Source organism: Apteryx mantelli, chromosome 29, assembly GCF_036417845.1.
Source record: "Apteryx mantelli isolate bAptMan1 chromosome 29, bAptMan1.hap1, whole genome shotgun sequence".
NCBI classification, from domain to species: Eukaryota; Metazoa; Chordata; class Aves; order Apterygiformes; family Apterygidae; genus Apteryx; species Apteryx mantelli.
In genome coordinates, this window is record NC_090006.1 from 4158108 (window position 1) to 4230196 (window position 72089).

Sequence of the window (72089 nt, forward strand, 5' to 3'; positions counted from 1 at the left end):
CAGTGACTGTACCAGTCCAGTGATAAGCAAGTGTGACCTGCTGCTCTGTCCACTTGGGTCTGCATTTTTAAATAAGACCTTTCATTAGGACTAGTTTCATAGAAAGCTTATTTAATAACTATCAGACAAGGGAGTCTAGGTAAATTACAATGCAAGCCTGTAATAGATGTATTTTAAAATCACTCAGATGTTGCAGTTAACAAAATCAGTTTATCCTGTAACTCCAAGGAGGAAGCATTGCTCACATCTGCACTGGATTTTCATGCTTTGTTTTTGGGGAACGCTTGCTGCAGTTGAGGCAAGCCTACAAAGCGTGCATGTGCAGAGTAGCTGAAGTGCTAAGAGAATCTGTAATGGAGTGGCACATCCACTCCAACCTGATTTTGCAAGATTTTGTATCCTCGCTTCCTATCGAGTTCTCTGGCTTATTCCAGGATAAGCGATGGGGAAGGCTGGCAGATGGTGCTCCTGACTGCAGCTAGCTTAGCTGTATGCACAAAGTGTCTGTTGCTACAAATTTTCAGTGCTTTCGCCCTCCCTAAACATCCAGCTCCTTAATTTGTCTGAATCAGCAAAGCTTTGCCACTTCAACAGAATTGTGCTAGGGGAGGAACTGATGCTGAAAAAAGCTCTTGACATGAACTGAGGACCCTAGTGACTTCAGATGAAAAAGTCAGACCTAAATGGTCATAGGCATTGTATAAACCCTATGCACAGGGAAGAATTTTCCCCTAAAGTCTTAGAAGATAAAAGGAGTGAGCACAGGGGAGATCTCCATTTAGTTTGGGGAGATATTATAAATGCTGTGCTATCTTATGATGCGCTCGGTGTAATTATTAATCGCGTGATTAAGTGTTTGATGTTCTTCATAGCCAAGTTATCAACATGTTCAACACTAATTTTGCTTGTTCTGCTTTATGCAACATTCATGCCCCATAAAATGCATATTAAGTACTAAGGTTGCTTAATAATGATGTTTCCACCAGGGCATGATTTGAAGACTCCCTTGGGCTAAAAGATGAAAAATAGCAATGATTAAACTTTCTTTGACAGTGTAGGTGGGGAAACTGAGCCAGTTGCTATTTAAGAAAGGATCTTGAAACAATAAAGGTAAATGGTAAAGGAGCTTTTATTTACTTTGACATGGATTTGAACCAGCATCTAAGTTGATGTAGTGATTGAGCTTCCTTTTATTTATATTAGGGAGTGAAGAGCTCTTATGTGCTGAATAATGAAAAATCTGATTCCACAGAACCATGTCTTTTTAATAGTCTCTTCTGTTGTGCCTTCTGTTGCTTTTGATAGCAGGAATGATTTCTCTGCTGGTCATTTTAGGATATACCTATTCATATATATACATGCCTAGCATTGGCAGCTGCTAAGCGGGTAACAAATGGGTACAGCTTCTATTTAAACTGCTCATTGACAAAATGAGGTGAAGAGGATTCTCTGCTTCAGAATAGCTGAGGAACATGTAAAAGCTTCAAGCAATGTTGTTTCAGATTATTACTGCAATTTTATGGGCCAGTGAAAAGCAAAATGTCTATTTCTCATACTCTGCTACTCAGTATAGTAAATCAATAAATAACTAATGGTGGTCTTTTTAAATCTGTCCCTAATGGATTGTTGTCCTATTATAAAATGTGTGCAAATTGAAAATCTAACAAGACTAAAGGGAAAAAAGATCTTATGTGTGTCAGTTACCTCAGAGCTACTAGAAAATACTAAATATAATTCAGGATTATTGTTTGATGTAAATATTTGTAATGAAATCCAAGCATCAGTAAGAAACTGAGTATTGGAAAGAAGAGTTTAAACTCAGTGCTTTATAATAGCAAAGAACAAATTAAAAGCTGGGAGCTGGTCTTTCTTGAAGTCATGGGAAGGGCTGCTGCTGGCACTGCTGCAAATGGGAAAGGCTTTTGGGGTGGCCAAGGAGATGCTGAAATAAAATGATTTGCAGTTTTGAATGCTGAAGTGCATTTATTCTGCAGTTTCAGCTAGAAATACAATTTGCCTTCATTTCCTACTGTAATGTGATTTTCAGCCTTGCCATTGAGCAACTTCTTTATTCCCACTCAGCCGTCTCTTTCAATGTTTGATAGAGTGATTTCCTTATGCTATATACTGTTTACTCTGTAAACTCAGTAAGTCTTTATTTGTAATGTGTTGTTTTATAAATATCCCTGGTGTGTTTACCATGTGTTAAAATTAGCTGCAGAAATAGAACATTAATCAGTTGATATCTATACCTCGTATTTGTTGCACCATCTCTCAAGGAAGCAGGGCTGTAGGATTACTTGGGTGTAAAAATTGCAAGCTGTACCCTTGAATTAAATCAATGTATTACCTGACCAACCTTCCGATTTAGATGACTTGAGTCACAGCGGAGAGAGAATAACTCTGTCATAATCCACTGAGTGTAAATGTTTTCCAAGGTATTGAATTTGTTCTCTCTTTTTCAAATTCTTTTGTAACTACAAATGCTATGAAAAGTTGCTTAAGTCATCCATATCTTCAAAATGTGATGTTCAGTTCTGCAGAGAAAGCCTGTCTTCATGTACTTCTATCCTTAAAAAAAAAAAAAGGAACCCCCCCCCCCCCACACACACACATAGCAGCAGAACTCACCACTGATGTTTGTGGGCTTGCTGCCATTCTCTTCAGCAGAGTTGCATCTATTTATCCCAACGGCTTCATTTGGCTTTGAGGTTCAGTCCTCATTTTCCTTTCTAGCAGTGATGACTGCTTTTCCCTGATTCCCTGCAGACAAAGGGGATATTGTCTACACAGCACAATATAGTGCCAAGCAGAGAGAGCTGAGCTAGCTTTGAAAAAGCTAACTTGATTTATGCCTATAGCTTCTCCCAAGTGCAATGTTTCTGATCCCCGTACAACTTGGTCAGAACTTGGTTGATTGTTTCTGCTTGGCGCTGAAGCAGAGACATGCTCAGAGCAGATACTAGCTGAACATCTGTCCTGCAGAGTGAAATATTCCTGCATTCACACGATAGGGACTTGCAGGTTGATGTTTAGTAGATAGGTTTAACTAAATCCATAGTAAAATCGGTGCGCAAGAGAATTAAATTGACAGTGGGGTGGTATACGTGATTTCACTGGTTGAACTTTTGCTAGCTCAGTTTTGCACAGTAGTTTTAACAAAGTGCCAGATTGCTTGCAAGTGAGAGAACTTCTACGGAATAATTTAATATATTTGACAACATTGCAATATGCAACTGTTTTGTTCCTGCAACTGAGACTTATCTTGCCACAGTGCCAATACTTATTATTCAGCTACTCTTGTACATAAGGCTGGACCTTCTGTCTAACACAGATCTCTTCAACCTTCAAGAGCTTGTCAAGAGTATCCAAAAGTAGGACAAAGCTGTGCTGTCCTACTAATGTGTTGCAGCATTTGGTTTCAGCTTCCTGCCAGTCTAAATTGTGGCTCAATTTATAAACATCTCTGTGCAGTCATAGTAGTAAAGTGTCACTGTCTACCTTCATGCAAACAGTGTGGGTAGTTACAAGAAGCTTTGGAGTAAAAGTCGTTGCTGGACTGTTTCTTCTATTACCTTGGTTTGGAGACTAGTGGCCCCTGTGTCAGAGAGAGAAAATAGCTGTCATTAGGGTTGCACGTGGCTTTGATCTTGCTGGCTTGTCATTTGTGAACTGAGATGTCTAATAACGTCAGGTAGTTTTAGCTCAACACATGAAATTTATTACTCTGGCTCCTATTGATTGGGAGATGCCTGTATTGGAAATTGCAAAGATTTTCCAACAGTTGCTTGGTGTGGCCCATATAGCAAATTTAATGCAGATGCCCTTCAGATGACATCCCCTTACCTTACAAATGTGCCTAATATAATAGGGACTTACAGCATTAAATTTATAGCTTAATATATTTAAGGCAGGTTAATACAATAAACAGAGAAGTAACTGCTATTTCACCAACTTCTATCGCCTGCATAATATAATCTAAAATCACCTGCTTTTTCTAAAGATCTCAGAGGAAATTTGAATGGTAAACCAAATAATCAGCAGAAATGCGATATTTGAATTCTGTCACTCAGTCCATTGACTTGAAAGGAAACTGGAGATCCACATAATCCCCCAGGCTGCAATCTAAAAGGCACCTACTGGTTTCCAGCCTGCTTTGCCTTTTAAAGCAGTGCTTCTGCAAGGTGCTTACCAGACCCCATCGTGAGGGTGTTCGGTGCTGGGCAGAGTAAGCACTAATCTGTCCAGCACTGTTTCGTGTTTACATGTAATTTAGGCGACTCTGTTTCACTGTAAATCAGTGACCCTTAAAGGATTTTGGTTAAATCGCTTCTTAACTAAGACTTGGAGCACAGGAGAGGAGCAGGTCATAATTAGATAAACTGAGATGTGTACTTGCCATGTGCTAGGACAGGTGAATACAAGGTGGATGGCCTTCAGTGAAGGAGCGGTGAAGAGCCTTGCTGTCTCCCCAGCGTAAGCTACTAGTAAGAGCTTCACAATAACTTGATGTGCGCGTGCATTTTCTGGACCTATGTCCTGCTCGCTGACAACGGAACACTTCTCACTGATTTTAATGGAGTCCATCTCATCTGTATCAATAATGCAAATTTAAGGACTGAAAATCTAGCTCTAAATTTGGTAAATTTGGTAGCTCAAGCCCATGCCTACCCTTGCTCAATGCCCTGGTCTTTTATTGTAGGCCTTTCTGCTAAAGATGACAACATCCATGACAGCCCATTTTGTCAGGTATCGAGAGGAAAATAATAAAAGCCACCCTGAGGATCAATGACGTGTTGATTTAACACTGAGCACTCTGCTGCTCCTGTGTATTCCACCCAGCTGATGGCAAGAGAGCTTGTAACCAGCTTGACAGGGAAGTCCAGTAGTGGTTTGACCCCACTCTAAAGCATTAGCTTGTCTGACAGTAAATGTAAGTTTAAAAAATAAGAAGTCAAAGGGCAGTTGCAAGCCCAGATGTCACAGCAGGAGAAAAACAATTAGGATCTTGGTACCTGAGTCTTTTCAGATGCCGATGCGTGTGCTGGCAGCCAAAGCAGATGTTTGCTGGTGAAGCAGGGGAGGAAGGGGACCTGTGAATTGCTCCTGTACCAAGATGAGTGTGTGCTGTCACATTGTCTTTGCGAGTCTGGGCATAGGCACTTACAAGCGGATTGATTTGTGATTGGCAGAATAGGTGTTGCTTTGTGCTAGCTGAAGTTCATCTGAGCGTTTTGCCCCTTGAGTGGGGGGAAGAAAGGTCAGTTCCCAGCTTGCTCATCTCTGTTTGCAACTTCTCTATGGCAATGATGGTCCTTTTTTGTGTATCTGTAGAGTCCTTTTATGCAGCAGTTCCTTACTGGGTCACCTCTAGGCATGATGCCAGTGTAAATGATGGAGAACAAGACGCTCTGTCTGAGCCAGAAGACAAAGAGGCTTTTGTCTGGTTTGCTTTACTCTGGTCGGAGAGACAGAAACTTGGCACCTGAAGGCTCTTGGCTCTGGATCTTGTGTGCGTGCAGGGAAGACATGAGTGTCCAGCGCTGATACTCCTTCCCATTTCCGCTTCTCATAGATTGGGAATTGGCTAGAGACACTGAATGAAGGACTAAACTTCTCTGGCTTTATGGTAGAAAGTTTGGAGTGTGTGTTAACAATGGAGAATAATGCTCTTTGAGGTATATTTAGTAACTAATGTTAGTTCTGCTCTGGTACTACGTGGGACAGAAACTGTTCATAGCCAGAGGTACAATGGAGTCGCTTACTTCAGCCTATAGATTAGCTTTGGTATTCACTTTCCTGGGAAAGTAGGTGGTGGTGGCATCTTTATAGCATTATATATATAAAGTGAAAGTATATTATATATTATTTTTACACACACACACATATATAATGAATGCTTTCACATTATATACTAATCTGAATTGAAAATGAAACCCAAAATCTGATTAAAAATAATTTTTTTTAACTTTTAAATCAGTATCGTTGTTTACATAAAGGAGTCCAAACCACTGTCATCATGAGACTTATACGTTCACATTTTCTCCCACCTATCTTTCCAGCTAACTTCATTGTCTTTCAGTGTCTTCAATATTGTGGGTCTTGATACATTCCTCATGGGCATTTGTTTTCAGTACAGTCACTAGTGATGTAAATCTGATGTGCCCGTGAAAGATGAAATAGGATTGAAGCTTGATTCTAAGAGAAAATATTACACTAGAACTGCAGTGTCTAAAGATTTAATGGACACGCTGACATTCATTTTGGAATCATGCCTTTTACAGCAAGTGAGATCAGACTCTACAAATGCTGTAGAGCACTTCTGTTTGGTAGGACTCCAGGCCCTGTACAGAGGGGGCAAATAGCATGATGTACGATTTGTAGGTAGAAAAGAGCTTTTAGAAGGTAAAATGTTGATTTTTGTCCTGTATACTTCACTGTCCTCAGGCTTTCTGGGGTATGTAGTATAGCTGGATTCATGAACTTTAAAATATTAATTCTGAAAAGCAGATAAAAATACTTTGCTCGTAATTAACCTTTGATTAAAATTAATTGTTTCTAAATCCCATTAAGAATACTCTTAATGAAATGAACAACCGGAGTGGGCTTTATGGAGCTGCAGGCAGCAGTGTAATGTGTTATTGCAAGGCTTCAACTGCAATGCAGAAGGAGAAAAAGAAAATTCAATGGAAAATCCATGATTTATATGTTATTCAGAATTAATTTGCATTGAACTGTGTTAATCTATATCTATAGAGCAGAGTTTTTTACAGTAATGCATGGTTTGGCATTAGTAGACTGCTTTCTCTTTTTTTTTTTTCCTCCTTCCGAGGGAGGGAAATGCAGTTCCATGTAGGTGAGTCATCTGCATTGTATAGTAAGTTGTTTAGGATGGTCAGCTATGAAAATGCAATGTCATTTGTCCTATCTATCAGTGTGAGAGACAAATGCCGACGGGCATTGCTGTATCTGCCTTGCTGAGATGGAGTGGAGAAATGCAATAAGATGAAGAGTATCTGAAGGTGGATGAGATAAGGTACTGGTTAATTAAAATTGAATCTGCTAAGATGCTACACTGGGGTTAGGTCAGTTTAGTTTCAAACAAAACTTCTGAACTTGTTTTCAAGGTTAGGACGTGGCTAGAAGGAGAAATACCAGCAAACCCAAGGAAAGGGTGTGTTCCTGAAAAATCAGCTAGGATTAAAAGAAAAGCATACTGTCAAGCAATTTCTGGTTGCAGGTTAAACAGGCATGGCGCAGTTGACACAACACCCCTGTACGCAGAAGGTTTTCAGGGAATTGGAACAATTTGCACAACCAGTGGTTACCATTTACAGTCCCTACAACTGAAGCCTTCTATCACCAATGTCAGAGAGATAGTGAAGGTAGGTGGTGTGTTCATCACTCCATAGGCGAGGAAAAGAGGATGCAATACAGATAAGCAACTTATTGCCACTCATGCTCTAAATCTGCTGTAGATTCATACAAGTTCCTGCATCTGGACTCCCTTTTTTTCATAGCCTTATGCTGCCGTGTTGAATAAAGGTATTCCCTGACAATCAGGCTGCGTTCCCCACTTGGAGCAGTGCTTCCGAGAGAGAGAGGTGCCTGTTTAGAGGTGCAAAAATCCCACTGTCTAATGAGAGGCCAGGATGCTGTTATGGGGTGGGGGGGGAAGGCAATTCCAGACAATTTGTGTACTGCAGGCTGCCTTTATGTTGTAAGCAAAGAAGCAAGTGGCTTTTTAATCTTGGCTGAGTTGAAAGAGGATCACAGTAAAATTGCTCCAATTCAGAGGGTCTTTTAATAGAACTATTAGGAAACATTTCCATTTGTCAGGTGGGTGTCTCCATGCTTTTGATTAATGCATAAAACAAAGCACATGCTCTGTAAAAATAAGCCTGCTGTGTTATCTATCTAATTTTTCATCTATCACTCTGCACTGTGAAATAAAGTACCATAAATTCTCTAAATGAAGTAATTGGAGTGCGGCTCCATTTAATCCATCCATTATTTTTAACCTTGACATGAAGTTTCTTGATGCTGTTGTTCTTCCCTCTTTCTGTTAGTATTTCTTAATTGTTTGTCTTGACAGCAGGACATTTTAGCTGTCCCAGTGTAATCTACAATTCCCTTTGGGAATGTTTCAACAAAGGTTTCTGCAGAGTCAGCCTTTCTGGAAATAACAAAGCAGATACTGAGGTTAACACAAAGAGGTGCATGCCTTGAGCTCAAATTGTATTTTTTTTTCTTTTTTCTTTTCTGCTTATAGGAAGGACAAGATTGCCTTGAAATCCTGTCTCTCCCTGGGTACCTTGATAAGAAAATTCTTAGTTGATGTTAAAGGGCTGCTTGGTTATTTGGAACCTACTCGCTGTTTCTTGGCTTATAATACTCACGTCATCTTGAAAACTAACCAAAGATTTTCATCCCAAGTCCTGTATTATATCACAGCAGGAAATGCTTCTGTCATTTCATCCTATTCTGTTCCAAATCATTTTTATTTCTCGTAAAAATCCTGCTTAAAAGGTGAAACAGTGCTTTTAAAAGGGAAAGGGTTGCAAACCACATAACCTTCGAGCAACACAAACATCTTCAGCTCTGACACATAACACGATAAATTTCAGAAAGATTAATTCTTTGAAATGCAGCAGCCTTCTGTTCTCAGTGCTTTCCGATACCTGCTGTGGAAGGACTCATCAATCATGCTATTTTGAGACATTAATAAAGGGGTATAAGGTAGGGGTTTAAGCAGGGGACACTTTCATCTCAGACCTGAAGCAGGCAGAGATATTTATACCTCTCATGCAGCAGGTGTTTCATTAAAGACAAACTTCTTATTAAGATTTATGGGGCATACACTCAGCCTATTTGTAACAGATGTACTTGTAAGATAATAGCAATTCTTCTATCTCCTCACTTCAATGAAGTATTGAGAATCAGCTCCAGTATATCTCCTCTTTAACTTCTCTGGCTTAGCCAAAGCTAAAGTTCTTGACGTGTAGGATTTGTTAGGCATCTGTGTTCCTTCTCTTTAGGTTTGCCATAAGACACTGTAGAAATCAAGAGCTGCTTATAGAGTGGATGCTTATTTTAGATAAAGAGAATACCTGGAATTAAAATAATATGAGGTTTTTAAGTTCGGAGTCTTGCCGGCATTGCAGACCTGCGTGCTTCAGCTGCAGAATGATCGGAAGTGGAAGAGCTTTTTCCCTGTCAGCCTGTTTTTCCATAGCTGCCTGCAGCGGAGCTCCTCACTTTTGAAGAAGCTGGGGGTGGCCATTGCAGAGGGTAACATCCCAGATAGATGATTTGATCAAGATAGCAGCTCCCGCCTTACTGATGCACCAACTGTGACCCTGTGTGTGTCACTCGGTGAGATGGTGGATGGAACTTCATATCAAACGAAGTGATATATTTTTAGATACTGTAAGGTGAACCTGTAGAATTCACTGCTGTGTTGCAGCTGTATTCCTTAGTGTGACTGATCGTGCTATGTTTGATGCTTCACGAACGTGTGCAATTACTATATTATAGGTGAAATGTTATTATAGTAAATATAAGTAAATATTATAAGTGAAATGATCCCTAAGTGACTGGGTTTCTTGTATCTTTTGAAGATCTGATCCTATAGTAGTTTTGGCTACAACCTCCTTTGAGGATCGAGACTCTGATCTACACTAACAAACTGTGTATTTCTGGACCACCTATTTGGAGTCCTTTCCTCCCTGCTGTGACTGAGGTGCTACTTTTACAGAAGTTGAAACATCTGTCAAATGAGAAGTGTAAGGCTGCCTGTGAAACCTCTGTTTCCAGGTGTCTTTGATCTAAGTGCTTTTTGCTGAAGCAACCAGGTTTGTTCAGCTACTAATCTTCCTCTTCTGATGATATAATCAGTGAAAAGGTGGAAGGAAGTTGCACCAAATCATGCATTAGTGTAATAAGGTTGTGCAAGCTGGAAAGTAGATCCTGTAGTCAAATGAGTCCTGTTACGCAAAATGAAGTTAGAATACTGTTATATGTGGTCTTAGATTTTAATAGCGCAGCAGGAGTTTCATTTTGTCAGAGGCATTAAGAAACGATGCTGGTTGCATCAATGTGATGACACTGGATTTGATGCTGGATCGTCTTTGAGAGGAACTGGTCCTGTGCAGTCAGCAAGCCTGTTCTTGGAGATGCTTGCCAGTGTGAGTAAAGGATGCAGTGAACGGGGAGCTGCAGAGAAACCTGGCTTCATGCTTGTGCTTCTCTCCATCCTCAGCAGAGCACTTGAGCACGTACTTAGCTTTGTGCGGACTAAGCCCATATTGAAGTGCTTTAATGGACAGAGGTCAGTGAGTGGGTGCCTCCGCGCTTCTCTGAAACATCCCAGGTTGATTCCCTGCAGTGCGACACACTTATCTTAGTTCTGGGTGCAGATAACGCCTCGGGGTTCGGCACAACAACGCAGTGAGTTTCTCCTAGTGAGCTACAGAGCGTTCTTCCCTTTTGTCCCTATGGTGATATTTATAGCTTGAGTTTTATCTAAATTTCCTCCTACTTACAAGGATGCCATTGAGACAGCACACTGCAGATCAAAAAGACAGCATCAAAAAGACAGTATTTTAATTGAGAAGTATAATTACTTTATCATATTTAACAATGCCTGGAATTAAGATAATTATTAATATCATATAAAATACAAAGTAATATCAATAATAGTTGCTCCCAAGGCTAACTGATTAGAAAACAGTACTTTTCCTATTGCTCAATTTCTTATCTGTCAGAGTCCAGTCAAAAATTCACTATAGTCAATGACAGTCTTTTCTACTGATTTAAATGAGGTTTAGATCAGTTCCACAGCGAGACAAATTATTTTTTTTCCAGACAAGAAAATGCCACTGGACTTCTTTGAAAACTGCTGTCACAGAAAATTACCGCTTTAATTGACAATATAGATGGTTTCGGTATTTTGCTGATGGCTTGGAAGGTCATGCCACTGCTGCTGTGCAATTCAGCATCTCTCCTACCAGCTGACCTTACTGAAAAGCACCCTCTTGCCCTGTGCTTAGAGGCAAATACAACACCAGGCAAATGCCCAACTTGGCATGTCCTTCTTGCAAAGCAAAGGTTTTCCTTGGAGGATAGTGTGGATAACTCTAAATCAAACTCAGAAAGCAAGCAAGCAATGGAAAATAGCATCATCAAAATAGCACCAAATAAGTAGCCTTGAAAATAGGGTGCCTTGCAAGCACAGGTTTAAGTGGGACTGAAATGGATTCTTCTTCCAGGTGCAGCCGCAGGTCACAGTTACATACACCTGGATTTCAACAGGCTCATATTTTGCCTTTGACAGCTGTTTCCCTTGTGAATTTGGAAAGACTGCATAAAGTTTCTGCCTCACTTTTCCCATCTGGAAGTCTGCAATGCTAAACTCTAATATGCTGACTGTGCAGGCCTATTTGGAGGATTCATATTTTCAAAGTACTTTATAAATCTCATTCACTAGTTGGGATAAAACAAAAGTGAGTAATAGTCTCTGATTTCTCCAGTATGCGCTACTCCAATATTGAGTAGTTCTGTAACATTTTTACGTCTGTCAGGACGCATAGTGGTTTGCACTTGTCCTCTCTCCACACGCACAGTTCCCGCTAACGTTCATAGGACATGAACAACAGAACAGGACTGAAAATCTGTGTTGGCACCTTCCTGTCGCTAAATATCGCTTGATTTTGTGATTTTTAGAGCCTGCAGTCTAGACTGGGTTCCAGCTTGTATGCCAGGAAGCCCATGTTGCTTCCATGTTTCCGTGTGATTGCGAAGGGCATATCTGGGATATTTTCTTTCTTTAAAAAGACTGGAGTAAGTTGGGGATCTGGTAGTTGTGCGTTAAAGTCCTCCTGATATTGTTTTAATTGAGTTTCTGAGGTGGGACTGAAGCAGAACATCCCACAGACAATAGCATCCTTGCTAGGAAGCTGGGCATGGCAGGCTGCGGGGATAATCCGTAAAGGGCGGCAGCCCTCCCTGGGCAGGGTCCAGCAAGGCTTCTACAGGCCATGGAAGCCCACCTGCATCTTGCAGCAGGAACTAAAAGCCCTTGTACGATGGCTGCTGCTGCATTAATAAGGGGTCCATAAAGAGAGCTGATTGACAAATTTCTGTAAGCACATTTCTGTTTCTTAAGCAGCAAATAATTATCAAGTAAATGGAACCTGGCACAGAAAATTATCCTTATTCACAAAACTGATTCTCAGAGATTAAAAAATGTGACATGAGTGTGAAGTGCTTTGGATTTTGAAGTGCTTTGGATTTTGGAGTTGCTGGGTTTAGATTTTTTTTTGGCAAAATGACAAGAAAACGTGTGGGGTTTTGGGGTGTTTTTTGCTTTTTGCAAAAGAAAATTACAATGTAGTTTTGTAGCAGAACCTGTTGTTTCTCTTTTTAGTACTAAACCTCTGAAAAATTACGAAGTAAAGCATCACTGTTTCACTGCATTTTTTCTGAATGGAAATAATTTCCTGAAGATCAGTCCATAACCATTCTGCCTGCCCCGGCACAGGAAAGCAGCATTCAGCTCATGCAGCAACTGCTGTGCTCTAGCATGCTGGGGTTTATAGACAGGTTAATTTTTGCGCGTCTCCAGATAAATGCAGGGTCTTTTGGTCAGGCGCCAGCTTGGCTAAATGCAGGCCAGCTCTGTTCTGGAAGTTGTATCTGTGAGTTAAAATGACAGAGAATGTATTCTGCTTCGTAGACTTGCATGGTATCAGCACAAGTATATAATTTCAGGGTTGAATGCAGACAGTGTGGAGCTCATGGCAGAGCAAGATCACATCTCACAGCCCTCATTGGAGCAGTCATCAGCTAGTGAATTTGAGACTGCTCCAAGTCAAGTGCTCAAAATCTGGAGTGTGGCATATCCAGCTTGACTGCAAGTCAGATGTGAGACCGTTTCGGTGACTTGCCGTGCTGAGCGCCGCCTCCCTCCTAGAGCCTTGGGGACGCTTTGCATAAGTAGTCCCTGCAGCATTGTATGTCTGGTCGCCCCAGCTTTGGAAATGATGTGCTCCCCTGATTCATGGTACTAGCATGACGGACTGAGGTCTTGCAAGCTTTACGTGTGAGGCAGCGCTGCCCACTGACAAGTGATGCCAGCAGCGCGAATGGGACATGACAAGCTGGCTTGTGCAGAAGAGAGCTGGCCTCCAAAGAGGTTGCAGCTCGTGGTGTTCTCCTACAGGCTGGGGTTAGACCAGGTGCTTGCACAGAGATATTACCTTACATGCACCCATGGTTGGTGCTTTTAAATTCAGCATAAAGGTATTGAGCTTAAAGCTGCAAGGGAAAAAAATAAATAAAGCATGGGAATAACATTTTACATGCAAGAGCCTGCCAGTGCCTATGGGAACTAAGAAATGGAAGGTCAGGTTGCTCCTGATCTCTCTCCTGTCTTTCTCTCTCCGTTTGCAGACGGGCCCTCAGTCATGCAGGCCTAGGCAGTAATTTGTAGCTGAAATAAGCCTGACTTGTGATTTCCCTTCCAAGCAGTGGGAGCAGCCAAGGCTGCAAACCTGGAGAGAGATTACAGCTTGCATGTCTATGCCTGCTGGAATAGAAGCATCTTTCAGCCCTTGCAAAGCTCTGCAGTGTCCCTTGCAGTGCCTGGCGGGTAAAAGCTCCTAGGTGGCAGGTGTTGTCATCTTTACTTAGCTTTTGGGAGCACAAAGACATGCAGAAAAACAAAGCTACATGATTTAGGAGGAGTCTTCTATTGCCTGAACACCCTGAAACAGAGCCAAGCATTTCAGATCAGTAGCTTCTCTGCAGCCTTGAGAATTGGACCCTTATATGTCCTTAAATTAAATCCTAAAACCACAAATATAATCTAAAGGGTTAAAAACAAACAACAACAAAACAAAAAACCCCCACCTTTCCCTTTTCTATATGCTCCAACCACGGTGCTAAAGCTAGGATGGCATGGTGGTGGTAAGTGGCTTTCGGCTAGGCCTCAGTGCGGCCGTCTGCTCCCCGCAACCCTGGCAGCGGTCCCTAGAAATCCTTGGGGCCTGGGTTGGGTGTCAGCCGCCTGATGTGTGTTAGCTTGCAGAGCTGGAAGCTCATTTTAACTTGTGTACCAAGGCCAGCTATTCAAAGATATCTAGATGCTTAACTTCCATGGTCATCTAAATACCTTTGATGGTTTGGATTTTATAAGACTTCTGTTTTATAGCAAAATTTTTTAAGCTAAAATGTGTTGTTTCTACTGTTTGCAAAATAATCCCCCTCACTTTGAATTAATTTCCCTCCAATTTGCATGTCCCTTACAGATCCCTTCTAAAGAGGGTCTTTGAATGTGTTTACTTCTTAAGTCTGTGTCCCCACCTGCTAATGTGTTTAACATAAATTTACTGTCTGTCCTTGCTGATTGCATTATGCAGTCTGGGGTGATGGACTCTTTAATAAAGTGAATATTAGAGATGGGATTGATAAAAGACATGCCACATCTAATCATGTTTAATGAAAATAAAAGCTTCTGGTTTTGGTGTCTTGCCCATTAACTTAAGTGTGATTATATTTATTGTCCATCAGGCGGCTCAGTGCAAGTTCAGTTAGAAAATGAAATTCTAGCGTTACAGTAAAAATAGAAAATAGGATGAATATTTTGATAGGGGAACAAATAGGGTTCATTAACATGGCATGATGATGGTCATGTTAAATGTATGAAAACATTGCTACTGACCTCAGCAGGTTGCAAATGCTGCCACGGCATATACAAGAAAAGCATTTCAAATACTTCTGATTATGGTTGAAGTTATATGTATGCAGATCCTTATATATTCTGTGATGTTATTTGCCTGTTTCTGGTGGCTCTTTCCGGAGATGTTGGAGTATCTGAACGTGGCATGTTCTGCTTCGCCGGTAGCTTTCCTGGCTGTGACGAGACCATGGGCTGGGCAGGGTGCGGTCACAGCCGAAGGTGCTGGGCAACATAGCACATAACCAAAAAATGTACGACAAGCAAAAGCAATGGTGCTGTGGACATTGAAAAGAGAATTTCTTGGAAATTTAAGTGCTTAAAAATAAGCATATGCTTAAGATTCAAGGGCTGAGGTTTAAAGGCGTTGGTTTCGCTGGAGCCCGCGTACCCGGGCACGGTGTTTTGCTGAGCTGGGGCCCTGCTCCCCGGTGCCGGCCGGGGCAGCCTGGCGGACACCGACCCTGAGCGCAGGCTTTGGCTGGTGCCTTGGTGGCTTCGTGACGGATCATCTTTCCTCCCTGACCTCTGCTTCCTCTTCCATGGTGTGAAACCAGACCTGTGTTAACAGTTTCTGGAGCTGGCTGTAAAAGCATAAAAGGTTTAGGAAATGTAGTTTTTAAAAACTTCATTGCAAAAATGCTTGGAGTTTTCCAGTTGTTTCAGTGAAATTAAATTAATTGGGGGAGGGGGAGGGAAGAAGAAAGTCAGTTCTGTTCTTTTCTTTTTTCCTTTTTTCTCCCCTTCTGTCTGTTTTTTTTGTATAAAAAATAATAAAGCAAAAACCTAGACACTGAAGAAAGGAAATTGTGGAAGATTAGAAAACTGGGAATAAAACCACTTTTATTCTCCCTTCAAAATACAGAAATTCTGAAAAGGTTGAAAAAACCTTCAATAGTCATGTTGGAAAAAAGGGCCATTTTTCACTGGATAAAATCAGCCATATTGATTTCAGAAGTACCACAAGATAAAGTAGGTTTTGTCCAGCCAAATGTAGTTAGCCAAAGTATACAGACAGGAAGAAAAAAAACCTTCCATTTTCTTTTTCATGTGTAACAATTACTTCAGTTGCTCAGCAGGCTCGGAGCTGATTATAGATTTCATTTTTTAGATCAATCAGATACAAAATTTAAATTATTTAAGTTTTTTAATTAATGCCAAGTACAAAACACAGCAGGACACCTGGCCAAATTTCAAAGGATTGACTGGAAGAAATACTAGATGGCTATAAAAGAGGAATTAAATTGAATAAATACATGTGATAGAAATAAAAAGAAATAAGGTTGACTGAAACCATAACAGTATAAAAACATTTTGAAATGAAGATGCCCATGTTATGTTGAACATTTTCTGTATGAATATCTTTTATACACATATAGATAACATAAATACCCAGCGTTCTGTGCTTTCACGTACAGCTCTGTATGGTTTATATAGGCAGGTATGCCTGTGTTTGTAGCAGTCTACACATGCAGCACTTTGTCTTCATGTACCAAGTGTTATACAAATGAATACAGTATTCGTTCACAGTCTGTATTCTACATGTGCACATATATATATATATATATATATATATATATATATATATATATATATATATATAGAAAGAGTTGACAAACCACCTCCTTTGGTGGTTTTGAATATGCAGTACTCCATAACCTGGGCTGTCCTGAATCTCTGAATCCGTGGGGGTACACGGCGCTCTCTGTAACAGAGTGATGATGATAAACGATAACAAGAGCAGTAATTCCTGCTTTTTATTCCCCTAGCAGGGACCAGCAAGTCCCTGGTGCATTTCAGTTTGTGGCGAGACGCGCTGTGTGTTGTGCGTCTGCAGGCTGGGTCGCTGCCAGCTGCAGGGAGGGACAGCGCTGGAGCAGTTGGGTGGCTCCATCCAGTGGTGGCCGGGAAGGGAAGGAAGCCCCTTCCCGGCCGCTGTGGCAAGCCGGGCTGCGGGCCCAGTCCTCAGCCCAGCACAGGCAGCCGTCACAGCTGGGGCTGCCCTCCTGCCACCCCGCGTTGTTCAGGGGGGACCAGGCAGCCTGCAGGGACCCTGGGCTATGCCAGGTCCTCTCTTCACTCCTGTACCCCCAGCGTGCTGGTTTAACACCGACTTGCGTGCAGGGTTGACAGCCTAGCTCTGGAGACCTTCTCCAGCGAGCGGTCAAAGGCTGAACCCGGCAAAGGGAGAGGAGAGCTTGCCAGGGGAAGGAAGAGTGTTTGTTCCTTCTGTGGCCAGCAAGTTTGGATAGGAAGGCAGGTCAAGTCGAACTCTTAGATCAGACCAGCTCCAAACCTGGCTGGATGCGCAGAGCAAACCCTGGTGGGATGGGATGTGGCATTAGCGACAGCCCCGGCTTGCTGGAAAATGATCAATGTTACCAGTTACACCCAGGTTTTGTTTTCTCCGTGATTTCAGTGACAGGAGCCACTGCACCACCCACGCTTCGCAGCAGGGTCGAGCATCAGCGACTCTCACTTCGCAAATAAACAGTGGCCCAAATCCTGGCTTTTGCAAAGCCTCCCACTATCTGCCTCCTACTGCAGCTCCTGAGATATGGTTTGAATGAATCCATTTTGCTAAACATGTCAGAATCAATTTAATTGAAAGATGCTATGTAAATTTGGGATGGATTCCTTTACCAGGATCATATCATTATCACTTTCCTGACAAGACAGGATGCGTAAACTCGGCAGGCCAAAAATTACCGCTGTATCTCATTTTGGGTAGCATCTTACACCAGAAATAAACCTTTTAGAAAGAGGGTAACTACTGACCCATGAATTTTTTAAATTAATGTTGGAACTTTGATGTTACTTGTGTGCACAATGGATATTCTGCAGATGCTCAGAAGGTGTATATTTATATCACTGCTTTTTTTCTCTAACCTTTCCATTGGGCATAATTTGGTATACATCTCACAAACATCCATGCTGCTTGACATGTTTTAAATAAGTAATGAGAAGGCACTATCCTTCTGATTGCAGCATTCCTACTGATGGCAGTGATTAAGTAAATGACTCTAACCCCAAGTCAGGATAGCTTTTAAGGCAAGGAAAGGGCTACATGAATAAGGGATAGGTGTGAAATTGATAATATAATCATTCAAGGGAAGCAGAAAACGTTAGTGCTGGAATGAATTAGAGCGCTCACTCATTTTTGACAGTAAGATCTTGGGCTTCCACTCTGGTTAAATTTGAAGAGTTTTGGGTCAGGTCACATCAGTGAGTGAGAAGTCTGCCTGATGGTTTATAATGTCTAGACAGCTGCCTAGATGTATCGATATGTGCAGAATTAATCCCCCCCTTCTTCCTCTTTTCCGTGTCCTTTGTCCACCTTGTGCTACTGGGACGCATGGTCAGGAAGGAGCTGGTACTTCTGGCGCAAGGGGCTAATTCTAGGCCAAGCCACGGCTGAAAAGCGCTAGCGGTAAAGCGGAAGGTTTAGCTAACGCGGGTTCCCAGTGGGGCGCACAGAGACCAGTTGGTGAATGCACCAAAACCTGGCATCTGTCTCTCTTCAGTTGAAGGAGGATTGATTCAAGCCTCAGTTGTGCTGCGGATCAAGGGATAAGGGTTTTCCTGCATTATATAATGCAGGACTGAGGCTTCTAATAGTGCCTGATGATTAAATATGTTCCGCATTTAGGGCGAGAAGACGGCCTTATTGTCAAGATTGCTTAGCCTCCTGTGATGTTCTCCGTGCCTCTAAAGCAGCATGTGTTCATTGTAACTCACCTGCGTTTTGGACAAAAAGGGAGCAATTCTATCAGGCAATCTAAGGTTCCCTGTCCTTGTTTGTAGCTCTTTTCCTGCCTGCACTCTGATATGTATCATTAATATTTCAGGTTTGTTTTCCATTCGGCTAGGTGCCTGCAGCACACAGCTGATTCTAGCATGAAAAATTCACAGCAAATTACAGCTATCTGGAGGACTGGTGATTGTCAGATGATTCAGGCGCATGGTCCCGCTGTGGCTTCTCCTTCTCCCTCGCTCTTTTTTGGATGCTGGGCTGTTGCAGAATGTATTTGGAGCTGTGCAAATTTACCTGTTTTCCTGCTCAGGACTTTACCAGAGGGATCCCAAATAGCTCAGAGATCAATCTCAGCGGAGCAGCGTAGTGGGAGATTGCATGCTAGAGAGGTGGTTGCATCAGGGTTCTTTAATATGCACTTAGCATTGCTGCTGCAAGTCATTCCTGTCATTAGGGCCTAGAACTGACCAGCACCAGGCCCCTCTGTGCGGGCTGCTATAAAGGCACGACAAAGATGAAAAACGGATCCAGAAAGGCACTGCCACACAGCATGAAATGTTAGGTACCTGGTCCCAGTGGGCTCATCCCCTCTGCAGCTGACGGAGGGAAGTGAGGGCCCCTGAATTTCAAGAGAGAAGGCAGATAGAGAGAGGGAAGAGGAGCTGGTGCCCTCATTTCACACAGGCAGAGCCGAAATGCAGGGAATCTGAGGCTGGAGCCCAGAATTCAGTTTCCAGGCCTGTGAGCTTAATGTGCTGGGTGCACAGAAGATGCTAAACTCTTCTGAAAAGCCAGCCCTTGATTGCAGCTGCTAAGTGCCAAGAAATCCAACCCTGGTGTGAGAGTCGGTCCCTTTGCTCTGACTTAGAGTGTTTTAGAGTGTGGTGCCTTGAAATCTGGCTCAAAGCTCCGTGAACAAAGTCACATAGGCAGTGGGAATTTCCTTGCTGTCCTCCTCAGGTGTCTGTGGCGGGAGCAAAGGTGTCCTATGCAGAGGATGGAGAGGGGTAGACTTGTAGATGCCCAAAGAAAAGCATGTAGGTGCTCAGGCAGCAGCTCTGAAGGGAGTGAATCGTCTTTACCCATTTCAGCACCTTGACAAGGAGACTCTGCTTTCTTTTTGTTTTCTCCTTTGTTCAAGTCATCTCGTGGGTTTTCTACTGTTATGAAGCCTGATCACGAAACGGGCCCGGGTAGCAGGGATTTTTGGATCAGCTAATCTATAAAACATGCTTAGCAATTCATTTCAGCACTTTAATGGGAAGTACCCAGTCATGGGATTCAGGACATGTCTCTCTGTGACAGCTGCGGAGTGTGACATGGAAAATACATTATTGTAGTGCACTTAAGGACACAAAAATATGTTTGGTGTATGGCAGAAGAGCTCATTTTTCTCTCCATGCATGAAATAATGCAAGAGAAAAACCTTTTCTGTATCCGCAGTGCAGAGTAAATCCGCCCACGCTCTATCTTCACCTGTACCGAGGCTTGCTAGAAGAGTTTGTTGGTCTTTCCCAGCAGTTTTTGAGGGCTGAAGGGGGGAGGCCTCCCTTTCTGAAGTCTTGTTGAAGTTGTGTTGTTCCTTCATTTGTCCTGCTGCTTGGGGCTGGGGACGCTGCTGGATAAGGCATGTCATCGAGCTTCCCTCTGGTACTGGGAACGGTGGCTTGGACTGGTCCCGTGGAAACTACTGCCCCTTTTTTCCTGGCTGCCTCAGACACATTTATCACCATTTCAGCCTCTGCTTTTTTCCCCTAGACCTTCTAAAGGCTGGGGCCATGCATTATGCAGAATTATTTATGGATCTAATGTCAGTAACAGCCTGTTACTCTGTGCCACTCTTCTGAAGATTGCTCTAAAATGATCCAGTAGCTGGGGCAATTGCTGGCAGCCCTTCAGACATCCTTCCTCCTTCCCCAGGGCCTTCCATTTCCTCGGCACCAGGGGAAGGGTAGAAGCATCCAGCAATGCCGTACTCGGGAAGTTATCAATAAACTGATGATTAAAGACTAGCACTTCTCTTCCACTAGTAAATAACACTAAGTAGCTGATGGCTGAGGTTCACATATGCTGATATCATCAGTCTGTGGCAAATGACACTGTAGCAAGAGGCATTTTTGTTCCATGGAAAACCATTAGGCCCGGCTGGATAGCAGATAGTGGGCAGAGGGATCTGAATTCTCGAGGCTTGTCAGCTAGGAAATCTTAAATGTTTTCATGAATTTACCCCAGTTTACGCATCACTGGATTCAGCCAGCAGTCTTTTATTCACTTATTTAAGATGATAATGACTTATGCAGTACTATGTGGCTATGAAAGATCTACTGAGAAAGAACAAAAGGGGGGGGGGAAATCCATATTCTCCAGTTACAAGCGACATTTACTTCCTCCCTTTGATAGGGGCTGAATAAGGGGTAGGACCATGTTTTGGTTTCTGGTCAATAAAACCTTACACAATTAGGGCTTCCTGTTGCCGTCTGGAGTAGTGTCTGGGGTGTTACATTCGAAGGGTTGGGTTTAACCTATTTATTAGTTGTCTGGTGCCTCTGTGTCTGAAAATCTGAATCTGCTCCGGCCTCCCCACCCTCCCGGGCCAGTGATGTCCTTGTTAATGTCTCTGAATCTATAACTCAAGGTCAGAGGATGCAGGCAATTCGGAGCTGTCTCAATGGAGGTGAGAGTAGTTATCTGATAGCCAGCAAGAGAAATTTCTTCTCCGTGCCCCATTGCCCTCTAATGGACAGTGTTGCATTTGCACAGGAAAGTGCACAATTAAGAGAGCCAGATAGGAGCTACCGAGGAGATCAGCCTGTCATGGTGATCCTCCAGTGTGTGCCTTATTCCCAGTGAACCCCGAGCACTGTTCACAGGGAGGATAGATTTGTGGGTATAAAGAGCAAGAGGTTTGCGCTCTCTTGGGTGAAAGAGTGGTCAATTCAGAGACTGGAAAGACACAGGAAAGAGACGTTTTGTCTTCCCTAGGAGTCAGGGGAGCTGAAGGAGCGCAGGGCTTACTCTTACCAGAAAACATAGTGGGAAACAGCTTTGCTTTGGGCCAGGGGGGAGAAGGGACTTGCACACCACCCCCTGCATAGCACATGACACTTCCAGCAGTGTTAATTCCCTGATGGTGACTGCACCGTGCCAAAATCCTTTCTATATCTTACTGTATCACACCAGCAGATGGGCTTACTGCTCCCCTGTACAATGTGTGTAGGGCAAACCGTGCTGAGCAAGGAGCCGTTAAACCAGAAATAAGGGCACAGCTGAGCCCGGATCAAACTTGCTATTCGGTGAAAAGTTTGAGACCACAGAGGGAAAAGTTCCTTGTGATGAAGCAGTCCTTGGGACTAGGTACTGCAGACTCTTGATGCTTGCAGTCCTGAACACGTCAGAAGTTTTCTTGGGTTTGCTTTCTTCTTGCAGTAAAGGCTTTTTGACAGTAGATGTCACGTTTGCATAACCAAACAGTAGGCTGTATGCGGAGACGAGCCCCTGGCTGGAATCCATAGCGCACGTGCTCAGCCCCATCAGACACTGTCACCTTCCTGTCATTTGCATGCTGAGGCCAGGAAAACATCTGTAAATCATGAACTCCTATAGGTGTGTGCTGGTTTATGCTTTCCTTTGGCATCTACTTACTGCTAGCCACTGCTGGAGGGAGATGTATAGTCTCAGTATAGCACGCACGCCCTTGTTGGGTGCCGTCTTTGCTTATTGAAAGTGTACAGAGGCAAAGGGGATGTTAGCCCACATGGCTCAGAGCATTGGTTTCTGCAGGAGAAAGCAAGCCCCTGCTCCATGGTTTGGGAGTTGAGGGCCTTGGAAAGCTAGCTAAGGGAAAGCGAGGCTCTAGTCAGTAGATGTCAACTTGCTTCAGTTCTGTATGTCCTTGGAGAACTTGTAAACGCTCGCACCCGGGAAAAGTTTGAAAATCACGAAGAAGGTGACTGTAAGTAGGGAGAGAAATTGTGATGTGGTACCTTTTCCTTTAATGGATTAGGTTTTCCTCTGTTTAGGATGTGGATAACTTTGGCAGGGTTATGCGATGCTATTGACTGACTTTTTTGATAGAAACTGGGAGTTTGGGGGATTGGGTAATGTTATAGATGATCCCAGTCTGTCCCATTTTCATGCATTTTGTGTACAAATGATCTTTAAAAAACAAAACAGCCACCTCCACTTAAGTTAGAACATTTTTAATACAGAAATTTTTGTAAATACATTAATTACAGTTCATAAAAATAAGTTCTAAATCTTTACACCATAGTCACATATGGATAGATCAAAATCCATTTCTGAATAAAAATAAAGCAGTTATCCGAAGTGGAAGAAAGCAATGCTCTTCCAGTAAAATCTATCCTAAAAAAAACCCACCTCACTCCTCAAACTGATGGTTGTAATTTCATCACATCTGTGTTTTACATGACAGACAGTACTTGCTTGGCAACTTCAAAGCAAAAAGAAGTTGGATTTTTTACATGCGTTTCTGTATTAAAGAGAGAATAGTTCTGCAGCATGCAACTGTAGTAACGACCGCTGTAAATAACAAGCTTCTGCATCAAAAACTGCCCGTACACTTTAACACCCTGTTATGTGTTGAGCATTGGGACAGCATCAGGTGGGTCAGGGTTTCGGCATGTGCAAGCTGGTTTGTGAACGTGAGGAGAGGGATTCATGTCCCCCGAGGATCAGGCTTATTTTAAAGGCCTAATCAGAACCAAACCCAGATTAAAGTTGCTATTCTTGATGCTGACCTGAGGCCTCAGATTTTGTTTTGACGGTTCAGCAGCCACGTGATCTTCCCCAACAAAGCCACTATGGCCAAAGGCTGGAAACCTGCCTTCCTGAGCCATGGCATAATCGATTTGGAAAACCAAAAAATTGTTCTGATTTTGATCCAGATCCAAACCCAAGTCCAGTTCAAACTGGAACCTCCATAAAATCTTGAGTACTTTGGGTCCAGGGCAATTTTATTTCTCTTTTTTTTTCCTGGTAAAGTTTTTATTCCTTGAAAAATACTTCCGTGTGCTTTTACTTAAAAATATTGATGCCAACCACATTAATAGTATCAGTGCCAATGGTAACAATAGCATCAGTGCCAGCACCCTCACAGTATTATTAATGTCAATGCCAACAGTATCATTAAGATCTATGCCAGCAGGCCAACAGTGTCAACAGTGTTGGTGCCAGCAGGCCCAAACTAATGAAGAGCCCCACAGTCATCCACCAGTGTGCAAAGCCTCACGCTGAGCTGCAGTCCTGCAATAACAACTCCCTGTGCCCAGCCTCGTTCTCATTAGCAACTTTACAATAACACACCCTGGTGCAAGAGCAATTAAATGAAAACACCAAGGTGTGTATATCCTGGAAGGGAGAACTATTAAGATATTTCTGGAGCTGAGGGGCAAATAAAATAAATGATTAAGGACTTTGTTGACTGTCCTTTTTTAAATTTTGCTCTCCAAGTGAAATGATGGCAGCTGGAGTTCTTTTTAAACTGGCACAGCCAGAGATCTGGGAGTACTTGCAAGCAGCAAGCTGTTTGACTCCTGCGTACTTTGCTTGTGAGCATATCTCCAGTGCTGCCTACTCAAAAGAGGAGTCTTGTTTATCAGGCAAGCTAAGGATTAATGAGAGAATGGTATCCAAAAGGATCTTTCCAGAATCAAAGTGTTCCCACTATGTAATCTACTTACACCAAGGCTAATTTGGGCACTAGCCTCAAGGACGCAAACTTTTTTTCAGAGAGCAGGAAGGATTTTTCTTCTTCCAGAGCTTGCAAGTTGTGCATGAAGCAGAAGGTCTGGTGTGTTGCTGAAGATGGGGCTGGCAAAGAACCAGAAACATAGCACAAAGTTTGCAGTTTGCTGACAGGGCTGGTACACCAGGCTTCCCCTGATCTCGCCGGGCTAAACGCTGAAGAGCAGCGCAGATGCGAGGCATCCCAGTACAGCCACGTCTTGGGGTGGTGGCCTAGGAGTTAGGGTATGTAAGCAGCTTTCATAATTCCCTCCTAGTCTACACCTCAGTGCAAGTAGCTATTTTGCTTGGTTTCCTTTCGGACAGCAGCTTGATGTCACGACCAAAGAGTTCCTCACTGTTTGAAAAACAAACTTTTTCTCTCAAAGCAGCTGTCAGTCATTTGTTCTTTTTTTAATAGAAAACAGGAAGACTATCTCAGTTGCCTTTGCCAAAAATGGAGGAATCACAGGACAAACTGTCCCTGAAAATTTCAGGATTCTTGATCAGCCCTACTTCAGACGCTTCACACTCTGGGATTAGCAGGAGGTTTTAAAGCCTAAATAAAAAAGAAAGAATTGGACAAATCACTGTGCCTGGTGCAATTTCAGCAAATGCCATCCCAGAAGATTTGCTATTCACATCTGAACTTGAGTTACCTTTGGTGGAGGTGGAGGTTTGCCTTTGGGAACTGGGAAAGGAGCAGATTTTCTTTCTGGTGCCTATAATAAAAATATAGTTTAAATGTCTTTATGCTTTCCTGTCTAAGCAGCTGCGGAACCTCCTCAGACCTCAGCTGCTGCTACTATGATCTCATATATTTACTACAGCATTTTCCTAGTGTAAAAGCTAGGGGTGAATTAGGTTAATCTGTCCACATACTAAAAGGCACAATAGTATAAATATACAAGTGTTGTAGATCTCCTGTTTCAGAAGAGCCCTGTGTGTAAATTCATCTGTATCAAGTAACCATGCTCTGGTAGACTGCTCAGGAAGCTAAAGCTGATGAGGTGCTCAAGGTACATGTTGAGGAAGCATCTATAAAGACAACAGAATTTGAATGTGTCCCTATGGTTAAGCCCATATGTCTTCTGAGTCCTGATCAGTCTGTCTTCATGCAGTTAGGTTACTAGTGTGCAGATTGTTTTTAGGCCCTAGTATCAGATAGGCAGGAGGCTCAAACACTGAAGTGCTTAACATCCAAATGAGGGATTTTTGTTTCTTTAAGTAGGATTCTTTGGGTTTATTAACAGCAAATGTTTTTCTGACTTATTAAAAAAAAAAAAAAAAAAAAGCACATTGATGGAGATCCACCCACAGATGGCATCTTTAGTGACTGCCAGATCTCAGCAAATGCAGGGAGCATTGCAAACATCTGTAGCAGCTAAGATGTCTCTGCACTCATGAGATGTACTTGTGATGGTGCACAGGACTCCTTGGCACAGGTTAAAAATATTTTGTGTGGTTTAGGATTATGTGGCAAAAAAGATGGCTCCTACCCTAAACAACATGTGATCTGAATGTCTGTGATTTCTTTATGTATAGTCAGAAGCTGAAAATAGTAATTGGCATCTGTTATTCGTGTGCAACTCAGGGGAAAGACATGCAGTTTTGGAGGGTTATACTTACGAAGCGCTCTCCTGTGTGAGAAGCGGCTGCTTTGGTAGATGGGACAGGAGGTGGGGGACCTTTTGGCCTTATGGCAGGCTGTAAGAAAGGAGAATAAAAAACACACTGCCTGTGTATGCATATTATGTATGTGTGTATCTGCATGTTACCCGAGAATGTATGCAGGCTTGTGTTCTGTATAGAAAGCGTGTTAAAATAGGTAAAAGGATGCATTCATTTCAGAATAAACCCAGACCTAAAAGCTTATCAGTGTATTCCTGGCTGCACTGAAGAAAGGAGGAATTTTGCTACGTTAGGGTTTGTTAGGCTTTTTTCTGGTTCTCAACGGCATTTTTATTAATGCCTCACACCTGAAAACATGTCATCATAACTTTGTTCTTTTAATTCCTGTGTGTTTAATATGAATACATCTAGAGGGAATATTCTAGCTGACCTGGATCCATATAAATACAATCAGAAATTTGTATGATATATCCTGTTCATGTAGCTTTAGACAACCAAACCTACAACCTTAAACAGAGATATTTATCTTGATTCATGTCTCACGGTGGCCTGAGTTGGAGGTTCATACTTTTGGTTCCAGAAGCACATTTTCTACGGCTTTAAAGCTGTTTATATCTAGCTTGGATTCATCTCTGCTCATAACGGGGTCAGTTCTGAAGGAGGTAGATCGTCTGACCATGATACCTCCAGCTTACCTGTACTGCTGGTCAATAAGGAGACTGCTGGGAAGTCAGATTGCATGGCTTTTGTTGTGCCTTGACTCTGTGAATTTTGCGCATTAGGTCTGGGATGCTTTATGCTATTCCCCTGGCTCTAAGAGAACGTGCAGGGCTGTGTCTGGAGTACAGTGATTTCCACAGCCTTTGGGACCAGATCATCATTGTGGGTCATCACTGTAATGCCAGAGCTCTGTGTTCTGCCTTCCCCAAAATAAACGTGCAAGCAAAGACATTCTTTAGAGGTACTTACACTGTGACGCTGTGGTTTGTTTTCCTGTGGTGGAGGTATGGGAAGGAGAAGTTTCTTGTCGTTCATCTGGAAGTAGGGAACAGTTAAGTCTGATAAAGGCCTTGTGGCAAACTCTTTATCCTGTGTGTTAGTTTTGCTTGCAGCCCAGCTGCTGCAGGTCGGCCAGGGAGCTGGCTTGGTGCCCTGTGCTTACCCGCTCCCTCCCTGCGCTGGGGCTCGCAGCACTCTCCTCTCAGCACTAGACAAGCATTTAGAAAGACCCCTGGAAATGCAGCGTGCTTTCGCTGACAAGTCTTGATGTTTTGGCCCCTCTGTTGTATTCCCAGAGAGACATGCATTGCCCCAGGCAGGCCGTAGTGGACCCAGCACCTCCTTGCACTTACCTTCTGGGCAGGTACCGCCGTTGCAGGGTGTTCTTGATTCACAAAGACTTGGTTTGTGGCTCCAGGTCCCCTTCTGGGCTGGCAGCTATGTAAATATTGACATATAACTTACAACTGCACATCTTACCCTCAATGAAACAAAAGCTGCTGAAGCGAATGCCTGCCTTACTCCTGCTGGCCTGCTGTATAGCTGTGTTTTTCTCCCCCCCTCCCTTTTTTTCAATTATTGTAAGTTTAATCTTGAGAGCTGCGGTTTCAAGTCTTCAGTCCTCTCCTGATCACAGTATTTCTAAAACAACTCGGTAAAGGTAGCAGGCCCTTGGCGTCCCAGAGTTCATTCAGAGTCCTTCCAGGTTCCCTTCGCTCCCTTTGAAAACCCCAGCCTAAAACCCATCCAGAAGTTGCTTGATTTTAGTTATTTTTTCTCAATGGGGAGAGTATTTTACCTCTTGAATACCCGGAAACGGATAAGTAACACTGCTGCTACTGCTGTGACAGCAAGGACAACCAGCACACCAGCAATGACAGCGAAACCTGTCAGGAAGAGAGAACACAAGTTGCTGTTTCTTGAAAGACCAAGTATTGCTAAGCAGTTTCCCCTTCCCTACTATTGGCAAGGTAATTTTTTCCACAGCATCTATGCTATACTTATCCTCACTGTTGCTCAAACTTATGGCTTCTTGTCTTATCACGAATGGTAACGAAGAGGAATTTTTTCTTGCCATTTCTGCCATATTTGAGGACTGTTGTTACTGCCTGAGCTGTCCTTAGACTAAACAAATCCAGCCCTTTCCACCTGTCCTCGCAGATCATGCATTTTTGTTCCTGTTCATTTTAGTTCCTCTCCTCTTTAAGGATGATACCCAAAACTGGGTACAGTACGTTGTCGTGGTATATAAGTAAGGCTTCACAATTTTCCTTCAACAAAGCTTTTCTAAAGCTAAGGCGTGATATTGGAGAGCTGCTGGTGCTCTAGTGGTGTGCAGAGAGGAGAAAGATGTATAATAACAAAGGCTCAGAAATCATTCTTCTCCCAACTGCATGGAAATTACACAAAGTATTTTCCCCATAAGGTAGATCAGGAAAAGGTCAGTTCTATGCCGGTGTTAAAGAAATCACCTTGCCGGCCTCCCTCACAGCAAAACCTCTGGAGAGCTTGCCTCTGCGAAAACTTATATAGGTTATAAAGAAAAATAGCTTGCTCTAGTCATTCACACAATTTGCAATGACTCAAAAAAGTGCAGAAATCGGAGACTTAGGTGCCGTATTTGCAACGACAGCCAGTACAAGTAGTGCTGTTTCACTGGAGTTAAAGAAACTTTCATTTCAATCTGTTGTTTGCAGAGCTTGCCGAATCCACGGCCATGCAGTACTCACTGGTAACTGCTGTCGAGCTGTCACAGGTTGGTGGTGCCCATCCTTCTTCACACTGGCATTGCAACTCGTGGTCACACACCTAGGGAAGCATAAAGCCAGGACAGTATTCAGGGTGGAAACATGAGTGAAGGTGATATAATAAAATTTCAGTGGCTCTGGATCAGCCTCCTGATAAGCTTACCGAAGTTAGGTCTGGAAACTCCCTCTCATTTCACTTGGACTAAAATTTAGCAGTTGTAATAGCAGAGCTTGTTTTACACAGTAGAGGACAGGCCTGTTTGTCTGCTGTCTTGTGCCTTTTGCAGGTATTTTTGCAGTGGAAGCTACAGCGTAAGGCACATGGCAGCAGGCTCAGGCCCTACATCTGTAGGGTCTCTTAATGCTCAAATAAGATGAGCACAATTATCTTCACAAAAAGGGGGAGTCCTGGGAGAGAACGTCTGTGGTACAATGGCTCAGTGGCAGGGCTAGAAACAGAATGTCCTGCAATTTCCTTAGTAAAGATATTGATAACTTGTCAGTTAGATTTGCATTCATAAAGATATCGGAAGCTTCCGACTCAAGGATTTTTGCAAATTCCTGTCCCAATGACTTAAAAAAATACTGCTATCAATGAGGTCTGTAGCTGACTTGCATCAATTTGTTTTTTTAAGATGGATAGCATCAAAAGCTCATATCTTACAGCGTGTCCAGTACACTTGGCAGAACAGTTGGTGGATCTGAAGGCATCTTCGACATAGACACATTCTCCATTGCTGCACACCTGAAACGTACAGGGCACATGTCATCCAAGACAAGTGGCTTTCAGAACACACAGAGCTTTCTCATTATTGTGTGAAGTGATGAAGAGTGAAAGGAGGCATAGAAACAGGTATGCAAATCACTCAAACCCACATTAAGAGTTTGATATAATTTCTCATTCAACCTTTGGATATTTTGTAACACTGCTTTCTGCCCTTCTTCTGTCTTTCACCATTTCTTTTCCCCCCCAAACCTCCTCTAAGTAGAAATATATAGCAAAGAAATGCAGACATAGCAATCAGTGATGCTTAGCACATCCATTATGGAAACAGTTGATTAAAAATAGTAGCGTATTTGTGACCTTTTAACCTTTCAGTACAAAGGTATATTTCTGCTGCCACATGCATTCATATCAATGAAAACTGAGTAAAACACAGCAGTCAAGCATAAGGAAGTAAGAAGGATAGCAGTTTCCATTTGCTTCTCTACTGATCTGAACTAGGTGTAAGGCAGAAGGTATAGCAGATCAGATCACAGGTATAGTGTCCACTTCAGTCTTCCCTGTTTAAAGTCTTTCTTGTCTGGCAAAAGTGCTAATGATATAAGCAAGGTCGAAAGAAATAGGAGAAAAGCTTTCCTCCACTAACCATTTCATTCCCACACTTCGTTCCATTGAGAATCATCCCTGGATCTGCTTCTCCATGGGTCGGAAAGCTTGCTTTGCATGCCTCAAAGGTCACCAGGCTCCCATACACAGGCATCTCCTTCCCCCCAGCACAGAACAACTTCCCACACATTATATCTCTGAAAGGAGAACAAGAGCTGCTAGAACGATAACATGGCACAGAAAAACGTTTTGAGCCGTTCTCTCCTCCAGCTTGAAACTGCTGCGTCCCTACAGGAACTCCAAAGCGGTAACTAAAGGTATGAACTTTGGCCTGTAGTGATTTGAGGTCAGTTTTGTGCATAAAACATGTTAGATTTTTAATTCCTATTGAGGTTATTAGGAAGCCTACAGTATTTTGTTGAAATGAGCGTTTATCTAATCTGAACTCAACCTTTGAGGTTCACCTGAAGTTCAAGTTCCCTGTCCAAAAATTCCCTTCCATTTCCTTATCTACACATGCATGTGCACACACGCACAGAGTCCTCTTCACAAGCAGACTTGCACAGATATATGCACGCACTCATTTTTTTCCTCAGAGTGGTCTTGGGATAGTTGGCTTGGGATAGTTAGTGGGTAAGAATACTATTTGGAAATTGGATTTCTCTTCAAAATTGTCTTTACTACAATTCAAACTGAAGATGAAAGAGAAGGCACACATGGATATATATGCCATCTAAAATACAGTGCTCTATGCTTCTGGCTCTTAATTTGAATAGGAATGATCTATTTTCCCAGATCCTTCTGAATTTAACACCACAGTCCTGTAACATGATACTTACTTTTTCTTACATGGGGAGTGACTACCTTTTTCTTTTCTGCAGTATCCATAATATACCCCTTTCTCGTTCATCCGGTAACAGGAAGCTGCACCTTCAGTAGCCTCTGTTGAAGAGGAAAGCGAGATATGCAATGATATCAAGAGTTTAGGAGAGAAGCTGGGATTAGGTTAGATTTTGCAGTGTTTCTGTGTGCATAAAGCAACACCTATCTTGTGAGTTCTCTATAGCCCGTACAAACCAACCGACCTTGCCTAAGGAGAAGGGACACAGTCAGAACTGGAGAAGGTGGTGAGCCATCTCATGTCTTAAGAAACAGGAAGGTGTGCAAAGGAGAAAGATATTTTAAGAGTGTCCACACATATTCTGCAGGCTCCATGCTTTTGCAAACAAATGCAAATTTTAACTGAAAAATATGGAATAACAGTGATCGTCCCATTAATAGGAAATTTGGACGTTAATTTGAAATATGGATATCTTCTCAATCTATCACGTGAAGAATTCTACCTTCACCCAGTACCATTCCAAAGTTGTCACCATTGTGCAAAAGAGGAATTAGCTTGACACTTCCTTTTTCCTCTAGAAATATATTGTGTGATGTGGACTTCACCTCATGTAATTATAATCACATATAATGTAAACATAAAAATAGTAATTAAGTATATGCTACAAACTCAGTTATATAGATCTGCTGTTCCTGGTATCAAAGAGATCTTTGATGATTTGCCACTAGGCAAAGTCTACCTTTGTCTCTTACTCTGACCTAGGCAGCCTTATTTTTTTCAATGCCAGCTTGTACTCACGTGGTCCAAAAGCAGCTTTGCACTGGTTTTCCCGGGTGGGACAATTTCCCATGTAGCAGTAACCTTTGCCATCGTCGCAAGGATGTCCATTCACACGGAACCGGTCCGCTGGGCACTTCTCAGAAGAGCCAGTGCACATCTCGGCCAGGTCACAGTCATGCTTAACTGTTCGACAAACAGCTCCTGGTTTTTTATACTGAAGGGGATGAAAGGAATGCTGCGTTTAATGCACCGCTCCTCTGTGCCTTTTAAAAATCACAGTAAACAAGAAGACTAAAATTAGGGGAGGCAAATCCCACTCTCGCTGTACAAATTACAGTAATGGTCATGTCTTTATCTAATGTTGAGTTGGTTACATCTGTTTACAAGATTGTGGCTTGGCTGTACCTCAGTTTTTTTTCCAGGAGAAAATGGGAAAAACTCATTTCACCAGGATGTTGAAAGATTGAGTAAATTGATAGCTGTAGGGTAGTCTGGGATGGGCAAAGCATGCTTCTCATTACTGTGCTATGTCAGTAATTACAAATAACGAGGGTTGATTCTCTTGAAAGGTGTACTACTGCATTTTTAGGGCCAAAAATATACCCCAGAAAACATGAGAGAAGCCAGAGGGGGAAAGGAGTCTTACTTGGCAGTTTTCACAGCACTCTCCGTGTGCACACTGAGAACCTGTGGTCAGTTTGCATGTCTCTGGGTCGCAGCAAGTGTTTGTGCATTCCTGTGACAGAATGAGAGAGGAATCAGAGCCCTGGCACAGTGCTTCGCGTTTTGGGTCCCCTCTTTACTGCATTCTCAATGCACCATCCTGCACAGGTTATTGAGGGAGAAAAGGACCTGCCCATTGCTTCTCTAAAACCCATTTTCACTACAAACTGTGCCACTTGTTCTCAGCCGGCTCATGTGGGAATACGAAGTATGTTTGATTATGAAGTGCAGACGTAAGTGGTGCAGGGGACTTGCTCATTTCCTCTCAGATGATTCGCTGTGGAAGGCTCTTCCCCATTCGGAGTTCCTCCGTCTGCACAGCAAGCACGGCCACATTGTGCAGTCTACCCTGCCGCGGTTCTGCGTGCGTGCTATAGGGATGACTACATTGCAGATCAGCAATTTGGTGACCACAGTTGCTACAGAAATAGTTCAGCTAGCTTTGAACTGGCTACCTCGAATACTAAGAAAAGCCAGCTATTACTTAGAAGAGGCAAAGATTGAGGCTGTGTATTATTTTATTCCAAGTTGCACGTAGATACCTCAGGAGTTCCGCAGTCGCATTCTTCCCCTTTTTCCACAAAGCTGTTTCCGCAGACTGGAGGGGCTATGATGTTGCTTGTATCTGGGATGTTAGTTAAGCATTTTGGCATGTCGCTCAACATGTATTTCTCAAAATCTTGGAGGCTGCATGAGCTGAATTTCTGGGGGATTATAGAACTATATTGAGAAAGCAGGAGGATTTATGTTAGAATTGGCGTAGATAAGGAAAAGCAATACCACTTAGAAGAGAAATGAACAAGTGACTTTGCCCTGAATTGTTAGATGCAGCTATTTTTCCAAATACATACATTAATAAATATAACACCATCTTCTAGTTATAATAGAAAAACAGTGGAGACAAACAGATTAGATGGAAAAAAAGATGTAGTCAATGTAGACACTGCATATAATAAAACTCACATCCCAAAGATTTAAGTGTGGTCTACACAAATCATATCTGGGTGGTTCAGGCATTAGGAGTTTTCCATTGGGCTGCCTAGCAGAAGCTGAGGGTGTTTGAAAAAAGATTAAAGTTCACCTAAACCTCTCAAATGGATGTTTATTAAAAGTGCAATCACTTAGTGTGATTTTCACAGGAAATATCTTCAGCATGGGGAACAAAAATATACTTTAGATTAATCTTGGGGAGCTTCTGTTATCCATGAGATGCCACAATAGTTTTCTCAAAAGTCATGCTGTTACCATTTTGAGGAAGAAATAGTTACTGCAAGTATTTATGGTATAATATGAAGAACCCACCATGCATGCAAAGTAAAGGCTATCCAAAAGTGACTAATGATTTTTTTAGGTGTCCATCTAGGAATGTCTTACAAGAGCTTGGAATTCAAAATGGGATGCCCAGCACTTTCTGGAATGTCGTCTTTTTTCTTTTCCTTTTGTGTATTTGAATGTCAGAGGACAAAAATAATAACCACTACGCCATTTAGGAAATTGGCAGCTTATCCAAAGCCCATCATTAACTGCCCCTACGCATTAAAGCACTCACCCTTCTTTGCAAATGCCTACCTGACAGTATCTGTCATGATACAAACTTTGTCATTACATGTGCAGGCCTTGGTGTCATGACTCATGCCAAGGTTATGACCCATCTCATGTGCCATGGTAGCTCCAACCGCAATTTCATTTCTGTTATGATCCTGTGGAAATGAGAGCAGCCTATTATTTCCATGAACATTTTAGAACAAATAAGAACATCAGAGAAACCATGTGTTTAAGAAATAGGACAATTTTACTTCGAGTGAAATTATCTATGCCAGTACACAAGGCATTGATCTGTCAGTCAATCCAAGCTCATACATGCGTCTCTTCCACAGTTTAGTCTGGATTATGTATAATAGCTTAAGAATGAGATCATACCACTAACCAACATAAGTAAATAAACATGAGGGAGTTGGGCAGCCAAGTAACAACTGAGTATTAAGGGGAACTGAATATCTAAAACTCCTAATCCTCTCTTTGGATAGCTGTCTGGGTGCTTTGGGTAGCTGTCTGGGTGCTTTGGATAATTACGTGGGTGTGATATTATTATTACTTGTTACGCCAAGGTAACCTTTGTATATGACATTGTGTGCGCACCAAGTGGAGAGGCAGAAGCTGTGCTCCATCTTCACTCTTAGCTTGATATTTTGTGCTGTTGGGTAGGAGCAAAGAAAGGAAAAGTCTTGTGCTTTTGAGAGTGAAATTGGATGTATAAAGAACAGTCAGCATGGAACAGCCTAAAGCAAAAGCTAGCGTACTGATCATGCTCTTCCATCGTGGCATTGCAAATCCTGCTGCTGCAGGGTGCATACCCCACCTTGAGATGCATTCTGGTTTCACAGTCAAGATTGGATTTTTGGGAAAGCTGGAATTTCATGTTGTGGGTCAGTCATTTTACCAACAGCCTGCACCTAGGAAGGTGGGCTCAACAGTCAACTTTCCCAGTGCTGTGGGTAAGCTTTTGGATCGATGTCCCTGTTTAGGCTAAACTTTAAGTGGAATAGCTTAGTTATTTGTAATTAAGTGGCTAAATTGGTGATTTGTATTGTGACAGATACCATCATTTACTTCTCTCTTAAAGCCATTGGAGAAGAGGGTATTCCTACTCTCTTCCTTTAGGCGTGGGGAACCCTCTTCAACAGAGGGAACCTTGAGTTGGAGGCACAGAATCACTTCTCTCCTGTGACTATACAGGAGCCTGATGCTTCAAATACAGGTGTCTGAGTTTGGCGTTGACATTTAAACAGTGCAAATACCATGCTTTGCATGTGCTTTCCTTACCCTCTGCATTTCATTTAAAATAAAATCTCTGACCATGAATTTCCACAGCCTAATAAAGTAATGATATGAACCAGACAGGGAACTGAAAATGTCACACACCTAATAATTTTCTTAAACGTTCTTTGTTGGTTGAGTAGAAGACAAGGAAAAGCCTTTAAAAAATAAAATAAACAAGAACAAATCAGACCTGAATAATACCTGCAGAATATACATCACTGCATATGGATTTTAGAAAGGCTAGTCCAACTGTTGTGCCCTCGAAGTCAAGCCCTCTGTAAGGAAGAAGAAAGGTGGAGTGAAATGCACTGATCTGTTATCGGGAAGCACGTCTGAAGTTATTGTCAGCTTTGTTAACAAAGCTGAAGGCTTTAAGCATAGGCTCATTTCCATCTCTGGTTTGCAACCCCTGGTTTAATATAATTAAGGATATACTTAAGATCTCTGCAAATCAGAAAACAAATGCACGTTTCATTTTAAATGTGTACTTGAATTCCATTGCAGTTAATGAGACTTAAGCACCTGTTTCAGTGTAAACTGCTTGATGAAGTGCTTTAAACATAGTAAAGTGCTTTGATGAATCAGGGCCATTGCACTTGAGCCACTGAGCACTGGTTTAGTTTGGCATTCTGCGTTTCACAGCCATTAAACTTCATGCCATGTCTCCTTTGATGGTAAGACTAAAGCGCTGCAGTTTTCAGGGCACTCAACTATTTTGTGACCAGAGCAGGAAAAGGGAGTGACTGAGGTATAACCAACGTCCACGTTGCCTCTTTTTGCAGGGATTCAGATACAAACATTAGACACTATGTCCTAGTATTATGTCCTAGTGGGTAATCCATGCTCCATGAAGCAAAGAAAAGCAAGACATCAAACCTGCATTTCATCCTTTTGTCCTATAATTAGTACAGCTCGGTATTGGAAAGCACGAAATCCAGTTTATTATAGATAGCATCTCGATGGGTTGGTGACCAATTTTTTAAGAACTCATTCCTCTAACCTATTTGGAAATGCAAGTAGGAAACAGAATGATACACACGTGATTAGCTGAGCATTGTCATTTCTCTTCCTCTGTAATAACTCTGATCGACGCCACTTTGAGAAGCTGTCTAGAGTGGAACCTGCCGCACGACTCAAGAAGCATTTATCATTATCTGTCCAGATTTCTAGGCCAATTAATGCCACGTGGATATTTATGGACTTATAAACCTGCAGTAGAGAAACAGCATTGCTGTAGTAAGGAAGTATATTGTAAAGACTTCAGAAACACACTTATCCTGGTAATTATTCCATGTTTGTCGCTAGCAATATGGTCCACTCCAAGCCATGTTTAAGCTTTTCCCCACTTTGAATTTGCAAAAAAAATCAATCAGACCAGCCAAAACATGAAATCTTTTCCTCCAAGTTTAAACCTACTATAAAAATGGCTTTAAAACTTTGAAAATTCCAGCTGTATTTTTGAAGAAATTTGAATTTTGAAAGAAATCAAGAATCAGTTCATTCTTTTCAAAGAATTTCAATCATTCATTTTAACAGCTGCTAAAAAAATGAGGTATAAAGCCTTCTTTAACATCAATTGGTTTTATAGAAACCTCCTATCTGAAGGCAGAGAACAAGATAATATGGACAGATGGATTAGTTTGGCCAGGACTTGAAAATGGATGCAAAATGACTGCAGGGTGAAATAACATATGAGAATATGGCAGCATTTATATCTACTTTCCACTCACTTTGCCTGATACAAAGGAATACACAAGGGCAGTGTAATGGAGAAATGCTGTGTAGTCTCTATGGCTGTTTGTAGTGGGAAATATTGTGGACTGTAAGTTGTCAGTCTGAAATTGTGTTTCTGTTGGTTTTAGATATGTAATGGGACAGATTCTTACACATTTTTCCCAGCAGGTAGATTTGTTTCATAAATGACAAGGAAGCTGTCATTCTTTCTTAAATTTATTATTTCATGAAGCTTGCAATAGAAAAAAAATATACTTCTATTCCAGTTTCACTTAGCTGTATTTGCTCTTACCGTGTTGATGTAGTTGACTATTCCAAATATCCTTTGTCTTACAGCTTTAACATCTTCCTTATACTTCTTATACTGAAAAAGTAAATATAGGGTGTCAGGAACAGGAGAAGGAAAAAAGGTGATTTGTAGAAAAGAAAAGGAATACTTCACTGAAGACCACGTTGCAAGCCACACCATATCTGATCTATTTATTATTATCTTATGTATTTATTATTTTATCAGACAATATATTTCAAAGCCTGAAACAAAGAGACAGGACAAACTGTATTCACTGATGCTATCTTATTTATACTTGATTTTATAGAGATTCTAGATCAGACTTAAGTATCTAGACCTGCCTAGGATGACGGCACATCAGCTATTTATAATTGAAATCAATTCCTTCTGCGGTGCTGAGGAAGTTTAGGTCTGATAGTGCAAACATGGATAGCTCAACTGTGAGCACGCAGTAGCTGTAAGGGTCAGATTTGGCTGCGGCTAGGATCACTCTCAGACTTAAAGGTAAGCCTGTGTGTTTGCAGGATTAGGCCCTTTTTAAATGTATATCTGTGTTTAACGTGCAGAACAGGTCAGTCACTGCATTGTGAGCTCTTCCCTGACCCTGATTGTTTCTTTTTGGTGACCTCCTTTTGCCACCTTTGCTGGTGGACCCAGTCTTCCAGGTGTTGACATGACACATGCAGTTGTGTCTGTGACCAGCTTCTGCAGATCCTGCAAAAGAAACTAGTTTCTTGGGGGTCAGGAAGGGCCAAGGTCCGAAATGTTGCTGGTGTGAGAGAGAAGGATGCTCAGATGTTCTCCCAACAACTGGTTCCCTGTGCCACATCAACTGACCATTGCTGTGGGGCCTAAAGGCCTAGAAAACAAATAGGAAACCTCCCCTGAGTTATAAAACAACTGATAAGGGCCATGTTTTCATCCCAAAAGACTTTTTTTTTTTTTTTTTTCCTCCCTAGAAAAAGAACCGCAAAGACCCTGGTTGTGATGGGTTCCTTGCCATCTGTTCTGAATTCTTGTCATCTCCAGGTGGGATTTTCTAAATCATGTGATGTTAGGAAATCATATTCCTAATCAAAGTCTGTGGTAAAGCATACTTAGCACTGTAATTGTAATAGGAGCCCAGGGATATGAGTATTTGGAAAGGTCGCCTCTAAAGGGTCAAAAGAGAAATACCTGTTTCAGTACTCACCATAGCGTTGTCTGCAACTATGTAAGCTTCCAGATACTTTTTTGCTTTCAGATATGTTTTCATCTAAAGAAAAGATGTATTTTAAATGACTTTCAGGGCCTGTTTCAGTCTCAATCCTTTCAATTTCAAAACCATGTATTAGTTATCAGGGTATTTCTTTAGCTAAGTCATTTAGAATGGGACTGTCTCATTTTAAAAAATGATGAATGGTAGGCTAATTATTAAAAAGTATTTAGATGTTTTAAGATGCACATGGACACATGCAGGAGAGCTTAACTCAGGTGGTGGCTTTATTAACTTCAGATCTCTGAGCACTGGCACATTTTGATCTGGTTGTTTAAGACCTGAGCATGCTCCGCTGTTCACCATGCTTCTCTTCAGTAGGTGCCATCAGACAAAGCGGGACTTGTGCCAGTCACACAGCTCTCCTACAGTTTCAGCTTCTTTTTTGATTTGTACTTACTTCTGGATTGTTGCTTGATTTGAAGATCTTGGTGAGGTCATTTGAATCCTGTTCCCAGGTACTATTGATTACGCCACAGGTTTTTATGGACGTGTCTTCCAGTTTCTCATATTTATAGACTGCATGTTCTTCTCTGTCTGAGGTTCCCAAGGGTTCAATAAGGTATTTCTGACCATGGGTCTCAAAATATCCACTATGAAAATTTTCATTAGGTTAGACTGTGATCCTTTGAATCCACAGGCCAGAGTCAGGATAGCAACATTATATCAAACAGCATTTAGCACAAGCGTAAGGATCATTGCACACATTGATGCAATGCAATATGGTTTGGCAGCATGTGGGCAGAATATACAAAAACTTAAGGGTAGAAATCAAAGCTGCTGAGTCAATTGGAAGCTTTGGTTGATCAGGTGAGGTCTCTGAGCAGGAGACTGTCAGTCAAAAAGAAACTGGATTAGGAATGAAATAAATTTAAATTTGGGATTTTTGTGCTTGACAAAGATGATTGAAAAGTGAATTTCAGTTCAGTGGGGAATCAAAGATGTGATTTCATCTTTAATTGAGATGAAAAGCTGAAATATTGAAAGCAATTGAGAATTTTGAATCATTTTGATCCGCAAATGTCAAAATAAGCATTCTGTATTAACATGTAAACTTGGCATGCAATGCTGGATCTATTCACAAAGTCTGGATTTTGGCAAAACCCCGTTATCCATTGGGAAGATGTTGTGCTCCAGCTTCTCAGACTTAATGCCATCCTCTTGCCCTTTCACATTATGCCACTGTGTCTTCCATGATTAGAAATGAACAGATTTTTTTAACTGGTCTTTTTGTGCAAAAGATTGAACTTGCTGACCCTGTAACTGCTTTAGCACTGAAAATAACGTGACCTTCTGCTGAAGTGTCAATGCAGCTTCCTACAGCTTAGAAGCATCATCCCTAGACATCCACTGAAAGCAACTTCAAACACTAGGCAATATGACCTGATCTGCTATGGAATCATTCATATACATCTATTTATATAGATGTTCCTTTGGCTTCTAATTTAAATGCTCTGGAACTGCAATAGAAAGGTAACTTCTCCTTTCTTTCCCTTTGCTTTATAAACTAGTTTCCTTGTAATCATGAATAAAAGAGAATATCCATTTATAGATATAATAGCTCTTAAGCTAGATATAGCTTAAGATGTAAATTGGAAAATTTAGCCTCACAGAGTATGTGCAGTCTGCTACTGTTACCTTTTGTGAACCAAACCTCCATCTTACCTTAAACCTTTGCAAGCGTTGATACTTGCTATTGAATCAGCATCATTTTGAATATAACCTTCATAGTAACAATGATCCTATTTAGAAAGAAAAAATACATTGTCAAATTGGGCCTTGTCTTATTGACTGCAATGAACTGGCCTGATGCCTTTAAAAACTTGGCTTTTATGCATCCCAGATTGATTTGCCTTCTCTTTCTCCAGTTTAGCCATATCTTCCTCACATTCTGTATTTTAAGAACATTTATGGTGATCTCAAACTTAAGTATTTGCTAAAAATGTGTGAAAATAAGAATATGCAGATTCACTGCTCAAAATTAAGCATTTACTGATATGCTCTGCTGAATTAAGATCCATTATTTTATTGTGGCAAAACTTCAGGGAAACACCCTTTAACATTAACCCAACAATTAAATGCATTAACTTCACTGAGATTAAAATACATACATTATATTAAAACATATGCTTAGGGGAAGAATGTTCATGACAATTGATTTAGAGATCTAAGTTCTAATGAGCAGTTCTGTGTTCAAAGAGAGCTCAAAGTCACTGAGGTATTGTGGAAAACTTTACCCTTAGTATTTTCCTTAGATTTCTTAATAGAGGCCTGTAAAATAGTATGCAAGTCTGCATGCAGTGTGCCTTTTCTTTTCACATGGATTTTTGGTTTCACTTTACCATTTATTTAATCTTCCTTCCATCACAATGTGCCAACTTTCTCACAGTGAAAGAATCGGTCACAAAGTGAAAATTACTAGAGACAAAAAATGTTGGATTACTGTCCGTCTCCTAAGGATGCAAGAGAAACAACTAATGAGATGGTAATGAAGTATTCACAATGTAGGAATTCCCTGTTTAGCAAGCTGCATAGCCAGGCCTGGTTGAGATTATCTTTAACCAGATATAGGTGCTATTTACTTTTCACAGGATCCTTTCAGGGAGTGGAAGTAATTGGAGCAATCAGAGTTTGTCTCGGTTTTATAAAAAGCAACCCAGAATTCTTTACACATGCTTATTTCACCTGAGATCCTCCTGTTCCTGCTAATCACCCTATGGCAAAGATCGTTAGGTTTTGTATTCCAAATTGCGTGTATTAAAACACGTGGCACGACAGCGGACAAAATGCTTCAAGTGAAGGCTTTGTTGAAGAGCAACAGGATAAGTCCCCTGGGCACATAGTTAATTAAAAAATAACTTAGACAGTGATTTCCTTTATGCCTGTATCTGAGTAACTGATTTGTCATGGTTCAGAGAAACCACCTGGGTAACCTGTAATGGATTTCCTGGGAGCCTGGGTGGAAAGGGGAGCCAATGAGGGAATGTGTGTTTATCTGAATCCATGATCTCACCGAGATTAGTGTGTAGAAGCAAGTCACGGAGCTGTGCAACATGAGCAAAAAGTCAGGAGGTCCAAAGCAGTGCAATGCTTATTCTGACCTGGCTCCACTCCCTTTCCTCGTAAAAGAGAGAAATCCAGCTCAGAAGATGTGTTCATCAGCCCGTGAGCTGAAAAGTGCTTTTCTTTTTGAAAGCAAAATGTATGTCTGAGTCTTAACCGGTGTAAATCAGCGTAGCTCCACCAGAGTCGAGAATCATTCTCCCTTGTCCCTTCAGAGGCATCCTAAGTTTATAGTTCTTAGCACGTGGACTTAAAATCTTTTTTTTTTTTCTGTCCCAGTTTGTGCTGTTATTTCGTGGACCTATGAATCTCTTACAGACCTCCTCAAGACTGCAAATATAGGGGAAAGAAAACTTTGTTTACTACCTTGATCTGAGGGCTTGTTGTTATTTGTCGACCATCATCTGAGTAAATTGTTTCAGTATAGTCTCTAGCTAATAGATGCCTGCAAAGAATAAAGTGCAGTTATTATTCAAAACACTTAAATTGGAGTAATCTAGAAAAGAGGCAATTATATAGCACACACAGCATTTAGGGAATTCAGGTTATTATTAGTATCAAAAGACTGGGGAAGCAAGGCTGCTGGGTGCGTAATTGTGCCTGTTCATAATACTTACTCAAACAAAAGGACGTCTCTAAAATAAGAACAAAATTAAAGTCTACTTATTTTATTGCTATAAAGTAATCTCTTGGTAGATCTGAAAGTAAATGTATGATTGCATATGCAGTACTGATCCTTTTTCTGGCCTCCAATTTGTGTAGTCATTTCCACCACTCCACAGTGGGTGTGAAATGGTACCGTTCTGTTCTGTCTGCCCAGTTCACCCTCGTTGATGATAAATAGCTAAAGATACAGGTCAGTGGAGAAGCTGTTTCACTTATTTCATGTGTGCCTGTGCATGCATATATCTGTATATGTGCACATGCTCACAGATACTATATTAAGATTACAGTAGCATATGTTTTTAAGATTGTCCAATCCTTTTGCTCACAGCTTTTTTATAACTTTGCTAACCCAAGCTTTCCCCTTTGTAGTCATTCTATCTGAAGCTGATTTTTCTTTTATATCTATACAAAACTCTATTCTTGTGCACATATGTGTTCTGAACCTCAAAGGAGGACATCATATCTACAGAATAGATTACTGTAATTCTGCCACCACTGGGAGATAATGACTTTGGGTGTCTTGTTAACATACGCATTTGTGATTCCTTTTGAAGACCTGACCTGCAAGGCTCTGTGCACAGCAACTCCTATCCAGCATATCGCTTAAGAAAGGCTACAGCTCTGGCTTAAAGTTAGGCCAGAGCTGTAGTCCTGCTGAAGCCAGCACCAAACCAAGTCTCCATTCATTTCTATTTGGATAACTACTCCAAACTCCCACAATCCCATTTCTTTTTAAAGAGTGGGATCTAGCGCAATATAATTCCCCCCCTTCAAATATTAGGTTAAATTTAAACTGGGACAAACATTTAATTATAGTATATATTTAACATGAACTGATTATAGCATCATTGTATTTACACAGCCATTAGAAACACACCTATTAAAACAGACTTCTTTGATACCGTGTCAAATATTATGGTGAAGCCAGCAAGCAGAAAATCACAGCTGTGCTTTATTTCATGTTTGCTCTGTATAGTATTGGACTTTTTGTATGCTATGTTCCTGTAACAGTGCCCGCTGCTTCTCTATGCCCTCTGCATGGCCTGTTTAAGTGCTGCTAATCTCTTCAGCCGAGGAAGCGAGCTCTCCTCACTTTCAATTCCCATAAAACATCTTATGTTGGTGCCAGTATATGTTACATTATAAAAAGTCCAACGGCTGTAGTGTTAAGTTAGGGAGTGTTAGAAGCCTTATTAATGAAGATAATTGTATTTTTTATTACTATTTTCCATTTTTGCAGAGGTTACAGAGCCAACACAGACATCCCTGTTTCATGGATATTTTTCTTGTTTTTCTTCTCTGTAGATTCTACTAACAGAGAACAAATAAATGTAACCCAGAGACAATACACAGACATAGAAAGCTTGTAAACTAATCTGTAAACATTAAACATCCAGTGGATTTAGCCATTTAGGAAATAAATGGGAGAATAGAGTTACCAGGTTAGGCTAGTCATTCCGTCATAATAATGTCATATGCCTGCATAGTTATTTCAAGTTACCAAAGTAGCGACATGATGCGTCCTGTCCTCCTCTGCCCTTGGACTTGGAAGGTTACATTTACCAAAGTACCTCTGTCTCATAGGAAGGAGCCCAAGTCCTGTTTCTTTGCATCCTGAGTGCTCTACAGAGCCACTTACAGTGAGGGATAATAGTTCAAGCAAAAAATTGAACTGAACCTACTTATTTTTTTTTAGGTGAAGTATGACTTCCTCTCCGTTGGCTTTGATTCCATACTCCATCGTGTCATCGTATTTTGTCTGTAAACAAATTTAAGTGTTAGAATATGGACTGTTATAATTTCTGGCCTCGCTAAGAGCCTGCTCTTGTTGAGTTGCCAGCTACATTCTTTTCCTCCTTCCCACCAAGAATAAGCAGCCTGGCTGTTCTAGAATAAGCAGGAGCTCACTTTGTTTCATAGTTAATTAGAGGAATAAACTGAACCTTGAAAATGCATTCTTACAGTCATAAACACACATCCGGCATATTCAGAAAAGTGCTGAAGTGCATGCTTAACTTCAAAAAGCTTAATAATTCTACCTTGAAGTATGTAAAAGCATGCTTAGTTTTAAGCATTTGATTTAACTTGCTTCAAATTAAAATATCTGTAGTTTACTCAAAATCTGAGTAGTATCAAAAAATACATCTGTGCAGAGGTACAAGCATAGAAGATCCACTAACCACATACGGGTACTTCCCTACCTACCTACCCAGCACCCGTCACAGCCTGTCTTTGCCAGACATGAAATCGATGTTGTACACATCCTCTTTAGGGCTCCAAAGTCTCTTCCGCTTGAAAGCCAAGGCTACTCTGACTCCAGAAAAGCTTCCCCATCTCCCTCCCCATCCCCTAAAATAAGAATTCTCTCTTTTAATACCTCTTCATTGTTTCTTTCTGCATCTCTTTTATGTATTGTGTGCAATTTCTGTGGATAAACTACTTCGTATTGCTCAACTCCAGGTAATTTCTTGCTTGTGCTCCCTAGGGAGAAACAAATGTATACTTATGCAAACACAGTATTAACTTTTTAAAAAAGCATATTTTGCATCTGTCAGGACTTATTCTTAGGTCCTGTGTATTCATCCATCTACTGCACCACTCATTTCTCATGTATTCCCTGCGCTGGCTCTGGGAAATGCTCATCGGGTGGGCTAAGCAGTCACCCCCCATTATGTGATCTAACATAAGGTTTGTTATCCTCTGATGTTCACACAAGGTGACACACCTGGCTATTTCTAGGTGTCAAAATCTTTTATGCAATTCCCTCAGGATTTCTTTTCCCAGCGGTAGAGGTTTGTTGTACCAACATGCTAAGCCAGCTGTGCAAGGTGCAACCTTGGCCTTTGCATTCTGCAGACGACCTGAATTAAGTTAATGGTTCTGCGAAATTAATGATCTCCAAACTCTATCACATGATGATGTACAAGGTAAGATTGCCTCCAGATAGGCAAGTAAGTCTGTAGAGTTCACCACGAGCCTGGAACAAACCTAGGTTTCTCCTTTAGAAAGGTTTTCAGCTAGTCTCACATAAATACTTCCTGGCAGTCCTCCAACAGACATGCTCTACCTATTGAATCAGATCAAGGGTGATTGCATGCTTGTGACAGCAGGACTGCGAAGGCATTTGAACCAGGCTAGGTAAAAGAATAGGAGATAGACTACTGTAGGAAATACCATACTGTAGGAAATATGATACTGTAGATAGACTAAGTAGGAAAATCTTGAAGGTGGTAAGGAATCCAGATTAAATGACTCATAACCCTTTTTTACTTGGCTTGTTTGTGAGAAGTGCTGTGTGTCTGCAGTGGGCTATAGAGGACATTTTGGGGAAATATACTGCTAATGAAGAGTGCTTTGATTTTGTTTTCTGTTTCCAAGCATGAGTGATTTTTGACAAAATTGTATTTGTGAGCCTGTCTTGCAGAGGTGGTCAGTACATGTTGCATCACTCGAAGTTAATGAGAGCAGCTGATAGCATTTGGGAAAACGGGGGGTCCTACAAGTGACACGTTCATTTCCAGCAATGCAAGTCTAGGTCTATATGCCTCTTAAGCTCTTTAATCTCATTCAGAAGGTCATTTCACCTGAATGGACAAATTCTCGAGGGCTCAGCACTAAACACTAGAACCTGTATTAAAAAGAAAAAAAGAAGAAAAAGTGCAACTCCCATTTTAATTGTCTGCCTTGAAGCCAGATTTTTACAAGAATGTGGCATCCAATTACTGTAATTTTCTGTATCTGCAACAACAGAGCACATGCTCATGCAAATTGTTCCAGTAAAATCAATAGATTAATTCTTCATAACTGGCTTACTTGATTAAGCCCTTTCCAAAATTAATTGCAGAATAAACTCGGCTTGGCCTTATCTGGACAAGGTTGAGTGCTGTAGAGAAGGACACAATGATGTAGTAGTAATAAGCCCTAAGAAGTTACCTTGCATCAGCTGAGCAATTGCACAGTACACAGAAACTATCCGTGTGCACCCTGTTAGCAAACAACAAATGCAAGTTTGCTATTGTAAATAACAATGATGTGTTAAATTTTATTTTAAGCAAGTGGTTTTTTTGACTTTTTAAAAATCTTTTATTTTGCAGGCTTACCCTTTCCATGAGCTTAAAGTATGCTCTCATGCAGTGACCAAAGTAATATTTTAGGCCTCTGGAAACTGAGTTCTGTGCCCCAATTTTATCTATCCATTCCTTGAGGCAGGCTCTGTTTAGAAGGCAGACTGTAGCCCAGATAGTGCAAATTTAGGCTGGATTTGAACAGGGACTCAGAACTAAACTTGACTTTTTCCTGCAGTGCGATACAGGTAGCATTTCGAGGAAAACAGGTTAGTTTTGTTCTGGATTAGAGGCAGCTTTTCAATCAACTCCGTACACTACCTTCATCTTGCTTTAGGCATTATCTCGAGTTAGGAGCTTTTAGGAGGAAAGAGATTCCTTGGGCTTCATTGAACAGCTACAAAAAGTGCCAATGAGGAACAAATAATCATGTAATTTTCCAAGCAACCTAAACCAGGAAGAAATACCATTATAGTGAGGATTTCATTGATAATGAAAATTTGTTTTTATCAAGAGATGAGATATATAACACCTTAAGCATTTGAAACGTGTGCATTTCCAGATATCCTGTGCAGCTAGTGAAGTCACAAAAATACAAATTACATGTGTAATTATGTATACAAAACCTGTGCATGCTTGTGCATGCCACCTTCTGAAAAAATCTCTTCCCTGTTGGTATGAATTGAAAGAAACAATGCACGTGGAAAGAAAATGTGTGGTCTGTTAAGGATAAGTCATATGAATTTCTCTGCTCACAACCTGAGATAAGGGTGCTAACTATTTTAGTTCGGGTAACATCATTAACAGGATTCAAATAAAACTCTCTCCTTTAATTGCCAAAGTGTCGTCAGTGTGGTAAGTTGTCCCAATTGGATAAACTCTCTGATCACTTGCAGAGGAAGCACTTTCTTAATTGGCTCGCAAAACGAACTTGTTCTGAATCTTTAGCCAATCTGCGACCAGTTTTCATGCAAGTAAATATTTCTCTGACTAGAGAATTTAAAATAATTGCTTTGAATGGTAAAAGAAAAAAAACCAGACTCCCTAACTTCAGCAATAACATTTTCTTCAATTACTTTTATTTGCTTTTCTTCAGTATTATCTGCAGGTTAATAATTAAAAATTCATAAAAGCTATAGAAAGTAATCTTATAATAACCATTTATGAAAGAGGAAGAAAAATAAAAGGACTTACCTTGTCGCAGAAAACATAGCCAGACAACCGAAACAAGAAGTTTATTAGTCATCACAGCTGCGCTTATCTAGCAGTGGTCTCTTTGGGCTGGGGAAGTTTGGTTCGCAGCCTTGTCTGTGTTTTAAGCTCTCCTCTCTGGTGCAGTGAATGGGAGCGAGTGAGTTGTTCAGCTTTATTCTTGTTCCTATATGAGGAAGTGTTTACTGAAGGTGTTGCACAATTTTCAAGTCACAAAGTGTTACAGCAAGCGGAAGTTCCTGCTGGTTAGTTAATGTCACACGAGTTGTGATATATTGATTACTGCTTTGAAATAAGTTATCCAAAACTGCTCATCAGAGGAAAAATAAGAGATTGGCTTTGTCCTAATGTTCTCTTTATTTAGTCTGGCCACTGAAAAGTTAATATCGTAACAGGCACTCGCAGTGCACGACACCCTTCCTATGGCGTGTCAGCGTTTGAACGATGATCATTTGTCCATTTGAACGTGTAAAAGCAGGATGAAAGCAGGTGGATGCTGGCAAGCAGCGGGCACCGCTGGCGGCACAAGGAACGAGAACCTTTTCCGGAGGGCTGGGGTATCATACGGGCAGTCGGGGCAGCGTTACCCGTGTGGCTCCCTTCCTGCTGATCACCATTCAATCTGGGCGGAAGGGCAGGGTTTAGAGCACCAGTAAAGGTACAAGTAATGCTGAGTCCGTGAATCATATCTGTAGTATGAACAGCGTGCACGTCCTTTGCTGCCCCTTCCACCTTTATTAGTAATGTTTGCTTTAAGTTCCTGTGACAGATGCCTAACTAAAAGGGGATGTGAACAAGTGAGTAATAAAAATATCTGTTAAATAGAAGTCTGAATGTCTAGGTAGAAACTTATCATATTAACTTTGACAGTTGTAATAAAATAGTACTATGCCCTTGTTGGGGCCATAGCTATATCAAAAAAGAGCTGTTTCATAGAAGCACGGCTATTTTCATGTGTTAGAATAGCTATTACAGAGTAAAGACCACAGAACTGGATTGGATCGTACTGTATACTCTGTCTGCAGTATATGAGTATAAATTTATATTGGCTATACACATTACACGGTAATATATATCATTCATTACATTCATTTAGAAATATATATATGTGTAAATATAAATCTGCAGGAGGATGTTTACTGACATAACTGAGTCACAAAAATTCACATTTCTATTAGAAATAATTATCCAATAAAACTTATAAATGTATCTCAGGTACCTGTTGAGAAGTTCTGATTTTTGAACATTGAAATTTGAAATGGTAAGAACAAACTATTCCCCTTAGGTTTAATTAGCTCTTCTTTACAAAGATAAGAACTTATTAATAAGACCATTTGCTAATTCTTCAGACATTCTGGGAGAGGTCGGGTGCTATCAACCAGCAGGCTTCGAGCTTTCACTAAGTATAAAATGGTACCAATCAATAACAATTTATGTCCAATGCCAATTCCAATAATAAATTTATGTGCAAAGCTGGTAATTTAATAGTAAAACTTAATTCTAAAACAAAGGCCTAATTCTCTGTTTCTCTTCGCTTTGTTTAGCCGTTACACTGAGGCAAAGTGATTATAAAATGGGTATAAAATGCTACTGGGTAGAAGCAGAGGAGCTTCACCTCTTGTTGCGTTTGCTTTGCACTGCTGCGGGCGGCCCAGGCCGAGCGCAGGATAGGTGTCCTCTCATCCGCTGTGGGCGTAGGGCACCCGAAGTGCATCGCTTCGGATTCGGTTGCTCTGCGGCATGTGGGGCTGGATGCCTGTGCTCGGAAGAGGGCCCTGAGCTCAGATAAACCCTCTGCTTTGCTTTCCCTGCTCTCTAGCTCCTGCTTCTTCCCTTAGTATTAGAGCTTTGGGGTTCATTTAGTCTGGCTCTTTGGAGGCTGTGGCCTCCGCTTTGGCAGTAGCAGGGCATTTTTACAGGGCATATGGAAGTGTAAAATACTCGTTCACATAGTAAGTGTAGCCCAGACACACTATCTGGGCTCTGAGCCGGCTCTGAGATGTGCTAGCACAAACACTGTGTTCTTCCAGCATAACATTGGCTGCGAAAGGGCTCTGCAATTGCTTGCGAGTCCTTGGAGCCCAAATCAGTGGCAGGAAAAAGGTCTGAGAGAGGAAAAGGGCATCTGTTTGCCACAGCCCTCATGACTGGCCTCAAAGCCCTTCTCCGCGGACGGGCTGGAACCCAGCAGTTCTGGTGACTTGTGGCAACATCGCCAGAACCCAAGTCAATGTTCCTCTGTTTCTTTTTTTTTTCCTGCCTGTATGACAAGACTAATTCTAGCTAGCGCTGTGCTCCACCAAAGGGCACCGTTAGAGGTGGTCCTTCAGCTTCCCTCGCTTGCGCTGGGAGCCGAACCCTCTCTGGACAGGCCTGTACACGCTCTTTGGTAGCAATGTCTTTGGGGTACTATAGCTTGGTGACCGAGCGAGCTTGCTTTCTATAAGAAAAGTTGCATGCCAAACTGAACAGTTTTGCCACCCCAAGTTGTGAAAGAGTGCTTCAGGCAAAGGGTTCACGAAGCATCGTTGTGAGTGGGTTCAACGTGCCCCTGTCAAGGCGTCCGTTTCAACCACAGCGAGCAGCAGAGAGGGGCTGGATAATGTAATTTATGTTAGTTTCTTTCTAGCTCTGCAAAGAAAAATCTTAATGCAGAAGGTAGGCATTTTATTATTTTAAATGTTATAAATGAAAAGAAGCAGTGTGTTCTTGGACCACCTCTTTGCCTTACAAAAATAATTAAGAAAAGTAATTATGAACAACTGTTTTTAAAAATGAGCGGCTGCCATCCCAGCATTTATCTCAGTTCATTTGCTCTGTGTCACATACTTGAAAACCAGGTACTGACGCCACTGATCTCCTAAGCTGATGTTCTTAATAAGCTGTGCTTTTGAACCCTGTATAAGGAAGAGTTATGTTTCTGAATGCACACAACGTCCCAGCAAAATGCCAGCATTAGGAAGGGAGTGTGATGCGGTGAAGGCCTTTGGTAGAGTCGAAAGGGATTTGGATGTGACCTCTGTTTGTGAATTGAGAAACATTTAATGATTATGCCCTTGCTTCAGTGACTCCTTAATAGTCTAATTGTAGCTGCTTCTTCCATAGGTGATCCAGGAAGTATCCATCCAGAGAGATCTACTTAGCTGACAGGAGAGCTACCTCTGACTTTCTGAAACCTCTTAACAACCCTGCAAAGGCGAAGTAAGTAATTGCCATTCCTGTGTGGGTAAAATTGAATGACAAGTTTGTTCCACCACTTATTTCCATAACTAGAATGATGGTGGTTTTTCTACTCAAAACCTATCTGCTTGGTTATAAGAGGGAAGGGAAAAGGTGAAATTTTCCCCTACACTAAGGGCCTACACAAAACCTGCCTGTGTGAGATTAAAATGAGTATTAAAAGTAAAATGATAGTTTTATGCTAGGGCACTAGGCTGGGCTCAGGAAAAATCAGGGTTTGAATCACTTGTGCTACTGCCTTATCCTAAAGTTAGGTCACTTTGAACAAGATTTTTAAAGGTATCAATGCACCTAATGGAGATTTTCAAGACTGTCTGACCAATTTACATATCTGTTTCCCCTGTACTTCGATGGACATAAGGACCCTAACCTGCACAGGTGTTTTGAAAATCCTCCTGGACATTCATCTTTATTTTATTCACCTAGATACTGTTGAAAATTTCACTCTAAATCTCTTTATGCCTCCATTCCACATTTGTGCATTAAGGATAACATCACCTGGATGTTTAGGGGCTGTTGTAGGAATAGGTACATGAAAGACTGGAATATGTTGAGAAACAACAGTAAGGAAGACCCATATAATTGTTACAGACAGAGATGAGCAGTTGAGGGATGATGTTCTGTTCCTTCATGTATCTCCATTCGTTCCCTTCTGCCTTTCCCTCATCCAAACCTGAGACATTTTCAGCAAATAGTTCAGCAGTTCTGCCCCTTAGCAAGGAGAAGAGCGTCCACATCCTGTTCCTCCTGGGAGCACTTTCAGGGAAAGGATGTGGCATTTCACACTCAGCTGCCACCAGACCAACCATGGCTCTATTGGTTCGGCTCAGATAGTAACCTCCCTTCCGTCTTCCTCCATTTTCTTTTCCCAGAGTTTCAACCCAAGCCAGCTTGCAGATTATTTTTCTTTGACATACAAAGAAAACCATGTGGCTTTTGCATCTGAGTTCCAGCCCTACTCTCCTGTTTGCTTCCTCTGTCTATTCTCAGCTGCATTCCAGTCTCCCCACAACCTGCCTGCTGCTTGCCAGTCCAGGCCTTTCCCCTCCATTTTCAGGGCTGATCCAAAACCCATTGAAGTCAACAGAAGACCTTCTATTGCTTTCCAGGGCCTTTGGATCAGATTTACAGTTCCTCTTTAAAACCAGCTCTTTACACATAAAGCTTTTTCTTGTGCTGGCCTCTGTTGTCTCACACGTTCCCAGAGTGAATTATCCTTCTTTTCCTTAGCTACTGGTCTTCAGTGCTTTGTCTTTCTTCCGTGCTGGATTTCAGTTAAAGGATATAATCAGCTGGCTGCTTTAGACCTACTCAGAGTAGCTGGGAAGTTGCATCCTTTCAACTGTTAACTGCCCACTCCTCAGCTTATGTGCAGCACCTGGCTATGTTTGTACTGCTAGTCTTTAACATAAGGTAAAATACTTTTACCAAAACTGTAACTGAAACTAACTCAGTAAGCACCAGCCAGTTTCTTTCCGAGTAGCTCTAATTAGATCACAGACTTTCATCTGATCATGGCTAAGGAAACCTCATTACAAACTTTTTACATCTTGTCATCCTTTTGCCTTGGAGAAGATCACAGACGTATATGGTATGCGACAAAGACATATATGGTATGTGACAAGCGTTATTTCCATGTTATTTCCTCCCTTCTTTCCTTCCCCTTTCTTCAAAATAAAAGACAAAAAAAAATAAGTTACTTCATCATCTTTGCATATCTCTTCTACTTGTTAGCTGCATTTTGCTTGATTCTCCTTCACCAGCATAATCTAATGCAGACTGTCAATAGTTAACTCAAGGTTCAAGAACTTCTGATATATTTCTCAAGAACCACTGACATTTCATAATTTCTCTAAATGATTTGAAATGATTGTTACTGAAAGTTAATGCTGCTTGGAAAATATATACAACCCTATTTCTGGTTGTGTTGCATGTTATACTATCGTGTGCACATGTACAAGGTGTTTAATGCTTGCCATCTCTCTAGCATGAGTGACAATGCAGATCATTGTGAATTAAATGCCGTCATCCTTTTTTTTTTTTTTTTTTAAGGTTGTTGTTTTTTATATTATTTATATTCTTAGTATGTCGGTTCTGGCTGAATTTTACCAAAGGACAGGAGAATCGTGCATGCTCTGACATGGTATCCAGCGCAATACCCTGCTGGCTGGCACACAAAGGATGAAGAATTGGTCACTTCTTCAAGCTGAGTTTTGGGAGGCAGAAGGCACCACCCTAGGCTGTGGTCCAAGCCTACTAGCCTATGTGAGAGAGCAGTACAAGGCAGTGCGTGTGCATGACCAGGGATGGGTGTGCATCTCGTGTCCCCATGAACCAAACCTGATCTTTGACTGTTCCCTCCCTCCTTTGCCACCGTGTTGCCCATGGAAGGCCTTGCACCTGCCAGCCCTGCCTGCTGCCCTGCAGGTTGTATCACAATTGAGCCTTTCAGCTCAACTCCTTTCCCTCATGGGGAGTTTGGAGAGAGCTGGCAAGAGATTCAGCTTTTTTCTGGCAAACAAGAAGGGGGAAGCAGAATTATTTTACCTGGATGACCTGTCACAATGTCTCCAGTTTGATGGGCTCCAGTTGCTTCCCACACACATAGAGTACATAGCGAACATTTTATTAAGCCATCTCACCTCTGCGCTTGAGGCAAGAACATGAACAAAGAAGCAACTGTCCAACCTGAGCTACCTCTGCAGCAGGAGATTTTTCCTGGCACAGGAGACTTGATGTAGTTACTGACAAAGAGCTCCCAGTGTGGACATGGCTGTCCACCAGCCAAGCTGTGCTTTGTACCAGCATAGCAAAGGTGCCTTCCTTTTGAGTGAAACAAGCCATACAAGTAACAGGCACATTTGTGTCTACATCAGTGTGCTCCGTCTGGCACAGCCATATCTTCATTACCCCAGTCATCATCATTATGTGGTACAGACTATATATGACAAACAGTCTAGACTTTGATAGCCAGTACAGCTCCTCTGTCTCTAAGATTTCTTCTTAGCCCAGTCTGCTGCCATGAAAGAGCAGTGGGTTTTGCTGTTCATTTTTTAGTAGCTGCTTTTTGCCTTTTAATGCCTTGATCCATTCCTTTTGATTATTATGACATTTAATGTGCCTATATTGCTTTCTCCTCATAGCTGTAAGAAAAAGATACAAAGCAGGAAAAAAACAAACCCATTAATGACCTCTTTGGATTACCCCTAGACTCTGTGATCTCAGCTATGTAACTCAGCAAGCAATTCAGTATCTAACAAATCCACGCTGATGCAGGGTAGCTAAATCCACGCTGATGCAGGGTAGCTGAATCCACTTCTAAACCAATGGAAACAAATAGAAGAGACATGTGGAATTAAGCATGTGATAGTCTCTCTGCTGTAACCCCCACAGTCATGTGGGGAGTCACCTTGTGACACCGTGGGAAATGCTGTGACCTACAATGAACAAGCTTTCATTTTGAGATGAAAGCATGTACACAGAGGCTGTTTTTTCAGGGTAACTGAGGCGGGGATGGACTGCAAGTTTATGCTGTATTTTACTTGCAATAGCTTACTTGTATGTTTGTGCTCTGAGACCATGGAAGAGGAAGGCTAGTGAGGAGTAGCTGCTACACAGTGGATTGCACGGCATCTTCCACTGACGACTTCGTGGAAATGCTTGCTGTGATGAATATATGAAGTGGTGTTTGCATTTTGCTTTCTGTGTGCAAAGCTTCCTCCTTTTGCTTCCAGCTATTTGTGAGTCACAAGCTGAGAGAACCATGGCGGTTACTTTATGCTATACCCTCAGCTATCTCTGGAGATTTTGGAAGGGCTGTCTACTACAAAAATGACCTCTTCCCCATATGGGTCATGAGACAATTCCCTCCATCCCTCTCGACTGCAGCCTTTTATAATTACTTATGGCCTTTCTAATCTTTTTCAGTCTGTCTGTGAAGCAACAGACAGGGCTGTGAGTGACCGCAGACATTCTTCAACACTTCTTGCAAAATAAAAGAGCCTCTGAGCAGGTGTAAATGGAGCAGGTGCTCGGTTAAGATCTTCTTACACTGCCCTCTTGTTGTATACTCTGTTAAAATAAGAAGATTCTGGTTATCTGGTTATTCTGGTTTTATGGCAGAAAATTGCTGTCCAGATGAGTCATCTATAAAGAAAGATGTCGTAACTTGATGGTCAAGAAGGTTATCTTTTCAGAATACTCATTTTCAGAAAACTTCACCTTTTACATTGCAGGACAGTGCTGAGACAGCAGGATTTGCGAGGGTTTCTTTCTGAAAACATCTGGCCAGAAAGCACACTAAAAATAGACTGGATTCTCAATAGGCCAGAGAAAGTGTGCCCCATTGTAGTAACCTCATGTAACCTTCTTTTCATCTAACAATTTGGAGTTAGAGTTTTTGAATAATAATATTACCTTTCCTAACACAGAGTCTTTGAAATATCATGCAGTATCTTATATAAAGAATAATACTGCAGTGCTTTCAGACCTAGGAGAACTAAGCCTGAGCCAGAAGAAGCATCATGTTTAATGTCTGTGACATGCTTAGGCCTTAATTAGACAGGGATTGTAAAAGGACAGTAGTGAAGTTCTGTCTGTTGTACTAACACTACTTGGCTTGTTAGCCTTGGCCTCAGTTTTGTTCTCCGTTACACCACGAATAACTTTCGACCTTTAGACATGGTGCAAGGAATGGAGTGGAGCACTGTATTTATCTCCATGTGCACTATGATTCCATAAAAACAGGGTCAAAAGCAACAAACCCAACCTTCTGGATCAGATGTATACCTTTAGGATTGTATGAAACTGAGCTGCAAATTGTTGATGAGGTATCACACCTTGAGAGGGAATATGGACACTTTCTAGTTAGGGCAAGATGTTGGTCATTTGTTTTTTCATATTGTTTTTATATGTGCAACTTTAATGAAAACAACAGAGCCAAAAAAACACTGACAAGCTGGAGCATCTGTGGGCATTTTGGCTACAGGGGATTGTAATGCTTGAACATGCTGTTTCTTTACTTCCCACATTGTCTTCCATTAAATTGACCTTGAAAGTACTTATTTGGTATTGCTGACAATAGACAGCCCCTAGTTGGTGTAATAAGATAGAACAACAGCTTGAACTGTACTGTTTCCTCGAAGATGGATATCTTTTCTGCCTTTGGCCTTATTCAAATCATCTTGTTTTGCTTATCTAAACTGTTCTGCATACCTCAGCTGCTCAAGCGGTACTTGAGCTCTTTCTTAGGTAGGAGCGTGTTAAGGATGTATCTGAAATGCTGTAATATGTTGGGGACTCTCAGTCTCTTGGCACTTCTGGTGGGCATAAGGATGCGTGAAGGGTGTTCCTTGCAATCCTAGTGTTGAAGGGTCGAATGTTCTTAGAATGATATTTCTCCTGGGATGATTCCACTGGAGCCATGGCAAACTAGGGTGACTAGACAGATGGGGACAGCAAAGCCATTGCTCCTCTGGGTATGAAGTACAAGAAGTGAGGGCAGTGCCAGAAGCCCTCTATGATATATGAAGACACAGCTCACTTCTGAGAAGGGATGAGCATTTCTAACAACAGCAAGGTAGAAATTATAAATGTCTGTGTTTACCAGGGCCTCATCCTGGTAGACCTGAGGCGCACACAGTCCTGCCAACTTGCATGATTTTATCAAGAATCTCAACACATTTATTGCTTTTCCTAAAGTCTTGATCCCTGGAGTCATGTGAATAGTTCACAGTCTTGGCTTATGGTCGTGGCTGTTGTTGTTGTTGTTGTTATTATTATTTTAATTAAAAAAAAAAAAACAAATTTCTAGGCCTCAGGAGTCCAGAAAATGCTTGAAAGCATGAACCTGAGCAATGTAAAAGTGAGAAAGCAAATAAAAAGATATTCAAATGCATTATTATTTTATTTTAATTTCATGGTTTTTTTCTGCTATTTTTTTAGGCCTGGCTGATGGTTTTGAATGTTTGGAATTGGCAGCCCTGATCTGAACCGTTTCCTTCTCCAAAGAGCCTGTGAGCCATAAAAAGAAAAAAGGTGAATGAAAACATATATTTAATCCTGTTTTGTAGATACAGTACTTTGGAGGGATTGGGACTAAGGACTCGTGGTCTCGCAGGAAGTCTGTAGTGGCATAAAGAACTGATTCCAGATCTCCTAATCCCAATCTACTCTGCAGAAGAGTAGCTTGGGTTCAGCACTGTGCTCATGATGCTGTGTGGCTTCTAGGCAGCTCAGAATAAGCTAGCGTAAAAATATTGAAAGTAAAAAATATTGAAAATGGCCCTTGAGAGGATATGAATGAGCAGAGCTCCGGGGATTTTACCATGGGGGTGGGGCAGTTTTTATCAGCAGAGTTCAAGGGCCCAATATGCAGTTCAGTAAGAAGTTATCCCTCTGACCAGTAGCAACCCTCTTCTTGTAATGAGGAACTCATTTTGTGTGGATCGTGTTTCTCCTGCCACCCTCTGCACACCCTGTGCAAGGGAGGGGCTCCAGGCCTAGCCGGGAGCTAACAAAGGCAAAGCCCAGTGTGGTTGTTTATCTGCTCTGTGCACTATTGTCTTTGATCAGATAAGCCATACGGTGAAACCCTTCCAGATCCAAACCAGCCAGAAAAAAGTGAGATCACAGGCTGCGAGACAAGCCCCAAACCTCTCAGGTTTCTTCTGTCCCAGGTATGTACCTGCCCCGTCAAGTCATATGATAGGGGACTGGCTCCCATTCCCATGGAGAGATGCCTTCTAGTTGCGCTCCGGTCAAAGGTGTGCTTCCTGCCTGCATCAGGACCTTACCCACTAAGCAGGGCAGCCTGGCGGGGGTGGTGGTGAGGGGGTTGGAGGAGTCAAGTATCAAGAGGAAAAACTGCATCTGCCGTATAGGAGGTAGGTTGTGGCTCTAATGCTGCAAACACATGAGATACAGGCTGAGCTGAGCGGACCAAGGGGCAGGAGCCAAATGTGTGAAGGAAACTTTTGGTGTATGAGGCCTGGCAGGTTGGCAAACTCCTGCCTTCACTTTCCGTAACCACAGCTCAGAACAGAGGCAACAGGTTAGTCCGTTGTCCTAACCTGTCCGTACTCAGTGTATGAATGTTAGCTAACTCAAAATTTACTGAGTTGCATTTATTTTTCTTTCTTAGCTGGAATGTGGCCAGCCTTTAATTGGTGTCATTCAGCCAAAACTTATTTACCGCCTTTTCCTGGTTTCCGTGTGACTTTTGGCCTCTTAGAGTATTTTAATTGGAAGCAAAGTAAAGACTGCTTTAAAATTATATTTGTATGAGAGAAGTTTTTAACCATCCTGTTTAAAAACTACATTTGCTGAGTGCCAACCCAAACGTATGCAGGTACATTAAATAGAAAAGGTCCTTTCAAATTATTACCTGCAAAAGGTAAAATTCTGAAAATTAAATCATGTAAAATAAACTTCCAAATGCACCTAGTGGCAACATTTAATTGAAAGTTAGTCCTTTTTACAGAATACCATATACATTTACATTTATTAGCTGAGCATTTTTGAGCTGCTAATCCACAGTTTCCTGTTATTATTGCTGTTTTAATCCTCAGAAAACACTGAAAACTATTTTTAAAGAACAAACTTGGTTAAATAATTCATGAGAAAAGATAGCAAACAGCAGTAATGTGCACACCAGATTAGCACAGCTCACTAGCACTATTGAAATATTTTATATTCTCAATGGAAGTAGTTACAAGGTTAATGCTGACAGATAGTTACCATCAAGTGGCTCTTGTCATGGTCTTTCCTTATACTGTAACAGCTCTCAGCTTTGGTCAACTTTTTATAAGCTACCTACTCTCTCACTTAATTTATCTGAGGTTCTGACAGCACTGATAATATCGGTAAAGATTCCCCAAATCCCTACAGTATACCAATATGGTATTAGCAGTGACTTAGATTGGCAAATAGCATGGCAGAGAAATTAGGGTGTTTGCTAACGCTGTTGAAATGTAGGCATAAAAGCATTAGTATGGATGAGAAATAAAACCTAAGGAATTCCTTTTCCACTGCCTCAACTCTATTGAAATGAGGGGATTGCTTTAAATTTGTACTGCTGCAAAGAAGTGATGGGAGACTGACTGATGCATTTCACTAAAGCGGTCAGGTCAAGGATGTGCCAGGATTCATGTTGCAGGAACATCTGAGCATGGGAATGTGGCTGAACGTGGCAGCCATGCCAGATCCCTATGTGCCCTAGCTCCAGGCACCAGTATCCCTAAACTGGGCTGCGCCCTGGGTTCGTACTGCCTAGGATGAACAACCAGCATCAGCCTTTCACGCGCGGCCTGGGTGCTATTGCAGTCAGTGTTGCAGCCTTCAGGTGCAGAGTTATGGGCTTTGGCTCCTGCTCACAGATGAAAGAAGAGATCTTTAAAAAATTAAGTTCTGCTGAGTGTTTGAACATGTGGCCCCTCACCTGAGTCTTCATTATTCAAGCGTTTAGAGTTTTGATTTGTGTGTGTATGTAGGTAAGAGAGAAAGAGAATGTGCAGAGGAACAGAGAAGGAGATTACAAAATCTTTAGGTAAATATGCCATGTAGTCACTGCTTTTGTGTGTGGCAATTTCTCTAGTGGGTTTAGTTAAATATTTCCAAGTTCCTTTCTTAAAATAAGTCTGGTAAGCTATTTTTGAGCTCTGATCTGCTGCCTAGGAAAATTAATGTTTTTTTTCTCTTTTTTTGTTTTCAATCGTAAAAATTTGGGAAGGGCATGGTAACCTTGGAACCTTGCTAAGATACTAATCTGGAGCCAAATTTAGTTTCATAAAACTTTGGGGAGACATTTTTTAAAAACATTCTGTTTTCTTCTGAGCACCCTAGCCTTAGTCAATTCTGTGCAAAAAGTGCCAGAATGTTCCAAGAAATGCTGATTTTGCAGTATTTCCAAGCTCACTAGTGCCATGAAGTAGTAAAACAAAATTCATGAGAAAAAAACCTTACAAGATTTCCAGAATAAGAGGTTTGGTATACAGTTGCCCAAGTATTCTACTGAGTGAACACCCTAATTTTTAGGGACTTCTGTCAACTATAGAACAGAGTAAGAAACTGACTGAAAACCAAACACAATGTTTATTCACGTTAAAGACACCCAATAAGATTCTTGGGTGAGTCCAATAACGACATGAATAAAACTGGAAAAACACTTAAAATCGAACTAAGTTTTTATGAACTGCAGTTTTATTTACTATCTATTACATAAACAACTTGTATGGCCTTATTTGATCAGCATACCTTTTCATTTATTTTATGCTTAAAAATGAGAAAACACTTGTTTCCCTCAGTCTTTTTTGTTTTAATTTTACTGTGTATGATGAAATGGTGTCAGCGAAAGCTATTTTACTTCAAGGGTTTAGTCATGTGGCTGGCCACATCCATGAGAATTTGCAATCAAGAGTATGGAATTGGCTATTGCAAGCCCTGGGACATTAAGGGTGCAGCGTTCGGGGTCCTTCAGGGGAGACGGTGTGTTTGCCTGTTGGTCTGAGAGCTGGAACAGCGGCTGAGCTAACACCAGGCCAAGCTTTCAGGAACTGTATCTCAGCCAAAGTGCAGAGGTGGCTCCAAGCAGCTCTCACCAAATTGGGCTTGACACCTGAAGAGGGGTCCTAGGTGAGGACCCATGGGAACTCAGGGATAAAACAGGATCTTCCCTTTATATCTGTATTTTGATGAGATCCTAGGATTTTTAGGTACCCAGCTTCCCACTTCTTTGAAAGCCAGATATGTAATTCCCATAGGCCTATTTAAAGTCTCCGGTTTCTGCTTTTTGGAGGTTTTTGACTTACTGGTAGGATTTGCTGCAGAAGCCGTTTACCATGCTAGTGTCTGTCTGGTTTAAACCAGAACCTCACAGGATATTGCTACTCCGAGGGAGCAGCTCCAAGTTGAATTAAGAGCTGACTTTCCTCTGTCATTATTCCTCACCTGACCATGCAAGAACATACATTATTCAAAAAAATTTTAAAAAAAGCCCAGGGCTAGTCATCTACTTTTAATCTCACATAATATGCTTTTTGTTGGTGTCTCTGTCTAATTTTATATAATCCCCCATTCTGGCACCTCCTTTATCCTGAGGAAAGGATAGCCTTCTTCTTAGAAGAATGGGTACTGTAATGCACCATAGCAAATGCTGTTCTGTATCTCCAGTTAATAGCTGTAAATTTTAAACAAAACCTTTCCCATGAAATGTACTGAAGAATAATCCACTTGTGGTGACATTTGGATAGTAAATACATGGCAGCCTACCCCCTAAACAAATCCCAGCAGGAATATGCCTGAAGTGAGATCCTCTGCTCCTTGTCCTTGTTACCCTGCTTTAGGATGGAAAATCACCTGCAGGCATGGCTCATTTTGCATTATTGAGCAGGGACGGCCTTCAGACTTCCTTTAAGATCATTTTCCCCCACCTTCCATCTTAGGAACCTGGATTTGGGATCTTGGGGAAAGCTGCAGCAAGGCTTCCCCAATGTGCCAGGCCTTAGCTGCCCATGAACATGTGAAACACTGGCAAGCGGCTGCTGGCAGATCCCTCACAAACTGTCTCAAGGCAGCCACGTAGGCAGAAGACAGGCAGGACATGGAGCTAACCATACTTGCAGCTGTTCTAGAGACTGCTCTTCCATTGCAGTGTAGACTTTACTATTGAATCTCATTGACAAAAACCCCTTGGACTGGCAGCTAGCCTCTGAGGGGAGAGAAGAAGTCAAGAGTCAGGTCAGTAAGACAACTGCCAAGATAACAGCTTATTCAAACAGGTCTATTTATTCTGCAATTTATTCGGTAAATTGCCCTGTCTGAATGAAAAAATGTGTCCACAGATGCAGTGTATCTCCTTATTCAAATTAGAGCAAATTTTGTCTTTAGAAAATGTTGTTTTAAAAGTTGAAACCTGCTTAGCACATTTCAGAAAATCTGTCCAGCTAATGAACGCCTAAAAAACAAATTTCTACAATAAGAACATTTGCCAAAAATTTAGGATACAGGATCTCTGCCACAGCATTGTTATTTTCACTCATTGGATTCTCATTAGATTCGTATTTCCTTCATGAGATCCTGGTAGGAAACTAGAATCTTGCATAGGAGTACAATAAATCTGTCAGTCCATCAGTCTCTCTATTAAAATCCTGAACTTCAGTTTAACCTCCAGAACACTGCCCTTTTTAAAATAATATAGTTCAAAAGCTTAAGGTAGCAGGTAGGATGAGTGTGGAGGGTGAAGCCATAGAAGACCTTCTTGTTAAAGTTAGGTAACCTGGGCTTGCTAACTTGTCCACATAATACTGCTCAGAGATCATATACCTGACTATATGGTAACATCAGTTCCTACCCAAATAAAGGAGCTCTGCACTTTGAAATCCATTTTTGGCTGGGATGCATTTCCTGAACATTTCCTTCCAGCTTCTTGCTCTTGCTCACACACAACGCACGTATACATGAACACACATTCACTCACTTATTCATTCACACAGTGCTCTGCTTCTCATACAGACTAAGCCTCTTTGCACCACTCTGTTTGTAAGAGGAAATAAAGTGGCCATAAATTACAAAAATTTCTTCCTTAGCTCTACCTCACTAACAGCCACTGCCACAGTGGGTTATAGGAAACATAATGTAAGTGAGCTTTGGGGACATATGGAGAAACACGCATACACTTATAGGTGTACAGAGACAAGTAGGTGTCTATGCATGTGTATGCAGGGAAGGTGTTCACCTTCCTTGATAAAGGAAGCTCTGATTTCTAGTACAAAAAGAATAAATAGGGACTTTCTTCTCCCTTTATTCAGGAATGTATGTTTAATCCCTAGTCCTATGATGATTTTCTGTGAGCGCTCTGAACCTCCAACTCATGGGACCAGGTTTTTTTTATCCAAGAGCAGTCAGCCGAGGACCTAATTCGTTTTACCCATGAGACTCTAAATCTGAGCCTTTATTACCACATTGCACTTTTTAAGACACGCTTGCTTTTGCTGTAATACCAAAATGCTCATGCTGAGCATCTTGAAATAGTAGTTTAGTAAATGTACCTTTGTGATTAAGCGCATAAACTTGGCCAAGTGCTTTGAAGAGCTGTGTAAGTATTATTAGATCTATTCCATGAGGTTGAAAACAGAAGAAGAGCAAAGTGACTTGCCTGAGGTTGTGCACAGCTTGTTGTCGGGGCTGGGGATGGGCTGCAGGGTTTTTGATCTTCAGGGTGTGCCTACCTTGGGGTTGGCAGTGAAATCCCAAGAGACCTGAGCCATATGTGAACAAGCTGGCAAGTACCAGGGGTGATTTGGGAGTGAAGAACAGCACAGATTATTCACCCAGCTGCCTGCAGTGTTTAGGTTTCTGTCGGTACCCAAGTTAATTATGTGAAAGTAGCATAGAGGTCCGTAACTGCTGTGTGGACTCAGTCTGTTGTGTAAACCTCAAACCCCTTACCAAAGCTTTTAGCCTAAAGTTCTCCAAAGAGCCCATGGGAATGCGATGCCTAAATCCCAATGAAATGCAAATCAAGTTTTAATGGGGGTGAGTTCTTTTCTGAGTGATTTAGAGACCACATCATCCATTCCTCCTCCCAGAGTGACAGTAGGATTTTAGGCTTTTCAGTCACACAACACTTTTGGAAATGTTATCCTTAGAAACTATTGTCATTTGGGAATTTCAGTGACACTCCAGCACTTCAGGGAGGAACAGTTTCACAAAACTGGAATTTACTCTTTAAGTTACTTTGAGACTTTTGAAAGGGACTCAGGATTGCAACTTGCCTTTCGTATGAGATTTTGTTCAATATGTACTACCACAAAGGAAAAGAGAGAGGGGGAGGAAGATGCAGAAGTGATGAAAGACTGTGAACAAAGTCACTTCCCCACTCTATCTCTAAACATTTTTAAAAAGTACTTAAGATAAGAATTTATTACTAAACAGTCTGTTGGTCTATACTTTGCCAGGTTTCACATCACTGACTAATGCAGTTCAGTTGTTACAAGCCAATGACTCTACATTTGCGTCACCGAAGCACTCAACCCAAATAAGTGTCTAGGAATTAATGTAAAAAGATCAGTGGAAAACCTTACGGAAGGGGAAGGTGATTTTTGTTTTACTTAACTTAGAAAAGTTGTCTTTATTCACATTCTCATATGTAGGTGTGAGAGTGTAGATACTCAAACTACATACTCGAAGTCAGAAATATGTGCTTGGCCAAGTATTTGGGGCAGGATTACCGGTGGTGACGCAGAGAACAAGGGATGCCAGCTGCTGTGGCACCACTGCATCCTCTGCTGTTCCTTTTGAATGGTGACAGTGAATTGGTTTTTGAATAGGTCTTTTATACACTAAGTCAAGTGTTGTTATGGCATGAAGAATCTTGTTTACTTCACTCTCCCTACATCTTAGGCAATTGTTTTTTGTTCCCTTGTTTTGGGTATCTTACAGCTACAGGCTGTTTTCCTGTGCGGGTAAGAGAAAGAGGTACAGGCAATTCTCTGGACCGTTTTTGCTATCCTCCTGTTGCTGAAGTGCAGGTCTGTGCTGAGTTCTTTATGCAGAAAACACTGTCCTCAGTGTTTGCCAGCCTAATTACTCTCAATTGTATCCTTAGTTTTCAAAGAATGCCATTCCTTTAACCCTTACTCTGTTTCTTCTGGTGCTTTCACAAAAGTACGTTTCCATTCGTACCTCATTCTTAACCATCTTAATATTTTTGTCACTAATCTCTACAAGTGTTACTCATTGCAAGGCTGAAAAAATAAAATGGGAGCACCAGGAAATACGCTTTGACTACTAAAGATAGAATGGGCAGGAGAGAGGAAGGATGTGGGAGGAGAAGGAAGATGTGAGACTCTCACAGCTTTTCCTAAGACTTCTGAGGATTATCTGTAAAAATCCTGCCAAACAAAAGATAATAGCACCTTACTGAGGTCTGTAGCTACATCTCCATTTACTCAAAGATGAGTCACTCTGAAAGTGATATTTGTGCCCTCAGGTTTAGAGACAAGTGAATCAGTTTTGCTAAACAAAAAAACAAAACAAAACAAAAAACAACCCCACCCCCCCACCCCACCCCCAAATCTTGGTCCCTTCCGGTCCCACTTTCTGGGAACAACTGCATTTTGTCAACTTCCTGATGTGCTTCGGGGTTTCACACTACTGAGGAAGATTTAAAGCACCCCCAAAAGGTCACTTCTTGTAAAGATATTTCAAGCAGAGACAGAGAGCAATGGATTAATGTGCCAAGGGCAAAATACTGAGGATTAGATAAGAGCCGAACTTAAATAGTATTGTGGAGGGTAGGTTTTACCTTAAGGCAACCATAGCATATCAGAGTGCTTTGACAGAAACTGTAACAGTGTAAGAAGAGTTTATCCTTATCGGAGGTATTATTTCGTTTCTTACTCAGTTTGTGTTACCCCGTGTCTGTGACCAGAGCTACACAGAAAGCTGCTGATTATGTATAATCCAGTGTTATATAAGCTGAATCACAAAAAGAATCAAAAAACCCCTTTATCCACCTGAGACTATATTTGTAAAATAATATCCTTTTAAAATCCACCCCCACAAAGTTTGTCATGCAGCCACTGAAACTTCTAATTACTTGGACTGTACAAGCTGTATTTGCCTTCCTCAGGTCTTGGCAAAAGCAATCAGCAGCTTTTCTTTCTCTGCCTCTTTGTCTCTCTGTCTCTTTCTTTAAAAGAAACTGTTATGTTTCTTTTACCTTCAGATTTGCTTAGGCACCTTGGCCCAAGTGATAAGATTAGGAATTAATCCAAAATCCCTTAGAGTCAGTAGCCTCTTGCTATTTTGGTGGCCCCTGGACCAGGTCTACAGCTGTTTCTGTAGAACACACACAACATCCAATGCTCCACTGCAGGCAAGCATTACAGAGCATGAAATAAAATACCTACACTAAAGCTAAATTTGTTTGTTATTCCCAAATGTGACAACACGCCATGAGTGTGCTGCCACTCGGACTGAAGTGTTATTCTGTTTGTTAGCATTTAGCATGATTTGGGAATTAATCAAACAGTTGTGAAACCACATTTGCAAAACATGAGTGGAAGTACACTTAAAGACAAATTATTTATTAGTCACATTTGGTTCAATAGCTTTGGGGAAAGGAGGATATTAAAGTGGAAAACACCCACTATGCATTTAGCTCTGTGATTATAGTAGAAGAGCCTTGCATGTTAATGCTAAGTTTTATATGATACCTGGTATAGTAAGGTGTTTGAACTGTTGATCTTGCCATAGAAGAGAATATTAGAAGAGCTATTACAATGCTACCAAAGTCATCTCTCTGTCCAAAATATGGTCAGCTCTATGTAAACTATCCCTGACAGCTGACTGTCAATGCTCATCTGCCCCTTCTTGCTCCAGTGGAAGGCTGTCTGCACTTTTCCCCTCCGCCATGTTTCACTGCAGTGGTTATGTGGATTTCTTCTGCTCTCCATTGCTGTGGGATAGCTGCACAACTCTTTGGAGACGGGTGAGAAAGAAGGATTGACTGAAGGAGGGTGTATTAAGGGATGTGACCTTCTCATAAGTATTTTCCTAGGTGAGGGTTAAAAAGGCTGAACTGTGCTACCCAACAGGACAGACTCTTCTTCGCAGACTCCTGGAGAAGCAGGCTGATGTGCTCGGTGATTCCTCCTGGTGTTTAGAAAGGCAATACAAGATGCTTAGTGTTTAAGCTGGCATAGCTCTGACAACTTCAGTTTGGCCAACTGAGAATTAAGGTTATTGGTGACTAGCAAATAACTCTTGCATGTATCTATGTTTATTCTGTATAAGAAATCATCTCTTTGTAGCAGGCAGTGTGATTAGAGGCAAGTGGTGTGGATGCAAGGTGAGACCTGGGTCGTGTAGTCTTGGCTTAGAGGCTCTGATAATGCTATGAGGTTCCTAAGTTTTGTTGTTCTTACAGTGGCTTTGCACAAAGCAGGGGAAAAAGAGGCTCTCTGTTGCCCCGTTCGATTCAATTTCTCATAATGCTAGCAAGGTAGTTTGGGAAACGCTAAACCTGTCAGGAATCCCAGAGGCAAGGTGAAGCTGTTTCATTCAGTTGATTTCAAGTTGGGGTACCAGCCCCCTTGCTCAGGTAGAGGATGCTAACTTACACCCCTGAGCATTGGGGCTAATACTTCTGTGTTGTGTGTTGCTGCCATCCAGAGCTCACTAGAGTGAGGTGCATGTGGAGACTGACATTCTGCTTGTTCTACATATGCAAGATAAAGGCCATAAATAATAAATGCCATAAATAAAGAATGATGTTCCAAAATAGCTTCAGTTTCCAGCGAGAACTGGAAGCTCTACCTGCAACATTTGGAGCGAGTCTGTTTTCATTTCATATTCAGTCTGTTCTCCCTTCCCATAGACATGGACTTCAATGAGGAAAAACCGGTTTCTTCAAAAGAACCTGCAGGAGAGAAATGTTCATAGATTCACATTTCTATGACCTTACTCAGTTACTTAAATGACTCTCGATAGTCCTGTATAGAAAATAAGTGTATTTTTTGCTGCTGCTTATTTTGATGCATCACATCAAAAGTGAATAGAAGCACAAATCAACTGTTTGCATAATTGCATGAGGCCTTTTGACTTCCTTTTTGCTTCAAAGAGAATAGCTCTCTAACCTGAGAATTGCATCTCTGGGAAAATGCTGTGGGGTCAGAAGCAAATGCTAGGAAGTAAGGATGTAGCACCCTGGCCTTCATTTCAAACACCAAGAGGTGTCTGAAACAAGGTGGTATTGTCAAGAGACTCTACTACTGTGGCGCAGTGGAAGGAGAGGGGCAGAGGAAAACCATCCTAAGGAAATTTGTGGCAGAGCAGGTGAACTACTTGTGCTTCAGGGCATCTTCATGAGCTCTTGTAATGTCCAATATCAGCACTAGGAACCAGCTTCTCCTAGTCAGCTCTAGGTTTTCAGGAGGTGTATTAAAGTGGCTTCTTTCTTGCTTATTTTTCAAGTGGTGTATTTAAATTGAGGGGGTGGAGATCATGCTCTTGTTAATTTGTATATACCTAGCCCTCTTAAATTCACATTCTGTTCTGCTGTTTCTCCTCACCCTCATCCATAAGAAAGATTTGGCTTACCTGGAGGGATCAGGTCCTTGGCTGGCGCCAGTCAGCACAGCTCTGTCGACATCACTGCAGATGACCCAAGGACCTGGCCTGGGGTGTTTACTGTGGCATTACCTGATTATACCCGCATAGAGAGGCGCTTGTGACCCACGGTGTTACTGAGGTTTGCTGGCTGATTTTAAAACTACTGCTTTGGTGTAAGAGAAAGTTCGACTGTTTTAGTGGCAAGTGGGACAGGGCTGTGAGACCGTGCATGGAGAATGGGGAGCAGAGGCAGCGCGGAGAACCAAATACCAGGAAACTCATCTGCTCATCTGACTCATCTGCTTCTTCACTTGAAAGCTCACCACTCGCCCCCTAGCAATGTTCCTGTTCACATCCAGACTGCAAATCACTACCTGCATGGACTAGTGAGTTGCTCCTTCGGCATGTGTTTCACCAGATCGTGCCAGGCTCTGTTGTCTGAAGCGGCTGGACCCTGCGCGAGGGCCGCACCGGTGAGCCAGCAAAGCTAGAGCCAGCGAGAGCTGCCACTGTTGCTCTGCTCACATGCAAGGGAAATGCATTGAAAACCTCTACCTTCACTTAACCCAGGGGGGGCAAAACTGACCCCTAACAGAGGTGGGACGGTTGCTGGAGAGGTCCGCTGCAGTGTAGCTGAGCACTGGGTGTCTTTGTAGTGTGACCAGTGAATAATTCATAACTCAGGTAACCAGTTAATTGGCAGAAGTTTGTTCCCAGCATGACAAGATGCTCTGGCTTTCTACTTCACCTGGCCTTGCAGAGTGATTAGCGTTGTCCCATTCCTTCGCCACTGCAACTGAGGGGGACGCAACAGGAGGAACTGTCTGCAGCTCACAAGGAGCTAATTTGCCCAGCTTGTCTGCGAGATCCACGTTCACTCAAGATTTATTCCCTGAACTGTCTGTGAGTCTATTCAGAGAGGGATCCACAGCTGTGCAGAGCTCTTCGGTGTGGTAAGACATTCACGGAAGATCCAAAGCCTTACTTCACTGCTGGGTGATAGTGGAGATCTGAAGGTCCTGCTTTCCTTTCTCTGTGAAGCGACCAAGACAGAGGCAGTTCGGCCACTCTTCTCTTGAGCCAAAGCTTCTGTAAAACAATACTGATAACACCTCATGCACACAATGTATTTCCCCCATTCCCTGTGTGACTGTAGAAACCATGAATTGGCAACTGGGTGCAGATAAATTGGTCTCCTATAACAAACCATTGACATACAAGAAAAGAGGGGAGGCTCAACCAGGGAAACAGGTGAGAGAAGAGCTAACATGTGAAGCCTCAGGATTTTCAAGGGAAGTTTTAATGGAAATGCTGTAACTCTCTAAAGAAGCTTAAGGGAGAAATATTTAAATCAGGTGGCAAAAGCCGTTACTTGCGTCCTCATTATTTTTGTCCTTGCAAAAACATCTGGCAACTAAAACAGCTCAAGCAACTAACTCTGGAAAAAAGTAACATTTTAAGGATTAAGCAATACAGAGAGAGTATTAAATTCTGCACCAGTTGAGTCCCATGGGAGGATATTTTTTTCTGGGTTTGCATGACACATTTGCCTTGCACTAGCCTGGAGTTTTGCTCTGTGGGACATTTTCATAGAAAGGAACATGACAAAATCTTCCAAAATCTTCCATTTCCAGCATCGGGGCTGATGTTACTAGTCTGGACCCATAGCAAGACTATCCAGACTGAATTCTGAAGAACTCACGCAAGTAATTCCATTTTGGTGCCTAAGTAATTAGTGAGGACAACTGACAAGTTAAAACTCTCTGATTTTACCCCATTTAGTAGTTGGATCCTGAATAGGAAATAAGCCTGGAGGTTGCCGAGTTGAACTCACCCTGAGAGCTAATAGAAAACTATGTAGTGAAATTTGAAGCCAGCGAACTGTTTAGCTGCGTTGACTAAGGCAATATAGCATTTAGCCATTTTTCATGCATTTTGAACGGATGTTATATGCTGCTCTTCAGTCCTGCTTTGCTGGTGAGCAGCACAGCTCTTGTTTTAAGACTGCTGTGTGCCATTTGTGCATTTCTATGGCATTGCTGGAAGCTTAGGAAAATCTTTTTGGCCAAGCAAGCGCTGAAATCTGCCAAGAGAAGGGTGGATTCAGCTGTAGCGTTAGCTGGTATTATTGTTGTGTTTAAATCAGATGTTTGGGGAGATTAGCAACATTGCTGCCCACAGGAGGGAGCCAAATGCATTGCTCTAGAGAAAGGAAAAACCACCTTTGGCTTCAGTGTCTTCATCAGATATTCCTGTATGAAAAGGAGTAGGAGCCGATGGCAACCTCTGAACATCCTGATGGACCCCTATAGACCATGTGGCTCCTTATCCAGATGAGCCCAGGGCTAGTATGAGAGGGAGACAAGGCCAGCGTGGGCCTGTTTCCTTATCGCACAGCCATCTGCCCTGGCCGAGCCTGGGCGTGGGGAGGAGACAGTGGTGCCTATAAGCCAAAGATGTGGAAAAGCCTCTGTAAGGCAGCGAGGCCTTTGCGGGGGGCTGCTGCGGGCGGCTGGTTCGGAGGCAGTGCCCTTCCGGAGACAGCAGCCTGAAAGCAGTGAACCTCTTCCTGCCTCTTGGGGTTTTTTTTCCCCCTCTAAACAAAACTGCAGCTTTGGTATGTGGCCTGTTTCTGAATGAGGAAAACATAAGAAAAGAGAGCTTTTAACTGAGTAAAAATAAACAGTGTTTTTATTAATATGCTGGTAAACTTCACAGAAGGGTGGGATTTCTTCATCTTCAGCCTCATGTGAGACACTGGGGGTAACTTTTCCATATTAAAAGGAGCTCATTATTATTTTTTGGTATTTGTTAGATTCTGTGGGTTTTTTTGAGCTGTTTGCTGACATCTGACATTGTTTTGGGACTGCGCTTGGCGTTTAGGTAGTGCACACATTTGCTTTTGCTTTGAGAGTGACCTCTCTCGGCTCACAGAGGGCTGCAGCCTAGGTCCTTTTATCTGCATCCCAAAATGATAATATCAATAGAAAACACATCTTGCTGATCACCAGGCTAGGCTAAGCGTTATCATACTAACGACCTGCTGCTTTTTATTCTCACTGTGACAGAGGTGGTTGGAGCTGGGACCTGGAAGTTGGCAAACCTGATTCTCTTCTTCCTTAGTCATCCAGTGGGGTATGAGAAATATTCCCCCATCTCTTCTCCCCGGGCTGCCTGTATAGTGCTTGTAGGAGCTGACTCAAAATGCTGGAGTTAAGACCTGTTGCTAATCAAGGTGATTGAGATGTGCTGAATTATCCCCTCCATCAACTCAGTGAGGCTTTCTCATTTAAATACTTCAGTTTGATACGTATAGATACATAAACAGTGTGATTAGCTCTATTTTCTGACTGTAGATAGGTTGCATAATTTTTAACTCTGTTTTCTTTAAGTCAGACTGTGAATGGCTTTGTGCATCTTGTGTGGATGAGGCTGGTTAACAGCAAAACCCTCTCTTGGAGTGCTCGCTGACAGCAATGGGAGCATATCGGTAGTATGGGAACACAAAGTTACAACAGGATTCTGGAAAGACAAAACAAATGGCATTTCATGCAATTACTTGATCAATGATAAAGAAAAAATGTAGAACAGCCAAAGTACCCCCGCACAAAAAAAGGCACGAGAACAAACAACGACTAAATACACTGTATATAATTCATAACAGCTACAGGAATGAAAGGAAAATAGACGTGTCATGCAGAATGTTTTTTCATATGTTAAAAGAATACATTCCTTTCCACTGTGCTGTAGTTATGAATTTGTCAGGGTTCATGTTTTTTCCTCTTACTATTTCTCATTGTTAAAGGTCATCAGGCTTTAAAAATATGGATAGTTTGCGTCTTTACTGTAATCCATTTAATGCATTATATCCAAAGATTAAATTCCCGAAAGGATAGTGCCAAATGAATCCTCCTCCACTACCCTCCAGTTCTAGTGTGAGTGACAGGATGGATTCTGGCAACAAGAGGGCAGAGATTTCGTGAAATGCATGTTGTCATTCACAGTAATTGATCCTGAGACTTGCAAGGAACAGAAACGATTGCTTAGCTTTGTACTGCTGTGATAGGGGCTGTCTTTGCCAAAACGGCAGAGATGGAAATGGCAAGCTAAAGCTGAAAGGTAGAGCTAAGGAGCAAGAGCCTGTAGTCGCAGCTGTTAAAGACATCTTCCTCCTCTTTGTGAACTGAGCACCAAAGTGGACCTGCAAAACACAAACTCCACCAGGTTTTTTGGAGCCCAGTCAATAGTTCGATGTCTTTTGATGGCCTTTGTCTAATTGCTGTTGCTTTCACGGGGTTTAACTAAAATGCAGTCATAACTGATAGCAATAGATGGCTTCAGGGTAAAG

The 72089-nt window shown here is 41.7% G+C and overlaps 1 protein-coding gene across 1 annotated transcript; it reads right to left on the minus strand.

Annotated features, from left to right (window-relative positions):
• Nucleotides 1-24685: 24685 nt before the first annotated feature.
• LOC106494173 (zinc metalloproteinase-disintegrin-like ohanin) lies at nt 24686-47423 on the minus strand. Its single transcript, XM_013954386.2, has 24 exons — nt 47372-47423; nt 44491-44594; nt 43796-43872; nt 41814-41892; nt 40050-40126; nt 38785-38977; nt 38322-38384; nt 37133-37204; nt 36146-36315; nt 35297-35381; nt 33856-33986; nt 32829-33006; nt 32210-32299; nt 31582-31777; nt 30782-30884; nt 29983-30139; nt 29277-29357; nt 28595-28673; nt 27664-27751; nt 27218-27302; nt 26835-26900; nt 25863-25940; nt 24893-24955; nt 24686-24792 (listed from the first exon to the last, which is right to left on the minus strand). The coding sequence occupies exons 1-24, from the start codon at nt 47421-47423 to the stop codon at nt 24760-24762; spliced, it is 2400 nt and encodes a 799-aa protein (XP_013809840.1). The 3' UTR covers nt 24686-24759.
• Between the last annotated feature and the right edge of the window lie 24666 nt (nt 47424-72089).

Excerpts from the sequence above, each read along its gene's own strand:
- LOC106494173 (XM_013954386.2), bottom strand. The coding sequence starts at position 47,423 with ATGACTAATAAACTTCTTGTTTCGGTTGTCTGGCTATGTTTTCTGCGA. Across the intron at positions 37,205-38,321 it reads TAGTTGCAGACAACGCTATG|TATAAGAAGTATAAGGAAGA; the intron begins GTGAGTACTGAA and ends TTACTTTTTCAG. Across the intron at positions 33,987-35,296 it reads ATTCTGCAGGTATTATTCAG|GATCATAACAGAAATGAAAT; the intron begins GTCTGATTTGTT and ends TCATTTCCACAG.